Here is a 67,526-nt window from a genome sequence, read left to right as displayed (position 1 = left end):
CTGCTGATAGTTGGCTTCATCGTTGCTTTCGTCTTGGCCTTTTCTGTGGGTGCGAATGATGTTGCAAACTCATTTGGCACAGCTGTTGGCTCTGGGGTTGTGACCTTGCGTCAGGCATGCATTCTGGCTACAGTGTTCGAGACTCTGGGCTCTGTGCTGCTTGGGGCAAAAGTGAGCGAAACCATCCGCAAGGGTATCATTGATGTGGCCATGTACAATGGCTCCGAGCACGTGCTGATGGCTGGATCTGTCAGTGCCATGGTTGGTGAGTAAGTTGTCCTGTGTAATAGTTTAACACCTACTAAATGAGAACTTTAATTACTATAATTGATGCACTGTTGATGTTAATTAGTTTTGTCATACATTTATTTTCTCTAGGGTCTGCTGTATGGCAGCTGGCTGCCTCTTTCCTTAAGCTCCCCATATCTGGAACACACTGTATTGTTGGTGCTACTATTGGCTTCTCACTGGTTGCCAAGGGTCAGCAAGGAGTCAAGTGGCTTGAGCTCCTACGAATAGGTAAGGTGGACATTTTACTTGGATGTGTTCTCAATTAATTATAAATTATATTTACACTCCAGGTGTCTTGTTCAAATACACATAATAAAAACGTTGGCTATGCCCTGAGCATTGCAGGAAAAATGCAGTAGTTGGCACTTGACCTAATTTCTTTATAATAAGCCAATTTCTGAAAATTTACACAGTATATATATATATATATAATACTGCTATGAAACTTATGAAACAAACTGAAATTTGTCTCCAATGATTTCTTGGAAGCGTGGAAAATGCATGTTACATCCATCAGTACAGTGTAAATATGTAAATACACTGCTCAAAAAAATAAAGGGAACACTCGAATAACATCGTAGATCTGACTGAATGAAATATTCTCATTGAATACTTTGTTCTGTACAAAGTTGAATGTGCTGACAACAAAATCAGACAAAAATAATCAATGGAAATCAAATTTATTAACCAATGGAGGCATGGATTTGGAGTCACACACAAAATTAAAGTGAAAAAACACATCAGAGGCTGATCCAACTTTGATGTAATGTCCTTAAAACAAGTCAAAATGAGGCTCAGTATTGTGTGGCCTCAACCTGCCTGTATGACCTCCCTACAACGCCTGGGCATGCTCCTGATGAGACGGTGGATGGTCTCCTGAGGGATCTCCTCCCAGACCTGGAGTAAAGCATCTGCCAACTCCTGGACAGTCTGTGGTGCAACGTGACGTTGGTGGATGGAGCGAGACATGATGTCCCAGATGTGCTCAATCAGATTCAAGTCTGGGGAACGGGTGGGCCAGTCCATAGCTTCAATATCTTCATCTTGCAGGAACTGCTGACACACTCCAGCCACATGAGGTCTAGCATTGTCCTGCATTAGGACATGCGGCCCTCCAAAGAAATGCCACCCCACACCATTACTGACCCACTGCCAAACTGGTCATACTGAAGGATGTTGCAGACAGCAGATCGCTCTCCACGGTGTCTCCAGACTCTGTCACATGTGCTCAGTGTGAACCTGCTTTCATCTGTGAAGAGCACAGGGCACCAGTGGCGAATTTGCCAATCCTGGTGTTCTCTGGCAAATGCCAAGCGTCCTGCGCGGTGTTGGGCTGTGAGCACAACCCCCCCATTTGTGGACGTCTGGTCCTCATACCATCCTCATGGAGTTGGTTTTTTAACCGTTTGTGCAGACACATGCACATTTGTGGCCTGCTGGAGGTCATTTTGCAGGGCTCTGGCAGTGCTCCTCCTGTTCCTCCTTGCATAAAGGCAGAGGTAGCGGTCCTGCTGCTGGCCCGTCTCCTGGTAGTGCCTCCAGGCTCTGGACACTACGCTGACAGACACAGCAAACCTTCTTGCCACAGCTCGCATTGATGTGCCATCCTGGATGAGCTGCACTACCTGAGCCACTTGTGTGGGTTGTAGAGTCCGTCTCATGCTACCACGAGTGTGAAAGCACCACCAACATTCAAAAGTGACCAAAACATCAGCCAGAAAGCATAGGTACTGAGAAGTGGTCTGTGGTCCCCACCTGCAGAACCACTCCTTTATTGAGTGTCTTGCTAATCACCAAATATTTCCTCCTGTTTTCTTTTCCATTTGTACAACATCATGTGAAATTAATTGTCAATCAGTGTTGCTTCCTAAGTGGACAGTTTGATTTCACAGAAGTTTGATTTACTTAGTTATATTGTGTTGTTAAAGTGTATATATAAATTTATTTTTTCCCACATTCAATGTTAAAGCATTTGTCTGATTTGTTTTCAGTTGCTTCCTGGTTCCTGAGTCCCCTTTTGTCTGGAATAATGTCGGCCATTGTTTTCTACTTTGTGCGTATGTTCATCTTACAAAAGGTAAGGCAATTGTTACAAATCTGTGTAGTTTTCTATAGTGACAAAGGAACTTAATGTCTTTCTCAGCAAGAAAATGCTGTCCTGTCCACACAGGTTCAATTACATTTATGACCTATAACCTGGCAGCAATAGCAGGCTGCTATATAAATACAGAAGAACCTGTATTTCTGAATTGCGCTGTTTTCATTTCACAGAAAGACCCTGTACCTAATGGCTTGAAGGCCCTGCCTGTCTTCTACGCCATGACCATGGGAATCAACCTGTTCTCCATCATGTTTACTGGAGCTCCGGGTGAGTGATGTCTTGCTTTTCTCTACGTGACTGCCAGCAGCCACAACCTAAAATAAACAGCTCCCTCAGACAGCTGGATGCCCACACATATATTCCAGACAGAACCACTTTCACAGAAGGCTTGTTTATTTTAACATGTTTTTGAGGCCCTCTTGTTTGTGGTTCTGTGTGGGTCATGGCTGGAATGAAGTTTAAGAGTGGAGCACAACAGGGGAGTGGAAACTAAAATTAACTCTGGGCATCAGTGTTCTTCAGACTTCAGAGAAGTAAAGAACACAATGAAATGGTTGTCTTTTTTTGCTTCTAGTTGTTAATTTTAGCGATGTTCTTGATATTTTAGTTGTTTTGACTCTATGGAAACACTTCATTAAATGAGCCGCTTTTGCTCCTTTGTTTTCTTCTCTCTGCAGGGCCAAAAAGTTCAAGATGTTAGCTGGCCTGGGCCTTTAAATGGCGGCTACAGGCCAGAGTTTGACTACATTTGGTGTGCAGATGTGCATGCACATCTGCACATTCAGAGAAGATCACTTGCACTTCCAGCATAGATAACCTGGCTTAGTCAGACACATTCCCTAAAGTTGTTTGAGGTCCTTCGCATTGGAACGCGCTATATGTGAGGACGAGTAAATCGGTACCTCGCATGAAAAGGTGTGAGACTTCACTTAGACATCTTAACAAGCCACCTTGTGTTAATCACATTAGGTGAGGATTACTAACAGTGGTTAGATTCACATCAGTCATTCATCCACTATTATAGACAACACAGACGTGAGACTTGCAGACATACGTTACAACTAAATAGATATTTTTAGATTTTGGATCATTTTAAAAGTCCAGTCATCCCACACTTATGCTTTTGGAATCCTTAGCATAAGGGCAATAGCTCATTATTGCTGATCTGTGTGCTCCAATGCAGCCGTATCTGCCATGAACAGTGTGTCCTGCAACAAGACTCAACTCTCCAAATCAGCATCTTAGCGCAGTGGAGATAAAAGAAACCAGGGTGTCTGCATTCCTGTTTATAAACAGCCATGTGAGAGGGCTTATGTTGCCAAATGGGGAAAAAATTGAATGTAATCTGAAGTCAGGACTTTAAAAGTTCAGCAGATTATCCTTTACAGATGAAGTCTCATTTTACCTGTGATCCTCACCTAATAAATCACTCAGCTGCTGTTACTCCACTGCAGCCCTGGCCACTCTCAAATGATCTACCCATACAAGGATTTACTCAGGATCAAACCAGATGGCACCGTTTCAGTAATCAGATTTTATTTAATTTATTTTTTTATTATTATTTTCCTAGAACAAAAACAATACTTGAATAAAGGTTCTCAACCCAGATCCTCATGGCCTGTTGTCCTGATTGTTTAAAGCTTCCCTGCTGCCACACAGCTGATTTAAATGACTTGGTGATTAACATGCTTTCTGCATCATCTTATGACATGCTGAGGAAGTATTGCCATCATTTGACTCAAGTGTGCTGAAGCAAAGATGTATTTAAAACATGAAGGACTATTGGCCCTGGGGTATGGAAGCAAATCGTTACCATATTTGAAATGAAAAAGCATTTTCAGAAATGCTTTTTCATTTTAAGAATGTGGCTGCATTGTTTGACTCAAATTAAATTAGTAATCAATAATCCTATTTGCTTTTTAATTTTCTTCTTCAAGACTGCTCATTCTTTCACTAAATTAAAATGAAAAAGACATTTGAGATTTATTTTTCAAAATGTACCCCAGCAAATAGATACCAAAATTCAATTTGAAATGTAAAATTTGAAAATGAAAAAGCATTTCCAGAAATGCTTTTTCATTTTAAGAATGTGGCTTCATTATTTGACCCATAAATAAAATTAGTAATCAATCATTTTCTTCTTCATGACTGCACATTTTATGCCATAATCAAAAAGAAAACAAAGCAGACGTTGCTTTTTCGTTTTCGTGGTCTGCCCGCAAAGTACTGCCCAGAACTTGAAAACGAAAAAGCATTCCGAGCTGCGGGCGCAGCAGTGACTTCAGCAGCCGCTCTTCCTCAGCTCCCTGCTGACCGAGCTACCCATCTTGTTCAGTAGGGGGCGCTGTGCACGTCTGCATTGCATTACATTGCAAACATGCCGAGAAATTGATTGAATTGCAGCAGGGCCGGGCTCAATTTGTGGCAGTGGCAGGCAGAACTGGCAGTTCTGGTGGCATCCTTATGGCCTGAGACATCCAGCGTGTTTTTAAGCATTTATTTATAATTTTCTGTGAGGGACGATTCAGAATAGCCGCTCATGCTCTATAATAAACCGGCTGTTTGTGCAATAAATCTTTGCCATCCTTTCAACACGTCACACATACACATAGTGCTATTTATTTTCCATGTCAAGTAAATACAATCACCTTATGTTATGGGTCTAAAGCTGTTTATTAAATAATAATCAATAATGAAATCATTATTTAAAGGTAACAGGCTATAACAATAATGACAACCCATCTGCCGATAATCAGCATCAGCTTCCACAAAAACAGCGGCAACCGCATTGGCAAGCTTTTACGGCCGGTCTGGCACCTTCTGGCATCCTCGCGGAATCCCGTGCCACCCTGCAGCAGGCAGCAGAACTGCCACAGCCTGCCACCAGAACTGCCAGTTCTGCCTGCCATTGCCACAAATTGAGCTCGGCCCTGCTGCAATTCAATCAATTTCTCGGCACGTTTGCAATGTAATGCACTGCAGACGTGCACAGCGCCCCCTACTGAACAAGATGGGTAGCTCGGTCAGCAGGGAGCTGAGGAAGAGCGGCTGCTGAAGTCACTGCTGCGCCCGCAGCTCGGAATGCTTTTTCGTTTTCAAGTTCTGGGCAGTACTTTGCGGGCAGACCACGAAAACGAAAAAGCAACGTCTGCTTTGTTTTCTTTTTGATTATGGCATAAAATGTGCAGTCATGAAGAAGAAAATGATTGATTACTAATTTTATTTATGGGTCAAATAATGCAGCCGCTTTCTTAAAATGAAAAAGCATTTCTGGAAATGCTTTTTCATTTTCAAATTTTACATTTCAAATTGAATTTTGGTATCTATTTGCTGGGGCATATTTTGAAAAATAAATCTCAAATGTCTTTCATTTTAATTAAGTGAAAGAATGAGCAGTCTTGAAGAAGAAAATTAAAATGCAAATAGGATTATTGATGACTAATTTCATTTATGAGTCAAACAATGCAGCCACATTCTTAAAATGAAAAGGCATTTCTGGAAATGCTTTTTCATTTGAAATATGGTAATGATTTGCTTCCATACTGGGGAACAAGGTTGAGAAATGCTGCATTAAAAAAAAACCGGTCACTGACGTTTCTCTGGTGTCTTCATTAAATTGACTTTAAACCTTGGAGCGGAGATGGAAAAACTTCAGAAAGCTTTGAATCCATGCCTTTCTGAAACTTGACATATATAGCCAGCCCATGGTTATTACTACTCACTTTACATGATTTAGAATTGATGCTTTAAGTCTAATACAAAAACAATCTGTCAGTCTAAGCTAGATATAGCTGTACATAAGGACACTTTATGAGTCATAAAGTCGCAGTCTTAGCAGTCATCTATTATTGAAGTGGGTATTGATATGCACATATGGTACATGTGGAAGGAAAGGTAACCTTGCCATTGTGCTATGTAGGCCACAGTATACTGGTTCCAGGGAGGGGTTTGAATCACAGACATGGTTAAATTTCATGTCCTGTGATGTCTCAGTTGTTCCCATTGTGTGGATGTGGGATAAGATTATTTCACTTTTATGTGGAGGTGGTAATCGGTATTGTAGACACAACTTTACCTCGTCTTTTTTTTTTTTCCTCTTGTGCTGAACTCCTTTCCTCCTGTTGTCGTTGTCTTCTTGTGTCTGTCCCGAGGGGAGTGAGCTTCAGTTGCGCAACTAAACAAACATCAGTTTGGTGCTCTGCAGTCTTGTGCTGCAGCGTGACTGTGAGAGCGCACACAGTCACTGTGGACTCTGTCCTTAAATTAACATGGCAATGGACACACTTATCATGTATCCTTGACTCTCATTTTCTTTTGTTTATCTTTAAACTGCAAAACAAGTCTTGAATTGGCACATCTAAGGTCACCCTAACAGCAAGTGTTTCTGTAATTTTAACTTTTTACTCAAAATGAATCAACACTGACTCTCTTTGTTTGACAAAGATGGCTACCTCCACTGGGAAATTCAAAGAAGATGCTTAAACTGTGCTGCACCAGCTTTGCTGCAGTCTTGGCAAGAGGTTACTCTCACTACAGTGAAAAGTTGCAGTGTACCATTTCACCTGCCTCCCTTTTTTTACATTCCTTTTAAGGAACTCATTGTCCATGTGCATTTGTTAGCTGGGCCCATAGAGGTCATGTTGACATTTGTGCTCTTTCACCTGTTGGGTGTTATGTAATTGTTTGCATATGTGGGTACATCTACGTCTCATTTTTGACCATGTTGATCACTAATGCAGTGGAGTCAAGGACGCAATGCCTCTATTTTTATAGTACATAAGTCTATGAGGATTAGATTCTTTGGTTAAAATGTTTTTCCTGTAATCCATGGTTTTTCATGCTTACTAAAGTGCTCAGCTTTATTCTTTATTAAAGGTAGCCTCTGCTGCCTTGTCTTTTAAAAATGTCTTTCTCTATTTGCCCTTTGTGTTTGTGTGGACCCTGGTGATCTATCAGTGCTGGGATTTGACAATATCCCTTGGTGGGGCATCCTGCTCATCTCATTGGCCTGTGCTCTGCTGACTGCCATCGTGGTCTGGTTTATTGTCTGCCCTCGCCTCAAGAAGAAGATTGAACGTAAGTCCCTGTTATGTTTTGTTTGTGTGTGGTCAGATGCCTTCGTCTCTAAATTGTTACCAAAAGCTTCCTTCGACTTCTGAAGTAGTTTTTGAGGCCAGGGAACAATTGGGTAATGTGCCCTTTCTCATTTTAACTTCAACCAAGTCACGGATAGCGCTCACATAATCCAAATGGAGCCCAGTGATATATTTTAACTGTGGATTTACTGAGATAAGTCACCTGACAGTATTGTCACCTATTTATGGTTCATAATCCTGGATTAAAGCTTTTTTTTTTTGTTCTACAATAAATCTAAAGTTCCACTGTTCTGGTATTAGGGCAGCACGTGTTAACCTGTTTAATGCTAAATGGGGCCTTGGTACTCTTTAAACTTAATTTGGTTGTACCTTTGTCACGTGACACTACACACGACTCAAAGTTTATGATAGTTTAAAAAAACAAAACAAATGTGGGTTGAACGGAAACTTTGGGTTTGTCTGACCATGCAGTCTTTCTGGATGAGCTCCTATCCGCCTTACAAGTCGGTTAATTGGTTCAAAGTGATCCTCTAATTGGTCTTTAGCGCCTTGACTAAAAAAAACTTAGGTTGACTTGACGTGTTCACATGGCCTCTTTTGCATTGTAGAAAAAGTTGCGAGTTGACTACAACTCTTACCGTGAGAGTTTTGAACAGTGTATTGTTGCTTCCTGGTCAGCTTAAATGACCTTTTACTGTTCTTTGATTAGGTAACCTCTTGGCAGGAATGTAAATAAGGTCCTTTTTATTTCATTTATCTGATCCTGTGAACACAGAGGATCACTTTTAAACATGGGTAACATTACATTTACAGGACAGTGGACCTTTGACTATAATTACACAAGTCTTATGAAACCTCACGGATTAGGCAGAATGAAATCCCTGTCTCTGTTTGGTTATTTCTGCTGATTGGTGTACATTTGCAATCTCACATTGATTCTTCTCCTGCCAGGAGATATCAAGTCTTCCAGCCCCTCTGAGAGCCCCCTGATGGAAAAGCAAGAGCTCAAAGAAGCACACTGTCCTATCCTGAAGCAGACTGCCATGGAGATGTCTACACCTGCTGTGCCCGCTGTCGATCAAAACTCTTCGGAGCCTCTGCCTGCCCCTGAGGAACGGGGGGTGGCGTTCGACATTGGAGAGCCTGACGAAGGGGAAAATAAGGAGCGCAAAGTTGCTTTTGACATTGGAGATTGTGATGACACAGACGACTGCAATACATATGGTAAGTACCATGAAAATAGGGCAGTGTTGATCATTTAGAGCTGGACTGGTAAGGATTCTGTGGTCGACTTTTAATTTCTGGCGCTTTGACCTGATGACTCACATTTCTCTTACAGAAATATAGTATGGAATTATTTGACGTCAAAGCTGTAATCGTGGTCACGATGAAACATTGATGTGTGATATTAAGTTTTAAAAAGACTGATTTCAATGAGTTGGTTTTTATTCTTTAGCTTCCCACATGATACATGCAGGTTTCTGCATGTATCCCTTAGATTATGGCTCTCCTGAAGGTTGGAATTGGAAATGAAGACAGAAGAAGCTAAAATAGGACAATTATTCTTTACTCCTTTCAGCCTTCCTGTTATCTGCTGATGTCTTTGCTGCCTCTAATGTAATTTGTATATGCGTCACTAATACTAAAAATGGCTAACTTTGAGTCTTCCCTTATTAATGGCATCCACTTCAGAGTGTTATTACTGTGACCTGGTAGGGCTTAAGCATTTTGCTTTCACTAATTGAAAAACTGTTGGAATTTTGATTACTGGGTTATTTGGGTCCTCTGCCAGTTGGTGGATCTCTATTTTGTTTTTGTTTTTTATCATTGTGACAGAAATGTTTGGGTATAAATATGTATGACTATGTTCCACTTTTGAGGAATAGAAGATTTTCTCTTTTTTCTGCAGCCCCAAAACAGCCTCAAACAAATGACCAAGTCCAGCTCAACAACCAACACAGTAATGCCTCTGCAAATGCTCCCAACCATGTCCACTTCAGTAACCAAAGTCAGTTCAATAACAGGCCAGCACAGATTCTCAGTAATGGTTACAGTCAATATCACACAGTTCACAAGGACTCTGGCCTCTACAAAGACCTGCTGCACAAACTCCACCTGGCCAAGGTTGGCGACTGCATGGGAGAACCAGGTGATCGACCTATCCGAAGGAACAACAGCTACACCTCATACACTATGGCCATCATTGGCTTGCATGGTGATTTCAGGCACAAAGAAGCAGATCTCCATGCTTGTGAAGATGGCGACAAAGGCCTAGGGTCTGGTGGTCAGGAAAAGAAGCGTGTGCGTATGGACAGTTACACCAGCTACTGCAATGCTGTAGCAGAGAACACAACTCCTGAAGGTCTAGTTGAAGGTGACGTGACACTAGAAATTGCAAAAGAGGATGCGGGTAGCAGCCAAAGCTCTCTAGATGACAGGCATGAAGAAGACAAGCCTGAAGTCTCCACTCTGTTTCAGTTCCTCCAAATTCTCACAGCTTGCTTTGGATCTTTCGCCCACGGTGGAAACGATGTGAGGTAAGGACTTTGTACAACGGAGGTCATGTTGTCACTGATCATCAGAGTGATGAGATAAAAGCTGTGCTTGTCTGCCAGGTTGCTGGTGACATTTTAACTCAGTCCACTGTATTGAATAACCTCTCCCTTTCCTCTGCAGTAATGCCATTGGACCTTTGGTAGCTTTGTGGTTGGTTTACACAACGAGCAGCGTGACCTCTAACGCACCTACGCCCATTTGGCTGCTGCTGTATGGCGGTGCGGGCATCTGCATTGGATTATGGGTATGGGGTCGCAGGGTGATCCAGACTTTGGGCAGAGACCTCACCCCCATTACTCCTTCAAGGTAAAGAATGCAGTCCTTAAAACCACATCCTCTCCAGACATTAGTGCTACATTACTAATATAGCAGGCCACTCAGACACATCCTCACGTAAGTGTTTTTCTTTTCTCCCTGCAGTGGTTTCAGCATTGAACTGGCCTCAGCCCTGACTGTCGTGGTTGCTTCCAACATTGGTCTGCCTGTCTCCACCACCCATTGCAAGGTAGGCCAGTCAAACACAGTGGTCCGTGAATTTGACTGAGACATAGGAAAGCTATTTAGCAGGACGGAGTCTAAAGTAAACAGTCTGCTGCTAGGTCCTAATATGGACCAGGTTCCTCCTCTGTAATGCAATATTGGCACTGCCTGGACTTTATAACATTACAATCATGAAATTAAACATTTATTTTATATGTCTGACCAAGACAAGTTTGTTTTTACTGATGGTAATCTGGAAAGCATAGTGCGAGTTTGAATGAAGCCATATGTTATACAGGAGATGCAAGAAATATGTGGAAAAAGGCGCTCCGGTGTGATGATCATAGCCTGATGAACAAATAAACTGGTGTAAAAAAAACTTCTCCATTATTAAATAGGCTCAGTTGGTACTAAACACAAATGTACACAACACATTCTGCTTCTTTTGTTCATAAAATAATAATTTTTCTGCCCCATTACATAATGGTCTACTCTGTGTAGGTATTTTGCATGAAATATATTGGCGTTTGTAGTTGTAACGTGAACTGAGTGGAAAAAGCTCATTGGGTGTGAATATATTTGCAAGGCACAGATGTTCAGAATGACTGGTTTGTTTCCAGGTGGGGTCCGTGGTGGCAGTAGGATGGCTGCGTTCAAGAAAGGCGGTGGACTGGCATCTGTTCAGAAACATCTTTATGGCCTGGTTTGTGACCGTGCCCATCTCTGGCCTGATCAGTGCCGCCATGATGGCCATCTTCATCCATGGCATCTTTCTGATCGAAATATAGCGGTTACCTTGAGCCAACGACATTGAAAGGAAAGAGTTTGGAAAGGACTGGTGTTATGTGCCTGTGGTTCATATTTAATTTAGCTTTTGCTATTTGTTCCTTTTGGGTCACATGACCTGTGTTGGGGAAACTTTCATATCTCATCATTCTGTAAATTTGTTAAGCATCAGCTGATCTTTTTTTTTTAAAGTTTTTTTACTTTTCAGTTTTGTAAATACAACCATCGTGTTTTTTGGACAGTATTGGAAATGCAGTAATAAGCCTACATGTAATTTTACACATGCTAAAGGTAATGTAGATGTAACAGCTGTACTTTAGGTTAAACGCAAGACTCGTTGCTGTATGTCTGTTCTCTACTCAAGAGTATTTAATAATTTTTGTATTTGCATCTGACTTTATGTGCCCTGAACCTGGACGTTGTGTTCATTCTCATAAAGAAACAAAAAACAAATTCAGCTGAAGTTGGTTAAAATGGTTTATTCTCCAGACTCCAGAACAGTTTACAGTGTTAGATGTCACTGTATACACTGGATGACCACTTGCAGATTAATACATAAAATACTGTACTGTATGCATTAAAGGGTCATTTCTAAAAAAAAAAAAAGACAACTAAGCCACATGCAGAAAAGGCCTGAAGTTGCTCGCCTCGGTTAAAGATATAACAGAATGTCCACCAGCGCAAATAATGTATTCCCAAACAAGACCTTAAGTCTCCTGTTGAAACTTGAGTGCATCATCCTTGATGGTTAATGCTATAGGCCTGCTTTAGCCTTGTACTTCCTAGCTCACCTTATAATTGCTACTTTCAGTATGTGTTTTCTGTGACCTCTAAGGAACAGGTGGGTTACTTTAACTGTACGCACAAGTGTAAGACAGAAAATAACTTTAAAACTGGAAGTGAACTAATTAGTGTTGAGTTGTCCTGTTTCTCTTTAGAATAGGGGCAACCATACAGTACTAAATGCATTGGAGACCTATAGATGCTGTAGTTGCCTTATTTTTTTCTTGTTTTTTTTTTTTTAGGTACCAAAGATTATTTTTAAATGCACATCATCCTCTTCTCCGCGTTTGTGGATGGAAAAATGACAATAAAAATGGTAAAAGCCAGCACTTGTTGAGACTGTTTTCCTGTACTATAGTAAATCAAAGCATCATCTGTATGAAGCAGCAGGGGCGGGGCTTGTTTTCATGTTTCAGTCTGTGACGGACAACAAAGGGACACATGGTGTTCAGACAGGGCCGATTGTTCTCCGTTTTATTGATGAAAAGCTGGGTGCAGCTCTGGCGTGGCGATGAGTAAGCGCTGGGATCCACGTGTTGCAGGGATTTCTCAATCATTCATCTGTGAAGCAGGGACAGACAAAATTCCTTTACGCAAATTTTAACAAACGCCACACTGCAGTAGTTTTCCATGGCTTCGGGTTAATGAATCACACCTCTCCTGGGTTTTTATGTCTGGCAGGTCCTGAGTGGGGAAGATGAGTTACGCCTGCAGCAATGTTTTTTTTTTTTTTTTTTATGTTCCCCCAGGAGTTTCCAACCACAGTTGACATTCCCCTTATTATTCCATCAGCAACCCAAAACCAAAAATCTGTTTATTTCCAACATTTTCCAGAGCCGGGGCAGTATACCCTTGTCCCTAAAATAACCAGAGGCAGATAAAGCGGTATAAATGAAGCAGTAAATACCTGGGGACAAATGCCTTTGAGTGTCCTGGATTCTTGTCCTAGATTTACTCACACACTGGAACTGTGTCAAAATAAACATCTTATTTTTGAGTTTAAAGCAGCCTATCTACGTGCGGACATAATTACACCTTAAAAAAGCTGTTTTGAAGTGCTCAAGGCTTCTTTTTGTTTTTATTGCAGAGGTTATTCCACAGACAACCATTAAATGTTTGTGACACTATTTAAAATACAGTTGAGCCCAGACTGGATGTGACCGGTTCTGTTTTTGTCTGTCTGGTTTATTACATAACCCACAATTTAGACTTCACCGTCTCGCCCTAAACACTCCACCACATCTCGCCTCTGCAGGTAGTTCTGAGCCTCAAAGAATGGTGAACATTATTTCTGATCTGAGCTGAGTTTATTTAACTGTCTGGATCCTAGCAGTTATAGATACTTATGCCTTTTTTGTGCAATATTACATAATACAATTATTGATGTCGAAAGCTGAAGTTTTTCACCTTCTTGCTGGGTTGAATCCTGATTGACTTCATCTGGAGGGGAAAAGAGCAAAAACTATTTAAAGCAGGTAGTTGATCCCATTAAGGATTGTTTCAGTGTTTTCACATACCCAAGCAGCGCTCTGTCACTGTTTCTTTGTGCTCTAGAAAAGGATTTAAATTGTTGCAATATTTATATATATTTTTCATAGAACTACATGAATTTGTTCTGAGAGAAATGTCAGAACAAAAACTCACCTCTCCTCTGTCTTCCTGTAAAAGAAATCGAAAAGAAATAAAGATTTCAGGATTATCAGGAGAGCAGACATTTACTTTCAAGAAACTTTATATTTTTTAAACACACTCACCCTCAGTGTCCTCAGAGGACTTTGATTCTGACTCTGTGGTTAAAAAAAAAAAAAGGGGGGGGGGAAATTTAGACATTTCATGCATAACTTTTTTTAAGCTGTGCTTTGCTACCACCTAGAGACTCAACTATAGACCTGCCTCACCTTCCTGTGCTGCACCTATGGAGTGTGCTTCTCCCTCTGCAGAACAGTGGTACATGCAGACAATGTTTAACTCAACATTAACATTTTTTGTTTATTTAAATAACACATTTCGATAATTTTGGCTGTTTGTTGCAAAATGCATGAAATCTGACCAGTTTGTATATTTTGTGGGAATTTTCCTTTTTTATCCCCCTGCTACGCCCCAGTCTTTCAAATGCCTGTAGAGCAATGTTCATTTTCGGACATTGACTGCAATAACATTGCAACCTCATTCTTTTTTTCTTTTTGTTCTGTTTTGTTTAAAACCCTAAAAATGTGGTGTTTTATTGTTTTCTACAAGGTGAAGATCACTTTTTTATGTACAGAAAATGTTCCAATCTGCATTTGTGGGATGGAAAAACATATTGTTTGTGTGTTTTTCCCAAAAACCACAAAAAAATACATTCCATTTGCTAAAAGTGGCATTTAAGGGGTCAAAATGTATGAAATGCGATACTATTTGCTTAGTAATTGCTGAAACTAATGACTAAGTTTATTTAAAATTTGAAAAAAATGGTGGAACAATTTATTTACAAGCTGCACTGCACAGAAAATAAAAAATAATCAGGATCTGTGTTGCTGCTAATTTTTGACACTCCCAAGCCTGCATATACCCCCCCCCCCCACCCCCCAAAAAAAGAAAACCAAGTGCATATATGACACCAGTTTTAACCCTCCTAAATTGGCATTTTGCAAGGGCGGCATAAAAAGGGAACAAAAAATGAAAGGACTCCAGAGAGAACCAGAGCACATAAAAACATTGACTGTGACATGTTTTCCACAAACCTTTGTTTTCACTTTTACCTTCATCTTCACTGTGCTCCTCTACTGGTAAAAAAAACAACATTTAAAAAGGAGACTTTAGCAACTGTTGGTAAATATGAACTATTGTGTGATTGACCAGAACTTACCAGATCCATCCTTAACAGCCTCTGTGAAGTTAAAAGCCTGCATTTACAAAGCGATCAGCTGTATTTATTTGTGAGATTAGTCATGATTTCTTGTTTCACTCTTACCGAGATAGCGGGTGTCTTCATTCTGATCCTCCGTAACTTGAAAGAAAAAGTTACAAACCAATGAAATTGTAATAAATCCGCTGTTTTTTTCAGTCATTTTATTTTGCTGTCAGATCTAAACTGACCGTTCATCTGAGCTGCTTCAGCTTTTTGAGCAGCCTCAAACTCTATCTTGTCTGAGGGAATACAGCCATATGTGAAAGAAAGGACAGAAAATATCAGAATACTGGCAAAAGAGATTAAAACTACCAAATTCAGGTACAAATTTAAGACTTAACAATTAATGGTGCTCTACAGTCTTTTGAAATTGTTATTTTGGAAAACAAATAGGGAAACATTTTGGTTCAGAAAATTGCTGGATTCTCATTGGCAGTTGGCACTGGTATTTTACCTATTTTCTGCAGCTGAGTCAGCTCATCTGCACACAAAAATTATGGTTATGGCATTCTCTCTCAGCTTTTAACATTGTCCATCATTACTGTTTATATGAATAAACACCTACTCACCATTCTGAGTAGTGTCTTCCTCTTTCACTGCAGATTCCAGAGATGCTGAGAGGGCTTTAAGTCATGATAAATACATAAAAGAACATTAAAGATCGGAATTGGCCAAGTTCCCCTTGATAACCAATCAACTGCTCGCATAATGACCCCCCCTCAAATGTATACTCCATGCATCAAAACTAAGAACTACTACTAATTTATGTTTGTTAAACGCATAAGCCAAAAAAATTTTCAGCAGCAGGAAGCAGTTTTTTTTCCAACAAAGCTTAAGGATTTATGATTTAATGCTTAAACCTGCGTAATGTTGTAATTCCTTGACTCCCTATTGGATTTTAACTATCTTCATTAAAGAACCTGCAGCACATAAATGTCACATTTATGTGATATAATCTTTAAAGAAAATCTGAATTGAGAAGTTCAGACCATTAGAACAATCGGAAATCGGAATCAGCCAGATTGGTGCATCTCACAAAAAATCTAGTTAGCTAATTCCAGAAAAGCTTCAGTTGGTTTAAACCTTTGATTTTACTTTGACTTTTTAAAAGAGATTACACATTTCTCAGTTATTAAGAACTGAAACATATCTTTAAATGTTTTTTTCCAAGATTTCTGACTCTTACCAGAGTGAAACGCTGCCACAGCAAGGACAACAAATAGCGGCACCAGAAATCTCATCTTGGCTGCTGGTCTGGTTTGTTCAGGATGTCTGGACTGTCTTGTTTGGGCCCCTTATAAAAATCTTCAGCCGCATCACATGTTTTGCATTGACAGGCCGGTTCTGGTACCATTGTCCCTCCCCACCTGAGAAGACAGCTTGGTGGTGCATCACCAAACAGACGTATCCTTATTCCGTTTGTCAAAGCGACCCATTGTTGGCTCCTAGGGTCACATGGGTCTTTATTTGGGAAGTCTGATGAGAAGGAAAAAAAGGAACTCCATGTATCAGAGCTGAAAACAATGTTTGTTTGCTTTTTCGAATGGAAATGGTGACTTCACAGAGCACACTTGGCTCATAAAGGATGGGTCACAGCGTTAGTCAATGCAACAATTCCTCAATTTATCCCACTGGTAATCAGAGATGAAGATGTTATTACCGGGATAAAAGGTGCAGATTATTTTCAGAAGCAATAGGAAACTTCAATGTAATTTAAAAACATCATAATAAAAGTGAGAAATTATATTTCTAAATTTAAGATCCTAATCTACCTCATGATAACCATTACAGAGTATGAACTAAAAGGGGGACTATCTTGATTATGGACCATCAGATCTTTCCATAAATACAGGTAAATCTCAAGAAATTGGAATATCATAAAAAACATTCTAAATTTTTTGTCTTTCATTTTAGAAAAATGGAGCTCATATATTATATGGATTAATTACAAATACAGTGAAGTATTCAAGTCTTTATTTCTTATCATTTGGATGATTATGGCTTACAGATAATGAAAGCTCAAACATCAGTGTCTCATACAAATTTCAAGAAACAAAGGTTTGAAATATTTTTCATCATGAATTTACATATGAGCTTCACTTAAATAAGTGCTAAAAAATATTTTATTTTTTTCACAACATTATCATTTTTGGAGTTGTTCCTGTAATAATAAGATTTTGTTTAAAAACGGGAACAATTTGCTGAAGTCCAGCTTCAACGTTTTCTAGTCCCTAAAAAGATCAACTGTTTTTGGATCTATTTGTAGTTTTTCTATAAAAGTGAAACTTGAACTGAAGTTTTGCTCACTTTGAAGAAATCCTTTTTCAAAGAGAAATTTACATTGTAAAGGATTTTTTAAAAATATTGTCGTCCACAGTTTTGCTGTTTGAGTGGTTTTTTTAAGTATTATGTCAGTTTTCCAGGCCTATTTTGCTCAAAACATCTAATTTTAACATTTTGTTTATTTCAGTTTATTTATGTCCCATTAATTCACAAATAATGCTTTTCAAAGGAACTTTGAAACAGGTAATCCAAATAATGGTCCAATTAATGTTTAAGTACATCAAATTCAATTCAATCCAAATTCAGTTCATTAATCAGATTTAGATACAGGTATACACTGTATAGTTCAGTTTAATCCAAATTACAATACACTACTGTAAAACTCAGCTGATCATAAAATGCCAGTTGGTAAGAAGTTACCAAACAGCTGGCGAACTGAATCAAGCTTTTCCACTAAACGAATTTCCTGAGAAAGGAAGTGGCTACAGTGAGAAGAAAACACTCCCTTTTCACTCCCTCAGGCAGAAATCAGGCTGAGTATGAGCCGCTCTCTGCTGTAACTCACGGGGGGTTGAGAAGACAGAAAGAAGACAGGAACAGGATGTGAGTAGATGGTGTACTTTCTACTGGAAAACAATAGATCACATAAACTTGAGCCAGCGGTACTTTGTAGGGGAAGACAAAGATTGCATAGTTAAAAGGTTTAGTCAACAGCTCTGTCCAGACAACAGACAAAGCTTCATACAGAAGCACTGAACCAGGGGTACTTTCTATGAGAAAAGAAAAAACACTACGAGTAAATAGTAGCAATAGCTCAGTCGCAAGCCAAACAAAAACATTGAGGCAGGGGTACTTTCTAAGGGAAGTAAAAATAAATTACTGATGTAATGGCAGCAATAGCTCAGTGACCCCTTTCAGGCAAGAGACAAACCCAGGGGAACTTTCTTTCATGAAAAAAACAGATTACACAGTTATCGGCAGAGTTAGCTCTGTCAATGGCTCCAGTCCAGAAAGAGACACAGATAAACATCAAAAGACAAAGGTTTTTTGTGTGGAAAGGTATGTTCCCAGCATAAAATCTGAATTTAACTTTTTATTTTATTATTTTAAAGTTGTATTTTTAATGTATCTGGTATCGCACTTAAATAATTTGGAAATGTTTTTAAAATTTTTATATTTCTATGTTAAAACTCATTAGGACAGATTCCCCCCTTGAAAACGATGTTATAAAAGTGTAAAGAAAAATCTCAAAACAATGGTGTTAGATAACAGCACTAACATTGTTCTAATTAATCGGCCATCAGAGAGCGAAGTCTCCAGTCAAATATATTCTGATTAACGTTTTAAAGTTTAGCCAGAAAACATGGAACACAAAGAAAAAGAGATCTCATTAATTTATTATGATTGTAAACACTTTAAAACCTGCAGTGCCATGTGGGCACTTTAAATGCTTTAACTTGACATTTATTTAGAAACCTATGTGTAAAAAGGAAACCCAATTAAAGTGACACTTACTGTGAAAAATCTACAGAGAAAAACTTCTGAAAGTGCCTAAGATTTCTCAACAACAATTTGTGACCCAAAGAGGAACCTGCAAGTAGAGTACAAGTCAAGTATCTTTTACCAACACTGGTTCTGAACATAAATCATTGGTGGAAAACACTTGAAATTATCCTTGATATCTAAAAGACAAAGACATAAAGCACAAAAAGCAAGTTGGTCTTCGTGTTTGAGCTTTTATGACATAATTTTAAAAAAGAGACCAAAGGACAATTTATAAAACATTTAATAGTAAGGCACAATTACATTTCTAAAGCTGAATTTTTGTTGTCCGTCTCGGACTAAGTGGTATTGGAAGCAAACACGGCTAACCTTTGGTGCTTGTTGCCTGAACTTTCCAACGATACCCGCAGCACTCTGCTTAAGAGGTAGAGAGACGTGGAAGTTAAGACATGTAAACCGACCAGTAAATTAAGCTTCTAGTCAGAGAAAAATAGTGCTAAAGAGTAATAAAGACAATGTGACATGTTGGATTAGGTTTACAACAGGTACAACACAGCCCAACAGACTCATAGAGAAACAGGGAAGCTTCTGGATCAACCTTTCAGTGCAGCTTGGTTCACAGTGTTACAATTATTTTTCTATTTTTCTTATTTTATAAGAAAAATAAACTGTTGCTTCTATTGTGGTTTGTTTTTTTTGTTAAATAAACTAATGTTATTCATCTTGTTGAATTCAAAGCTGTGGTTGCTGATTTTGATCAAATTTTTCAAGTTTTAGAGTTCTCCTCTCAGTCGTGTGTGTAGGTCCTCCTGGTCGATCTTGCCGGCCTGTTCGTGCCAGCGGTGATGAACCAGCAGGGCCACGTTCCGGGCCGAGATGGCGCTCATCTCCATGCAGCTGGCTGCCCACTCCAGAGGGTTGAGGTAGTACAGCCGGTTGTGTAGGATGAACGGAGGGGTCTTCCGGTGTGGCGGACGGTAAGAGGGGTAAGCAAGCCATAGGGTCTCAGACACAGAGTCGTAGGAGAGGAACATTTGTTGCAGCTGCTCCTGGGTCAGTGATTCTGAGGAGAACACCTTCCAGACTTTCGGATGGCTGGCGGAGGGTCGCTTGTAGCCGTCAGGAATGTGCACGGGGTCAAGAGAGCTCAGGCTGTTGATGGTGCAGCCCTTCGAGTCCGTGGTGAGGACCTCGGACACGGTGAACTCTGAGGCCGGCTTGGTGGTCCCCAGGTAGGACACGTTCAGAGTGCCGTGCACCAAAGTGGCCGCCAACCGGTGGTAGAGACCCGGGTAATGAGTTGGGATGGGAGGGGAGAACCCTGAGAACGTGATGTCAGACTTTCCCTGATGAAGTGGCGTCGCTATGACAACGATGTCATACAGAGAGTGTGCAGAACCAGATTCTCCGACGTAGTTAACCTCATAGTAACTGACAGTGTTTCCTGAAAACAAAGAGCAGAGGGAATTTGGGTAAAACATAAAATTTAGCAGAGAAAATGTCTGGTTTTGTGCTAAATTGAACAATTTGAATAATACCTCTTTTTGTCGGTCGAGATTTCACTGAAATGGAAGTCACTTTGGCAGGGATTAGATCACTTTTACTGTGGTAGAGTAGCCCAGAGCACACTCTCTTATTGCCACCATCCACTGCCCACAGACCTGAATCCACCCCAGCTAACGACACAGCCCCTAAAATGACAATATGTTCCCATGTTAAGTCTGGAGATGGTGCAGAGATCTACAGCTCAGGAAAGCTACGTGCAAACACAATTGAGGAAAGTTAAAAACCACTCATCACCCTTAAAAACACTTCCCAAAAGGACAAACAGGGTGGTAGCAGCATCATGCTATGGGGATGCTTTTCTTTAGAGATAGGAAAAATTTACAGGGCTGATGGAAAGATGCATGAGGGTAGATACAGGGTAATCCTAGAAGAAAACTTGTTGGAGCCTGGGAATGACTATAGACCGGGAAACACCCTAAACATACAGCCAGGTCTACAACAGAATGCTTAGATCAGGGGTCCTAAACTCCAGTCTTGCAAATTTAAATATCTCTCTGCTGTCAAAAAAGGTGATTCAGATAATTAGGTTATTAGCAGGACTCTAAAGCAAGACTTAAAAAATTACTGTTCAGACACTTCCTGTTCAATCTGATTGAGTTTAAGTTGGACAAAATTTCAATTCCTAGACATGAAGTCGTAACTGCAGCAAATGCACAACAAACTTTATTGGTTTTTATTTGTAAATATAATTGAAAACCATGTATTGTTTTCCTTCTACCTGCACTACTTTGTATTGATCTAACACCTAAAACACATTGAAGTTTTGAGCTTGTCAAAAATAAAATGTATGCGGCTTGAATACTTTTGTAAAGCACCTGTACTTTGGAAAACATACCTACAAATCCATTGATGCGGACGCTTTGGCCATAGTTCACACGTGTAACAGGTGCAACAATATCGTTGAGGAAGACCTGTGAAAATCCTTCTCCCAACATGGCCTCCTCCAGAGTTTGATTCATCAGGGTGAGGAAGCTGTTGCCTCCCATGGCATGCAAGAGCTTGTCCACACTGGAGAACGAGTAACCGTACTGCTGATACTGGTAGATTCTGTCAATAGCAGGATTTACAGCAGCATTAGGACACCTGCAACATTTCTGATGTCTGTGAAATTTGAATCCTCACCTCATGAATTTGTCCAGAACACTCTCCACCCACATCTGCATACGAATGAAACTGAATCCATACCGCCAAAGTATCCTGAAGAAGTTAACAATGAACCAATCGCTTTCCTCAAACACAAGCTCTTTTCCATCAAAGATCGCCATTTTAGAAGGGAGTTCTTTTCTCTGAGGAGTACCTGTAGACATGAAAGCATCAAATGGCAAGTTTAGCTATTACTCTGACTGTCGATAATCTGTCAAATAAGCTATGCTTGTGTAGCGGTTACCTAATTTTTCAATGAACTCTTTCATGTGTAGGTTCAGAGGATGGATCACAGAGCCTCCAGTCTCGTACTCATAATCCCCCAACTTTACCGTCGCCAGTCGCCCTCCGACCGTCCCAGATTCAAACACATCGATCTTGACAACAGGTCCAAACTGCTCCCTCAAGTAATAGGCTGCTGCTGTTCCACCGATGCCTGCTCCTACTACAGCTATAAAAGGAGCAGAGACAGAAAAGTAAAACACAGTGAGGCAAAGTTGGACTCTTTCTGTTTTGAAATGAGCAAAAGGTCCATATTAAAATAATCAAAAATCAGCATCATCTGAGTCTTCATGAGGTTTTTCTGCTTTTAAATTTTTTTTTCAGAGCCTTGTCCTTTTTCACTGGAGCCTCTGACTGTGTCGAGGCATCGCTGGGGCGCCTGTTACTCATTTGCATTAATAGAAATATTAAGATCAATAAAGGTAACTTTTCATCTCACTACTTTGAATATAACAGGCTATAAAAAACCCATGTTGAGGCATAAAAATAAAAATCCCATTTAGCAAACTAAAGACTTATAAACATTTACCCCAAATTACACAATTTAAGAGGGATTTCTACTAAATGCCAAGCATATTTATTTACGTTTACACAGTGGCACAGTTGGTGGCACTGCTGCCTTGCAGCAAGAAGGTCCTGGGTTCGACTCACGGCCCGGAGACCAAATACATGAGTGTTAGGTTAACTGATCTCTCTAAATTGGCCTTAGATGTGAATGAGTGTGTGCATGGTTGCGTTGCCCTGCGATGGACTGGCGACCTGTCCTGGGTGTACCCCCCCTCTCGCCCATAGACTGCTGGAGATAGGCACCAGCTCCCCCGTGACCCACTATGGAAGAAGCAGTGGAAAATGAATGAATGTTTCATATAGTTTATGTAAATAAATGTAATAATTAAATGTAAACTAGTTCAGAAAAAAATGGTCCAACAAGGAATGGAAGGGACACGTGAAAAAACAATGTCTAAAGAAAAATGTGTTAAAAACTTGTGAGCTCAGAAAAAGTTTTTAACACATTCAGAGAACCTGCAAATATGGTGCACTGGGCCTCAAACCTGTCTTTCTAAATGGACCTGAATATTCACTTTTACCCCTCAAATCAGTACGGATGATCACAAGTACCACTAAATTACAAGGTGACTCCTTCATGTCTGCTGCATGGTACTTGCCTATCTTATTGGGCTGCTCTTGCAGCTCAGGAGCTGAGGCCAAACTTCTCCTCCCAGAGTGCCAAAGCCCCAGGAACAGCACGACTCGCAGAGACAGCGTGTGTAAACTCATCGTGGGCGTCTTGTGCCTTCTGCACCCAAGAACATCTGTGCATGGAGAAGAAACAGGAACCATTAATATCTTCTTTTGAGGGTCAAAGTTCGCACACCGGACATACAGATATACTACATTAAACAGCAACGTGAAGCACTGTGATCTCTGCTTAACTGTATTTCATGGAAAATTATGCAGAGAAAAGCACAACAACATTTTTCAAAAGTCATGTTCAACGATAGAATTTCAAAGGTCACCACAGTAAATATTGATTCAGAAACGCCTTTCACAGAGTTACAGGTAAAACTAAACATTAAAGAGTTAACTAGCTGAAAAAACAGACGCTAACTGCTAGTAAACACTAATGTAAAAGCAGAAAGTTAAGTAACTAACTAGAACAGTTTTGCGGTTGAGTCGCGACAGGGAACCGTGAACGTCGCTCAGGGTGAGACCAACTTCCGGGTACTCTTAGCCTTGACCTTCACAATAAATGCTCCTTGACGTGAAGGACCACTGATAAACTACAACGGTAATAATAATGATATATATAAAAAGCAACACACAATATAAATATATATATATATATATATATATATATATATATATATATACCTGTTATGCTGGTTTCCCATTAAGATAGGCATATTATGACACTAAAAGAAGGCCCTTTCAATAAGCGTTTATAAAAAAGAATTGTTTCAGCTCCTTAATCGTGACCTACAATTTTTAAATGATAGTACTGAGCAATAAATTACATATTTTGTTTTTAATAATGACACTTTTCAGTACAATTGGGTGTTGGCGTTTATTTTGAAAACTTTAAGTAACCTGGCGGAAAATAAATTAAACATGAGAGATAATAATTAGTCGGAAATCATTATAAGAATAATAATGGTTTAGGGATAAGGAAATTACTGAAAAAAAAAAACAACCATAGTGAGACATAGTTTTTGTTTGTATGTTTATTTATTTGAAAAGAACGGGAATTAAAGAAAATATTGTTGATATAAAAGCCTCTGATCCATGCTCCAATCTAGAAGGTGGCGGTAATAGCAGCAGAAGAAGTACCCGGCGGAAGTTGTCATTCTCTTCCGAAGTAACGGAAGAAAGGCGGAAATGATCCAACTATCTCTAATCTTGGACCATGCTTGAATGGAGGTGACCTTAGTTGTGACCAAATTGTGAAGAAACCTGTAGGCCACAGTTGGACTTCCTGTCTGAATTGAATGAAAAGCGTGTTTTTTCAGAGTGTTTAAAGAAGCAGAGAAGCCCGCAGAGATGGCAGAGGCACATCAGACACGCGTGCAGAAAGTGGTCGAAGAAATGGTCCAATCTCTGGAGAAGGACCACATCCGGAAGATGCAGGTAATTGATCTTCTTTCTCACACTGACATGGTGCTTTGTTCATCAGTATATCCTCCTGATACGCTGTTGTTTTGTGCTACAGGGACGCATGTTCAGATGCAGCGCAGACTGCTGTGATCGCCCCTCTGACTCAATGACCCAGGTCCATCAGTGTATCGAGAGGTGTCACACTCCTTTGGCCCAGGCTCAGGGACTGGTCACTTCAGAGCTGGAGAAGTTTCAGGTGAGGAGCGCTCTGCAAACACTCATCAGCACATTGCCCTCCACCCCAACCACAGAGGTACAGTGAAATGTGCAATGACAAAGGTGATAAACATCACGGATTCTTATAGTAGTAATTCAGGGGTCTGTACCAGTGACAGAGTGCATGTGGAGCAACATTCACCTTCTTGTTAAAGTCGCCTCATAGCTTTTTAGAAACACCTCAGGTCTGCAGTACATCCTAATACAGTTGAACCCAGATATTTACACGCACTGTATAAAAATACACATAACCTTTTTACTAACTGTCTGATATTAAATTGGACTAAACTGTTCCTTTTTTAGGTTAGTTAGGATTCATCTAAGCATTTCCTGTTTGCTTAATGTCAGATTAGAGAGAATTCCAAGTTAATTTCCTCAATGTCAGAAGTTTTTACATACACTACAAATACCTTGGTTTTTCACAACATGTTTAAGTCCAGATGATGATGATGTTATGGGTTTTTCTGCTTCTCGTGTGTTGATTCAAAACATTTAGGTTAAATTAAGGTACACAAACTGTGCAGTTTTTAACTCAAACATTTTTGGTGTTGTATCCAAGGTGCTGGTCACTTTGGTACTTATAATTACGGCTATGGTGGCGACAGTGGTAGGGGTTTGTCCCGTTACAGGCATGATATTCGATAATCATTCAACTCAATATGATTTTTTTAACATTCAGATAGTATCCGTTGGGATAAGGCCACATTTTACTTACCTTTCTCCCCCCCCCCCATTAGGCACTCAACACTCCTTGAGGACACTCAAAGAGAGTGGCAGTGTCCTCAACACTCCTTTAGCATCTCAGTAAATATATCAGGTTTAGTCTTCCACAGCAGGGAAGGTCCATCCTGACCAAATATATTATTGACACAAAGAGCATGAATGCTCGGCCTTTGAAATATAGTAACCTACCAGATATTGCATCCAAGCAGGTCTTTGCAACTGTGATTTTTGCATGTATTTGATATTGCAAGTTGACCTACTGTGCAATTCTTATTTCCAGGCACTCAAAAATTAGTTAGAATTTACTATTAAATGTCCCAAAATGAAAATCCCTGTTGCAATACAAAATGTAATTAGAGAACATATTTATCATCTATAATATAATCTATAAGAATAAAGTATTACTGGGAAAAGAATATAACCAATTGTAATATTTAATTTTTAGAAATTAAATTTACTGTATTCACTACCGGTCAAAGGTTTTAGATATACTTCCTCACTTAATGGGCCTCTTAATTTTCATGGCTGTTGACTGTTTTCAGACATTGTAGATTCTCACCAAAGGCAACAAAACTATGAATGAATACACATGGAATTAAATAGTTAACAAATGTGTAAAGTAACTCTAAACATTTTTATATTGTAGATTATTCCATATAGCCTCCCTGAGGTGGTCGCCTGAAATGGTTTTCTAAAGAGACTTGAAAGAACTTATTGAGAGACGGCCAGAGATGAATATTTCTGTCATCACAGCAAAGGGCGGCTACTTTAAGGAATCTAAAATATATAAATAAATAATAATATATAGAGCAAATATTTCTTTCAAGATTATAAACATATTAAATAAGATCAGCCTTTTTAAGATGAGCATAGCAGATACAGGTCCTTCTCAAAATATTAGCATATTGTGATGAAGTTCATTATTTTCTATAATGTACTGATGAAAATTTAACATTCATATATTTTAGATTCATTGCACACTAACTGAAATATTTCAGGTCTTTTATTGTCTTAATACGGATGATTTTGGCATACAGCTCATGAAAACCCAAAATTCCTATCTCACAAAATTAGCATATCATTAAAAGGGTCTCTAAACGAGCTATGAACCTAATCATCTGAATCAACGAGTTAACTCTAAACACCTGCAAAAGATTCCTGAGGCCTTTAAAACTCCCAGCCTGGTTCATCACTCAAAACCCCAATCATGGGTAAGACTGCCAACCTGACTGCTGTCCAGAAGGCCACTATTGACACCCTCAAGCAAGAGGGTAAGACACAGAAAGAAATTTCTGAACCAATAGGCTGTTCCCAGAGTGCTGTATCAAGGCACCTCAGTGGGAAGTCTGTGGGAAGGAAAAAGTGTGGCAGAAAACGCTGCACAACGAGAAGAGGTGACCGGACCCTGAGGAAGATTGTGGAGAAGGGCCGATTCCAGACCTTGGGGGACCTGCGGAAGCAGTAGACTGAGTCTGGAGTAGAAACATCCAGAGCCACCGTGCACAGGCGTGTGCAGGAAATGGGCTACAGGTGCCGCATTCCCCAGGTCCAGCCACTTTTGAACCAGAAACAGCGGCAGAAGCGCCTGACCTGGGCTACAGAGAAGCAGCACTGGACTGTTGCTCAGTGGTCCAAAGTACTTTTTTCGGATGAAAGAAAATTCTGCATGCCATTCAGAAATCAAGGTTCCAGAGTCTGGAGGAAGACTGGGGAGAAGGAAATGCCAAAATGCCAGAAGTCCAGTGTCAAGTACCCACAGTCAGTGATGGTCTGGGGTGCCGTGTCAGCTGCTGGTGTTGGTCCACTATGTTTTATCAAGGGCAGGGTCAATGCAGCTAGCTATCAGGAGATTTTGGAGCACTTCATGCTTCCATCTGCTGAAAAGCTTTATGGAGATGAAGATTTCATTTTTCAGCATGACCTGGCACCTGCTCACAGTGCCAAAACCACTGGTAAATGGTTTACTGACCATGGTATCACTGTGCTCAATTGGCCTGCCAACTCTCCTGACCTGAACCCCATGGAGAATCTGTGGGATATTGTGAAGAGAACGTTGAGAGACTCAAGACCCAACACTCTGGATGAGCTAAAGGCCGCTATCGAAGCATCCTGGGCCTCCATAAGACCTCAGCAGTGCCACAGGCTGATTGCCTCCATGCCACGCCGCATTGAAGCAGTCATTTCTGCCAAAGGATTCCCGACCAAGTATTGAGTGCATAACTGTACATGATTATTTGAAGGTTGACGTTTTTTGTATAAAAAACACTTTTCTTTTATTGGTCGGATGAAATATGCTAATTTTGTGAGATAGGAATTTTGGGTTTTCATGAGCTGTATGCCAAAATCATCTGTATTAAGACAATAAAAGACCTGAAATATTTCAGTTAGTGTGCAATGAATCTAAAATATATGAATGTTAAATTTTCATCATGACATTATGGAAAATAATGAACTTTATCACAATATGCTAATATTTTGAGAATGACCTGTATTCCTGTGTTGAGTTTTGTTGCTTCTGTTTGTTTATGTGATCTCAAGTGTTTTCAACTTGGTTAAGAAAAATCAGTTTCGTCTTCGTCAGGACCGTCTGACCAGATGCACGATTCACTGCAACGACAAGGCAAAGGATCTCTTCGATTCCGGCTCAAAGGAGCCGGCCATTCGATCACTCATGGACCGCTGTGTTAGCAGCTGTGTGGACGACCACATTAATCTGGTCCCTAGCATGACCCGGAGACTCAAGGAGAACCTGGACTCTATACAGCAGTGAGGAACGAGTAGTCTGGACTCACTAAATGATTTGAGGATTTCAGTGCAGGAACCATAAAAGATGGGAAGAGATCAGTCCAAAGACTTTGATGGTTATTGTGGGATTTGTTACTTAAGCTTAAAGTTAGTGACTTCTCTAAATTAAGAAAGAAATCCAATGTCATGTTACTGTGTGTAAACAGTGCAGTCATGGTAGATTTATTAGAATGAGATCTAAGTTTTGACTGAAATAGAGCAACGCTCCGTCATGTGTGTCTCCTGTGAAGGAATTTACACGCAGCTCTTCCTGGTCCGGCTACTCGCACTGTCTTGTTTTGTCCTGTCTCAGTTAGGTTTCTAGTTTTTCCTGTGATTGTGTCTACCTCCACTGCTCAGATTTGTTTTTATGTATGAATTAAAACAGCATCAAAAATCTAAGTAGTGAGCAATAGTTCTTTATGCCGCTCTTAAAAACAATTGTAACAGTCTCATTGTTATAGAAAATGTGGCTTAAAAAACTCAACACTGAGGAAATTGTGTGAAGTTAAGACACAAATGCAGTCACTGCACTGTAAAAAAAATAATTACCACCTTTTTATTTAAGCTGCCAGTCTGATCTGCATTTACTTTTCTAGTTAAGAAGTACAGAATGGATGAGGTTTGTGAAGAAATTAAACAGAATAGTACAGCAGTTATTGATTATGAGATGTTCTAAACAGGAAATGATGAAAACTACCTGAAATAACTACATTTTGTATGCTATAACTTTAATTCCATACATAAATAAGTGACAAGTGTTTTAACTTCAACACTGCAAAGAAGTAAACGGGGTCATTTGGAAAAAAAATAATAATGATGGAATTTTCGTTTATCGAGAATAAAGTTGAAATTTGATTGCAAGTACAAAGTGGAAATGTTGAGAAAAAAACTCTTCAAATTCTGTCTTGAATAAAGTAAAAATATTCAGAATGACGTGGAAATAATACGTTTCAATGAAAAGAGTGATGTGTTCTTCCCTACCAGGTTTGGTATGCGTCGGGAAAGCCGTTAGGAATCTGCGCCCACAGGATTTATTTATTTTTTTTCTCCAGGTGAGCCTAACGCTTCCGCTTGGTGGGTGAAACCGGTGGCTTTACGAAAAATGTGTTATACATGGTTTCTACAGGAGGGAAATAAGCACATTTAAATGATCAATTAAAGTTCAAAAGCTCTACACGGTTTGAGCGTCGCCAAGTGGTCTTCCATCCATTATACCTGCCCATCCTTACAGGGTGGCGCTGGTCCATATCCTGGCAAGAGGAAGGACAAAGAGACAACTCTGCACTCACCCATTCCTGAGGGCCATTCATATTTATAACAGATAAATTAGGAAAATGTTGTTAAATTTCAAAGATTTTCTTTAAATGACATGACTGCTTCTCAGCACTCAGATTGGAGTTCTTCAATTTAAGGTGATTTTAGTGCTTTTACATTGGTTTGAGTCTGAAACAACTTTCCATCTTCACATTGTCTTGCTCACAAATAGATCAGACGTTAAACTCATGCACACGTATTTTAGAATTTTTATATTCCTTTTATTTCCTCACCATTTTATTACAGAAGCAATAAAAACTCTAAAGAGGAGCCGATTGAAAAGAAAAGTGTGCCTCTTGCAAGAAGATAAAAAAAAAAAATGTTGCGTTTAGTTTTTCTTAAATAGTTTTCAGTGAACTCTGAATGTAATCTGGATTTAATCGGTTTTATCTGGATGACTGTTGCTTTAAAAATTTTAATGATTCATGCACCTGTTAAAAAAATGTTGACACATTTTTAAAACCAATGGAGGAAGAAGAGGAGGTGGGGTTCCAACCTTTTTACTGGAAACTGTTAATCAGTACCAGAAAAGTCATCAGGCCATACTGGTATCTCCGTTACTTCACTCATAAACACATCTGTGTAGCTGTAATAAAAGAGATCGGATTGTGTGATAGCACCACGGCCCCTATGAAAGGGCCGTTTTATTGGCAGTACAGATACATAAATTTCTTTTGCAAACATAAAACATCCATTAAAAATAAAAAAATAACAAGTTTAACTTTGTACATAATGACGGTTGTATAGATAAGTTCACTGGAGATACAGAAGCGTTCGAAATAAATCTGATTTACAACTGAGAATGCCCCAGTTTTTCCAAACTTTTGGAGGTAACGGCAGGTTTACAACATATCCAAACAGATACGGAGCAAATAAAGAGAATGAAAGCGAACATAAGAGGTAACTGTACAGATTTAGGTCGCTGCTCAGCTACCCTGTGGAGAATAAAGATTTAACTTGAGTAACTCAAATAGTCAAACTCACCAATGAACCTGAACATCAGTGAGAGTGCAGCAATGCAACACAGCAGGAAACTTGTGGAAATAAAAAAGCTAAAAGGATTTTTTTTCTGTTTCAAGAGTGATATGTCTGACATGATGATTCTGCTTAAACCTCTGTTGCACTCTCACATAGTCTCCAATATTTTTTCCTTATATGATAATACTCTAATCCAAACATTTAAATAAAAAAGTTAATAACTAAAAAAAAAACTCAAACATCTTCACCTCTAGATCATCCCATCTTGAAGCTGTGAAGATCCTAAATCTCATCTTGAAAAGCAGATTTCCACTCCATTTCATTTTAACAAGTGATCCAGCCCACAATGCAGACAGATCATGGGAAAAGGAAGATGATGGACCTCATTGAGAACACAAAGGTGGTGTGATCTCTTCTGAAAGGTTTTGCCATCTGTGTAAAAGTCAAAATGTGCCAAAATACTGCCCATGTGGATGAAAAAAATGTCCCCAATCTTTTCAAAGTTACAAGCATGCAGTCAGAGTGTTGAAGAAGTGTTAAATGTTCTGGTGGATTTTTGGGTCAGTGTTTCCACGTCACCACAGGAATGGTAGCAGCTAATGGCTGTTGGAACAGATATCAAGACGCAGCGTGAGCGGCGCTTTCTGGCTCCGAGGAATCTGGACGGTGGTCTGAATGAGGCGATGTATACAGGAAGTTACAGCACACGTACAGGGGGAATGACAACAACCGACTGTCCAGGTTCATCACCACGTACTCCTGCAGGATCGAATGGAAAAGACAGACGACTATTAGGCACATCTGCAGATTCAGCTGCTGATATCTACAGCCTAGCAGAGCTCACTGACCTGGTCTTTCTCCAGGGTGAGAAGCTGGTAACCCGTAGAACGACTACAGACCAGCTTCCCTCGACTATCAAAGGAGGCGAGGCGTAACCTTTGCAGAAAAATAAATATGTTAAAGTTATGCATGTGAAAGCAGGTAAATACTAGCAAAAAGCAAATGCATTAAAATGAAAACATCTACTATCTACCTGGGATGTTTTAATAATCTGTGCAATTTTTAAGAACAGCTTTTCCAAATTTACTAGTTTTCTAGACTTGAAATTCAAGGTTTTTCGGGAATCTTTTTTTTTTTTTTATAACTAACATTCAAGACATCAAGAAATATGTACCAGATTTACTTTTATTTTCTAGTAACAGTAAACCACCAAAAGCATCAAATATAATTTCTGGTAAATAAACAATTAGCATATAACTACTTACCTTAATCTTTACTGCCTAATTCCAAAATGTTCAAATTTTGAATTGTGAGCATTTCTTTTGTTAAAAATACATCTAAACATTGTCTAAATGGTTCATGTACTTCTAGGCTTAATTTAATAGATATGTGGTTTGAAAGTGAAAGCCCTTTCGATCTGTTTTAGCAGAGATTGAGTGCCAGTCTCGAACTTTGACCTCTTGTTTACCAACTGTCCAGGCCTGTTATTCATGCTGTGAAAACAGAATTTTTAATAGCATTTAAACTCTTCTTCTCTGCTGGGCGACATTATGTCAGCACTACGTCCGGTCTGTGTTACAATTCTTGCTGCACAGTTGATGTTTTTCTTATGTAACAAACTGAAATTTGTCTCCAATGATTTCTTGGAAGCGTGGAAAATGCATGTTACATCCATCAGTACAGCGAAAATATGTAAATACACTGCTCAAAAAAATAAAGGGAACACTCGAATAACATCGTAGATCTGACTGAATGAAATATTCTCATTGAATACTTTGTTCTGTACAAAGTTGAATGTGCTGACAACAAAATCAGACAAAAATCATCAATGGAAATCAAATTTATTAACCAATGGAGGCCTGGATTTGGAGTCACACACAAAATTAAAGTGAAAAAACACATTACAGGCTGATCCAACTTTGATGTAATGTCCTTAAAACAAGTTAAAATGAGGCTCAGTATTGTGTGTGACCTCCATGTCCCTGTATGACCTCCCTACAACGCCTGGACATGCTCCTGATGAAACGGTGGATGGTCTCCTGAGGGATCTCCTCCCAGACCTGGACTAAAGCATTCGCCAACTCCTGGACAGTCTGTGGTGCAACGTGACGTTGGTGGATGGAGCGAGACATGATGTCCCAGATGTGCTCAATCGGATTCAGGTTTGGGGAACGGGCAGGCCAGTCCATAGCTTCAATGTCTTCATCTTGCAGGAACTGCTGACACACTCCAGCCACATGAGGTCTAGCATTGTCCTGCATTAGGAGGAACCCAGGGCCAACCGCCCTAGCATATGGTCTCACAAGGGGTCTGAGGATCTCATCTCGGTACCTAATGGCAGTCAGGCTACCTCAGGCGAGTACATGGAGGGCCGTGTGGCCCTCCAAAGAAATGCCACCTCACACCATTACTGACCCACTGCCAAACCGGTCATCCTGAAAGATGTTGCAGACAGCAGATCGCTTTCCACGGTGTCTCCAGACTCTGTCACATGTGCTCAGTGTGAACCTGCTTTCATCTGTGAAGAGCACAGGGCACCAGTGGCGAATTTGCCAATCCTGGTTTTCTCTGGCAAATGCCAAGCGTCCTGCATGGTGTTGGGCTGTGAGCACAACCCCCATTTGTGGACGTCAGGCCCTCATACCATCCTCATGGAGTTGGTTTCTAACCGTTTGTGCAGACACATCTTGCTGCCACAGCTCGCATTGATGTGCCATCCTGGATAAGCTGCACTACCTGAGCCACTTGTGTGGGTTGTAGAGTCCGTCTCATGCTACCACGAGTGTGAAAGCACCACCAACATTCAAAAGTGACCAAAACATCATCCAGAAAGCATAAGTACTGAGAAGTGGTCTGTGGTCCCCACCTGCAGAACCACTCCTTTATTGAGTGTATCTTGATAATCGCCAAAGATTTCCCCCTGTTGTCTATTTCATTTGTACAACAACATGTGAAATTAATTGTCAATCAGTGTTGCTTCCTAAGTGGACAGTTTGATTTCACAGAAGTTTGATTTACTTAGTTATATTGTGTTGTTTAAGTGTTCCCGTTATTTTTTTCAGCAGTGTATGTTGTCAGACTTACCAGAATTTGTTGCCCATAAATAAAAACTACACAGTATTTTCCTCAAACTAATACAACTGCAGTATCACAACTGGAAAATGTATGAAATCAGTTTATAATACTGTCTTTGAGATTTGCTACATGCTTTCCATCATTTTTAGATTGTGTGGACATTATTTCTTTGTTCACAGGGTTGTTACAACACAAAGCTACTTTACCAAAAGCTCCTCCGTAAACCATCTGCTTACATGTGATCATTTTAGACACTGTAGTAATTTTTAACATAGAGTTCGATCAAAAAAAGAATTTTGCAGCTAAGGAAAAAGTAGTAACAAATGTCAGAGTGATTCATGGAAGTAAGCCGACTGAATTTCTCACCTGTAAGCCAGATGTCGCCTTGGTTGTAGACTCACAGCGCCCCCACATGGCTGACTGAGTGTATTCCTTTTGAAGACTATGAAGCGGTTTGTGTAAGTGACCAACAGGTCAAACCCAAAATTGAAGCCCGTCCACCTCCAGCAGTACTGAAACAGATGAAGAATTGGTTATACAGATGATGCAAAAACAAAGATGATCATAACATTAATGCTTAGAAACTCACATCTCCATCTTTACTCAGCTTTCTGCCACACCTCATGCTGTTCTGCTCAAACTCGTCTTTGTTAGACTCCTGAGGTCTAAACACACATAAGACAGTGTTATCGCCTAAGCAGCATGCATTGTGTATGTTCCATTAGGATTTCACTTTTGGAAAACTCATTGCGGGCGTTTATTCTCAGGGTCTCACCCGTTATCATTGTCAAATTCTGTCCGGAGCATAGCAAACCATTGGTTTTTGTACATTGCCATTAGCCACTCTAAAACAAGAGTTATGGACACAAATAATTAGCAGAGAGAACTCAAACCGAATATCGTTTAAATAGGACATAGGAAGAAGGAATGTTTATGGTGTAACATTGTTACCAGGGGGCAGAATATTGTCTCTCTCCAGGATGCGAGCAGATGCGAGATCGTTGATGATGTACTGGAGACGCACAAGCCTGAAGACTGAGCGAAATGGTGTCCCCTCCTCTGTGTTTAAGAATGGCTCCTTTTCACACAGGTCTGCGCATCAGTGTTTAACGAAAAACAAAACAAGATTCTTTGGTAAGAAAAAAAAAAAGCGATGCAATATGCAGCTACAGTTTGAGAAGATGCAGCTGACATCACCTGTCCTGCGTTTGCAAAGCCAGGCGTCAGCATCAGCCAGAAGCTGCTTGATCGGGCCGTCCCATGAAGGATTGAGCTGCAAAAACATCCACTGCAGCAACACAAGTTATGCAGAGAGAATAAAATAGGCTCACATTAAAATAGAGACAGTATGTACAAGCAGTATATGAATATTTCTTTTTTACCTTCTTCAGAGCAGTGTATACATCCATCTCCACCTGCATGACAAATAGATCTGAGGACTGGATGAGCAGCTCCATTACATCAGCCCTGCAGCAACACAGCAAAGACATGTAGGGAAAATAAATATAGATCTTATCCAATGATTTGTCCAATGTGGAAAAAAGAACTCACAGGAATGAATCCAGAGTTCCTAAACATTTTTCATGTCAAAATTTCAGCAGTTTATAAAGTAAAAAAAAAAAAAAACACTCTGATGTGGTGGACTGCTCCTTTAAGCTCAAGGAAGGATGGATGGATGGATGGATGGATGGATGGAAGGAAGGAAGGGAGGAAAAAATAAATAAATAAAAATAAGATCCAGTTCCTGACTTAATATGAGCCCCGTGTAACTCATCTCAAATGAAGGTCTGTGCGGAGGTAAATAAACATTTATGAAGAGACAACTAAAGTCAGCCATAGAACTATGTCCCCAGAACGCGTACCCAAGTTCTTTCATCAAGTCAACATTTTGATGGGTCATCAAATTGTTCAGAAGCCATTCAAGACACCTGCAGAAAAAGATTAACATACAGACAGCCTCAGTGTAAACATATATTAAAGTCCAAACACTGTTAAAATATGTCTAAAATCGGACTTCTTCATGACTGAGTCCAGGCCATAGATGCTCGCACAGGCGTAGTAGCCACACACAGTCTTGGCGCTGATGTTCTCCTTCATGGTTTCACCACATTGCTGGATCAAGCCATCCTGTCAGCATGAAAGAAAAAAAATCTATGATACATATATAGATATTTAATAACGGAAATATCTATTGTTTTAATTTACATTCCAGGCGACAACAGGGGGGCTTTTCATGTATACTGACCAGCTGTAGCATGCATGCAGCAGCGAGTATACTGATCACCCGGCTGGGCTTGATCAGAACATCGTCACGATACAGAGATCCAAATACGACTTGCAGAGCTGCACAGACACAGGACAGTAAAGAGCTAGAGGTAAAGAATGCGACAACGTTAAAACAGTTGTTGGTTTTCTGCGACTCTCACCTTCAGCATCAATGTTCTGGTCGGGGATCTCCAAGTTGATTTCCATCATGCTGGACTCCTTCCAAGATCCGCTGAACATGCTGGAGAAATATCCAGACTGCAAAGGAGTAATAAAGACACAGTGAGGTAGAAAGAGTATAAAATTATCATCACGGTAAATGCAAAGGCATTTTAACTGTATTACCTGACAAAGGTAGACTTTGTGGAGGTTCCACTCCTGCCCCAGAGCACAAATACGAATATCACTGTTTTCTCCATTTAGAAACAAGGTCTGATAGATGTACTTCGATGTGCTTTTTAACTTCTTCCTGTTCAAGGAAAACAACAAAAAGGAAAGCCAGAGAAAAGGTTCAGAAGCCAGAATATTAAGATGAAGAAACTGATGGTGAATTAAATTCTTTGTGTGGACCTGCCTGCGAGGTGTATCAAGTATGTCATCATCTTCCTCTTTTTCACTGTCACAGTCGCACTGAGCGTTCCGCTTTCTCTTCTTACACTCACAGCCATGTCTTCGGCTGCTGCTAGTACCCTCCCCTGCTTCCTCTGGTCCCTGAGAGGAGGACTGGAACCTGCTGCCCAGGCTTCCCATCTCTACACAATCAATCAATAATAAGAGTTGCAACATATTAGAAAGTCATGCGATTTTGTTAACTATCGTTAGGATGACATCAGAAAAATCTACTTCTTCCACACAACTGCGTTACTCATCCATCATTACCAGGCAGACTCTCTGTCTGTGACCTTTAGTTCCTTCCTTACTATCATGCCTTAGTTGTGTTCATCTACTGCAATGAGACTCCCCACTCAACACACTGACTGCATCATTGACAAACAAAATCTTAAATTCTGACATGGGCAATATGATAGCTAACAAACAATTCATGTGAACCAGTGATTTTAATAACACACTGATATTGAGATGACAATGTATTAGCAATATATTGTGCAGCCCTAATAAAAACCAGTCCTCACTCTGCAGCTCATTGTAGCAGATTTTGTAAAGACAAAACACATCAACTGCTGTTCTGTTTATGACTTTGTATTCAGACACCGAAACGAAAAATAACTTAGACTTAGTGGGACTGAACAGCAAACTTTCAACCTTTAATCACAACGTTGCTGTAAAATAATGGTGTGGGGATCAACCTCAAACAAAATTGCTCTAATATCTCTCATATTGAGATAGTTTTTTTTTTTTTTTTTTATCTTTATCCGAAGCAGAGGTTTAAAAATTGAGCGGCTGTCAGTATTTCACACCACTTACTTTATTTTATTTGGCAAATTTATTTTCTATGTCGGACAACTTTCTTTTAAAAATCTAAGGTCAGAATAGTACCAATCACTTTGTTAAAGATGGACACACATGCTTTCTTCTTTTGGACCTCTATAGATCTACAGATAATTTCTAGTGATGCATAATGCGTCATATTTTACAGATCTACTCTGTCTCACACAGCCTCCTTGATTGCTGGCTTAGCGTGCTCATGCAAGGCTGAACCTTGAAATATTGCAAATATTGGACAAATGTATCAATCTGACTAAATACTTCCGCTACATTCATTTGCAAATGGGTTGAGTTCTGGTGCTTGAAGGTCACAGCAAAAGCTACAAATCATTTTCATACCTCAGAAACATTTACTGACCCATCTGCACAACATAGAATTTAAAACAAACGCATCACAACTGTTCCGCATTTCGCTTAATGGTTTTTAGAATCATCGAGTAATAATTTAAAAATAATAAATGATCATCTATAGCGATAAATACCCAACATTCTCTTTTATCCCTGCTTCCCCATCACCAAATACACGTAGAAGAGAACGGAAATATTTGACAAATGAACTGTTGAGAACAGGAACAAGCTTCATCTCTTTTGGTACATTACAGGTTGGTGTCATTACAGAAATCCTGATGCCACAACAAAACAACTCCGAGTAGACTTTGATTCATGAAACACGACCCCGACATGCAGTGTGCTCAACTAAAAGATTGTTTGTCCCACTTACCTAACAGTTAAGGCGTAAAGCTGAGGAAGAAGTGTTGGGTTATTTTGGACGTTTTATAATCTCTGTCAACCCTTAACGAGACACTTGAGAGAGAAGCTAACCTCAGAGCTAACCTAGCTCCCAATTTCACCTACAAAACACGTATGAGAACAGAGACAGGGGTTTATTTTTCCCTGATAGGCTGCTGCTTTCTACATGTCTTCGGACGGCAAATTGTCACCTGGTCCCGGTTACATTTTCTAAATCAGAACAAATCCGAACCCTGAGGAAACAGATGTTTTAACACTGAAAATTTGTGCTTGCTTGCTTTGTTGTTCTTCTTCTTTGACCGGCTTTCAGACTAATTACGCCCATGCATGCAATAGCACTGCACACTGTTGCCCCCTGCTGTTTGATAATGGAAACTATCGGCTTTTACTGAGTCTTGTACATAAAAACCTATATAGTGCCAAGCGTGTTAAAGTCCATCAAATGAATAATTTGTAAATATTTATTCTTCACATTATATTTGATAGTAATATAGCTATATATATATGCAAAAAATAAATATAGAAATGATTGTATATATATATATATTAAATATGGGAATAATTTATTCAGCATACAATTAAATATTTCAATGTGTAAACCATTTATCTGAACTTAAGTCCATTAACTTTCCCAAATCCGTAGTTTATTTAATTATTTTAAAATAATTTTCTGGGTTACTGTCTATCACTAAATAATGTAAACTGTCACCATGGCGCGTCAAACAGTCCCTAATATCTGATTTGTTAATCTGACAGCTTACCTGCCAATCAATCATTTATAGGTAAAGGTAATAGATAAATCAAATTTACAATGTGCTGCAACACAGGACTTAGAAATAATAACTACTAACATACTGCTTATAATGCCAAGTATTATTGTTATTATTATTGTCAACATTGTCATTATTATTACTAATTGTCAGTCAGAAAGGAATGACCAAATATGACTAGTTTGACGAGTTTTATAATTTCATAAAATGCACTGTAAAACACAAAATGAATGTCTTTGGTGTCTAAATGACACAGAGAAAAACTGAGTCTAAAATGATATGGGGTTGAAAGAAGTTGTAAAATGTTTTTTAGTTACTCCTAACTCATCTGTCTACTTTAATCATAGATAGATAGATAGATAGATAGATAGATAGATAGATAGATAGATAGATAGATAGATAGATAGATAGATAGATAGATAGATAGATAGATAGATAGATAGATGTAAGGGTAAAGGTTTTGATCAGAACAATAATTTATGACATACTCTGAGTTTTTTATGAAATTTAATCTAATGAAGAAAACTAAATTCCTTTTGTGAGATGTTCCGAATTTTAAATAACTTGTTTATTCCCAGATATCTGGAATATTCAAATATTCTAATATAAAATACAAATAAATCAAAATACAGTATTAAAATATCCAGTTTATTCGCTGTGAGGCGTTTGTAGGATGTGACGTAAAAGAGGGTGGGATTCTCCGAGAAATCAGCCAATGAGCAGGAAGCACCTCTTTCACAACATTCCAATCCCTTCCCACAACTTCCCCTCCTCTCCTCTTCCTCCTTTCTGAGTGTGTAGGACTGTGACACGTAAACTCTGTCCTCCACATTCCCCTGGCAGGACACCTCCACCTGGGAGAGGGAGAGCAGAGAAAAGACCTCTTCCCTGTGCCGAAACAGAACCTGTTTAAAAAACAAAACATGGAAGCAAGAGACGCTACTGCAGGTGAGGATACTGTTAGCCCTGACAATCAGAGAGGGAGCCGTTTGTTGCTTTTCCGCCTAAAAACCAGTAAGGCAACAGATAACAAGCTAGGATCTCAACCACAGTTTTGCTTTGTGTAAATATAACCCTGAACATGAACCTAGCAGGTTGTTGTTACACAGTGAGTCCATTCATACCTAGTTTAGACTTGCCTTTTAAAGAATAACTATGATTTAGCATTTTGATTCTCCTTTATTTAACTTATAGGTGCTTTTGTTGGCACTGACAGAGAGAAAAAATCTGCAAAGAAGGATGCAGCTCCTAAAGCAGTGACACCACAGACTAAAAGCAGGATGGAGAAGATATTTGGGTTCAAGAAGGAGGACCTGTGCTGCTGGGAGAGCCTGGTGGCCCTTCTGAACCGACCCACTGACCCTGCATCTCTGGGGATCTTCCGCTGTTTGTTTGGTGAATAAGTCAATGCCCTCGACTGTTTGAGTCAAAACCTATTGCAAAGAGGAGCCTGTATTCACTACTTGTGTTTTGTGCAGGTTTGCTGATGGCTATAGACGTCACACAGGAGCGGGGCCTCAGCCATCTGGACTATAAATACCTGGACGGGGCCCCTGTATGCCGCTTTCCTCTCTTCAATTTCTTAGAGCCCCTCCCTCTGGATTGGATGTACCTGGTGTATCTGGTGATGTTCCTTGGTGGGTACCTTAGACCAGTGTCTGACTCGATGCTGCGGTGTTTGTTGGAGCGCAAACAGACCCACACATTTTCTTTTAAAATTTCCCTCTAACTAAGAAACACACTGAAGCCTCTTTAAAGGATTTAACAATTTTATACAAATGAAATCAAATTACATGCTATTTCGATTTATTTTGCTTATTTATTTAAATTTGGAAATTGTGAATAACTCTCGGTGCATGCCACTCTCTTTCATGTCCAGGGTTTCACACATTAGGACATAATGATCTGCTCTTTTCGCATCAGCTCACTCTTCTTTTCAACATTACTTCAGTTCATTGATGGTTACAGACATTGGTTATGCACAGCTGCTTTTAGGTTTCCACCACAGCATTTTGATCCGTTTAAGGTACGGACTTTGAACGAGCCATCGTAACACCCTAACTCTTTTTCAACTGCTTCTGCTGTAGATTTGCTTTTTTGTTGTAGATCACTGTCCTGTTGGTGATAAAGCCTGTGCAAAGCCTTTGGTATCTGACAAATTGCCTCCCATTTGGCCCAAGAATACCTTAGTATACACAGGAGCTAATGGTCTGTTAAATGACTGCAAGGCGGCCAGATCCTGTGACAGCAGACAAGCCCGAATCATCACCCCTCTGCCACCATGCTTTTACAGTTTGTGTGAACATTGTTTGAACATGGCGTTCAACCCCTTCCCAGATTGATAAGCAGCAACAATTGCTTCTTTAATTGCTGATGTCTTTTCACCTTGTTCTTAAAAAAATTTACGCCTGTGTGCTCCAGAGCAGCAAACTGCCAAAACATTTGCTTTTATAAAAATGGTCACACTTGTTGATTATGATTCGTTCATCAAGTGCATTTAATAAGCACCACCTGCCTGGTACTTTCCCTCTTAAATCCTGTGTAAACAGAAAACGTGTACTTAGTTTTTCCACACACAGATTCTCCATTTTAGTTTGGATTTTGCTTGATTAAAAATGGTCGTGTGGAAATTGTGTTGTATGTTTTTTATCTTGAGGTTAGATATGAATTTTAGAACCTGGTGGAGACCAGATGATTTCACTTTCTTTTGACAATTTCTGTTGTGTAGTAGCTTCCCAAACACCTCCTGAGTCTGTCCCCTTTTAAAAAAGTAGGTAACTGCTTAGTTTAACTAATGCTGTGTGTTTATTTTTAATCAAAGGTGCTCTGGGCATCATGTTGGGTTGCTTCTACCGCCTCTCATGTCTCATGTTCATCTCAACCTACTGGTACATCTTCTTCCTGGACAAAACTGCCTGGAACAACCACTCTTATCTCTACGGTCTCATTGGGTTTCAGCTTGCGATCATGGACGGCAACAGATACTGGTGAGGTGAAGCTTGTGAATGCGCCTTCATGCTTTCCTCCACTTCAGTGGTTTTAGGATATGTGTGTTTTTAGGTCGGTGGATGGATTACGAAAACCTTCCATAAGAAACGCTCATGTCCCTCTCTGGAATTACACCTTGCTGAGGACACAGGTTTGTTTCAGCCATCATTAACTTATTTTTCATATGTGAATTACTCATGTAAGAACATGTGATTTAATGATGTCTTTGTTCTTGTTTTTCATAGATCTTTATTGTATATTTTATTGCTGGAGTTAAAAAATTGGATGCTGACTGGGTGGAGGGATATTCAATGTCATATCTGGCACACCACTGGCTCTTTGATCCTTTCAAGTATGTTTTTTTGTTTTATCCTTATTCATTTTTATTTTTATTTTTTACAACTTTTTGTCATTTTGCAACCACATATTTTGTGGTCTTTTTATTGGGATTTTATGGGATAGACCAGCATGAAGTCAGACCAAAATTGAACTTTTTAGGCCGCTGTCAAATATGGTGGTGGCAGCGGCATACTGTGGAGTTTATTCTCGTTAGTAGGGACAGGGAAGCTGGTCAGTTGATGAGAATATAGATGGCACTAAAAGACAGGACAATCTGTTAGTGGCTGCAAAACTCTTGGAACTCAAGCAGAGGTTCACCTTCCAGCAGGACAACGACCCTAAACATACAGCCAGATACAGTGGAATGGTTTAGATCAAAGCTTGTTCGATTTGAAAAGTCCAGACCTAAATCCAACTAAGAATCTGTGGTACAACCTAGAAATTGTAGTTCACACACTGTCCACCCAATCTGACTGACTGAAAAAAAAAAGGCCAAAGATGTCCAGAGCTGGTAGAAACATACCTCACAAGACTTGCAGCTGTATTTGCAGTGAAAGGTGGTTCTATTGACATAGGGACACTAAATGTACCTCACACTTTTCAGACTTTTATTTTTTTAAATTTTACAAATGATGTATTATTTTCATTTCATCTAATATGACAGAATTTGAAAACATCAAATAAATGAATGCTTTTGCAAGGCGATGTGTCTCGTGGATCTAACTGAACTGTGCTGATGTTTCTGTTTTTCAGAGTGATTCTTCCTGTGGAGTTAATCAGTCTGCTGGTGGTGCACGGAGGTGGTCTTGTTCTGGATCTAACCGCCGGATATTTGCTGTTTTTTGACGCCACGCGGCCTGTCGTGTTTTTCTTTGTGTCATATTTCCACTGCATGAACTCTCAGCTGTTCAGCATCGGTCAGTGTGCTGCTTTTGCTTCTCTAAAATCTTTGTTTTAATTCACACTTATTAATGTGCATCTTCAACCCTCTTCAGGGATGTTCTCCTACACCATGTTAGCAACCAGTCCTCTCTTCTGCTACGCTGATTGGCCCAGGAGATTCTTCGCTCGCTTCCCGTCTTTCCTTAAGGGAGTCCTGCCGCTCACCTCGGCGGAGATTCAGCCCAGCACTTCCTGCCTCTACCCTGAAATTCGCAACAGCAGTGAATGTCGGGAGACACAAAATCTTGCAAAACCTTCCAAACTGCGATTTAAGCACAAGCTGGGAGCTGTTTTTACTATTCTTTACATAGCCGAGCAGTTTTTCATGCCTTATTCACACTTCATCACAAAGGTTTGTCTTCTCAGAGTCCTGTTTTCATTTCTTTTATTTTTTTTTATCCTTTCCTGTGTGGACAGATTGTACTCCCCAGAGATCAAAAGCCTTCTAAACTACTCCTGAGTTGACTGAGTTGCTCAATCAGAGTCAACAGACATTGTTTTACTGTAAACAGCAGCTCAAATAGTCGAAACTTTGAAATAGGTGAATCATTCTTATCATTCAGTCTCTGATAAAATGAAAAACATGGGTGTCTTCTTTCTTGTGTGTGATATAAAGTATGAACAAGGGGATGTAATGTGAAATTGTCTTAATATTCTTTTTTTTCTGGTTCAGGGTTACAATAACTGGACCAACGGTTTGTATGGCTATTCCTGGGACATGATGGTCCACTCCCGCAGCCATCAACACGTGAAGATCACCTACAAAGATGGAAAAACGGGTGAAATTGGGTATCTGAACCCAGGGGTGAGATGCAAGGAAAACTATGTGATGAAAATGCTTATTATGTAAATAGAGTTGCATTAACCATTTGATCAGATATTGGATTTGTTTTGATCGCCTCTAGTCAAATATGAATAATCTTGATCCCATATTCATCAAATTCTTTAAAATAATAACTGCTACCTTTTTTGGTCTATTAATATTGATAAAATTTAGGGCAGAGGTCTCAAACTTAAGTGCCTGATATCTCTGGTCCAAAACATCTGAATTTAACAGCTGTATTACATCCTCAGCAGGCAGTCAACCTCTACAGAGTCCTGCTTATAACCAAATTATTTGATTCAGGTGTTGTTGAAGCAGATGCACATCCAGAAATTGCAGGATATGGACTTGACTTTTGAGACCCCTGATTTAGGAGTGTGTTGCTTTGATGCATAAATGGTGATAATCTTGGAGTCCTTTAATTTCCATTGGATTCCAGACTACGACCTCTATTAGAGAACCAGCAGCACGTTTTTATCTGTAATGTGTTTAAATCTTTGGGGAAAAAATTTAAATCCTCATGTCCTCAAAGAAAATCAGAAACTGGTATTGGTCTGGAAACCCTGATTGGTGCTACTCTAATTTTAAACTGATCAACCACAACAAGAAAAGTACAATTTCCACCCAAACATGGCTGTTTAGACCACACGTTGGTTTTTTTTTCTCGGATTTTTGAGGCTTCATATAATCTTGCCTTTGTGTACTGTAGGTGTTCACTCAGAGTCGTCGCTGGAAAGATCACGGAGACATGCTGAAGCAGTATGCCACCTGTCTCAGTGGGCTCCTTCCACACTACAACATCTCTCATCCTGAAATCTACTTTGATATCTGGGTGTCCATCAATGAGCGCTTCCAGCAAAGGTAGGAGACCATTTGAAAGTCAGATGGTGGATCCGGCGGAGAAACAGTGTGGGGTTTCATTTCGCCATATTCTCCTCTTAAGGATCTTTGATCCTCGCGTGGACATTGTGAAAGCTGAATGGTCGCCTTTCAAAACAAACCCGTGGCTGATGCCCCTGCTCGTGGACCTCTCACCCTGGAGGACCAAGTTCCAGGAGATTGAGGGCAATTTGGACAATCAGACTGAGATCGTCTTCATTGCTGATTTCCCAGGTTAAGGCTCTCTCTTTGTCCTTATTTTTATTGTACAGCAGCATTAATCTACACGTATGGTGACTGCCAGCTTGTTACCTCTCAGGTCTCCAGTTGGAGAACTTTGTGAGTAAAGACCTGGGCAACACCAGCATCCATGTGCTACAAGGGCAGGTGAATGTGGAGATAGTGGACGAGAAAAAGAACAGCACTCTGCAGCCTGGTGACCAGATACAGGTAGTTACACACCACCGCCTTCATTCAAGGGTTCATTCTTGTGTTCCTGCAGCTTCCAGTTCATGGCTGTCATGAACCTTGGTGGTTCCTGAGTTCCTGAGGTCATTCTTAGGTATCCTAACTGATTCCTAATTGATTTGAAGGCATTCCTATGTATCTTAACTTATAGAAATATAAAACAAAGTTAAATTCATTTTTTTATTTAGTTTATTACATTTTATGTCCAAAAACAACCACTTCATTTAAAACATTTTAACTTCTAAATATTAACAGTCTTCATCCAAATAACATTCACTCCTGCTAGTCCCGCATCACTTTTTATTATATGTTGATGGAAAATCCCATTATTTATAAAGAATAGCAACGAATTCAAATGTAATCGTACCTTATTTTTAGATGTATTCAGCATATTAACAGCTTCTAATTGATTTCTCATGCTCGTGCGGTATCTTTCATAGATTCTTGTAAATCGTACTGAATTCTTGACAATATTTATGCGAATCTAGCCAAATCTCAAAATTTATCTTTATCTATCGTACCTGTGTCAGATTGGATAAGAAAATTTGCACAATCTCAAGAATCCTCATAAATCCTAAAATGTCACAATTCCTGGCCTTTCGTGTTATTCGTTGTCTGTGTGGAATAGCGGCTTTAGGCATAATCCTGTTTCTTTATGGGAACGAGTTGTTTTAACCAGCAAACTGCTTGTATTGTCAGAAAGGCTGCCTTTCTCCCCTTTTTATAAGCTATTTGTAGTAATGAAAGATAAAACCTGCTGTGCAAGTTCCTGAAAACAGACTGAGTTGCCAGCTTGTGCATTAAGTAATTTACCTTCCAAGGCTGCTGAAGGTTTGCTAGATCTGTAAATGCAATCTGGAATGTCAGAAAGGAAGCAGGTGTACTGCGGAAATGCAAAGACAATAAGGGTAAGAATAGAAGAGAAAGGACAAAGATGAATTGCTACAATTAATTAAGATTTTAAATTGAACCACATATGGAAGACTTTACTATATAAAACCTGTCTAAATTAATATTTGCAAAAAGAAGTGTTTGTCAGTATTAGTATTACTTACCTACATTTTTATTTTCCATTATTTGGGTGTGTGCAGGTTCCCGCTGGGGCTTATCATAAAGTGTACACCGTGTCTGAGAGCCCGTCCTGCTACATGTACGTCTATGTCAACACCACAGAGACGGTGCTGCTGCAGAACTTCACCAAGCTGCAGGAGCTGCAGGAGCGTATTCGCAATGGAACAGGTGAACACATGCGACAGACAAAAAGATGTTTTATTAAAACACACCAAGTTTGTTGCGGTACTTGAAGGCTAAACTTGCATCTCATCTGTTAAAGTTCCTTATGTTCCTGGTTCTTTATGTCTGCATACAGAGATGTTGCAGACTGAATAGGGAACTAAATTCTTGAATCCTTCACATCAGGTGTTGATAAGTGAGTCTCTGTGCAGAAACTGAGCCTCTTCCTCCTGAGCTGCAGCCTCTTATGGCTGCAGATGATGACAAAGAGGCGGAGGTCAACGCCACAGACCCCGTCGTGCAGCTGTTTCTGAAGAGGCAGCGTCGGATGAAGGAGGTGAAGAAACGCAGGGAGGCGGGTGTGCTGGAGCGACTGGGTCGCTTTGCTGTTAAAAAGTACTACACAATACGGAGGGGGTAAGCGCTCACTGACTGTAACAGCTCAGGTTACAGGGTTCCTACACAGGCTTGGAAAGTATACAAAAGTATTGAATTTCATATTAAATTTTTTAAATTTTTTTCTCCCATGTTTAATTTCCAGATTGTAAAAAATCTAACTTTCTATAAAGAAATTGGACAAAGAAGTTGAATAATTTTCCGACAGTTTATGCATAATCGCTGAATGGAAGCTGAGATCGACTGGAGCAACTATGATTCATTTTGATGAGATTTTTTTTTCTAAAATGAAGAGTTGATCATCACTGTTTTGGGAAACAGATTTTTGCAGACTGATGATGGAGCAAAAAGCAATAGCTCTTGTGCAAAACCCAGTTTCATTAATTATTGTCCCACTAATCTATAGCAGTCATGCTTTGGTCTACAATGGATGTCCTCAGCCTTTTCCGTTTAAACCAAAGGGCAGTGTGATATTTCTTTGGTCCATATTGCACAACTCTACATCATTGACCTTTCAACATGAAGAAACTTTTATTATGCCAAAAATATACCGGTACTTGAGATTTCATTTAGGGGTGTACCGATTGATCAGCCCCGATTTACTTAATTTTGGTTAATAGGTGATCGGCCGATACTTACATGTCCACCAATCTTATCCACATCCTCAAAGGTCTGAAAATCACCCACTGTCCCCTTTTGATGTGCCATGAGACAGGGCTGACTGACAGACCTGCCCACTACGTCACGTCTGCATGTGCGCGGTTCACAGCTGTTGACAACATAAGATCGGAACATCGAAGGTGTGTTGTGACCTTATGACACCTGACAGTGTCAGTTATAAAGAAAATTGGTATTGGCCATAATTGGAATCAGCAGGTCAGGCTTTTTAAAGATAGGCAATCGGTGCACCCCTAATTTCATTATTTCAAGGAGATAATGAGACAATGAATCAGTAATGGCAACAACAAGCTCAAACTTATGTTATCTAGAGATAATAACACTTGGGATTGAGATGTTGAGATAAAAAAACAGAATGATCAGATAAGGAAATTGTGTTCTTGATAAAACAAGTTGGGGGTTTCAGTATCTCGACATAATAAAACGATGAACCTTTAATTTCAACAACGAAAGCTCAAACTTAGCTACCTCAAAATAATATTGTAATGAAACCAATTATGAGAAAAAGATCATGAAATAACTGCATGGGTATCACAAGAAAACAAGTTTAAGGTAATTAGCTTTATGACATAATGAAACTGTTATTGCAACAAACATTGCATTAACCTATTAACCTTGTCCGGTAGGTTCTTGATGACAGCCATTGCAATAAGAAACCTGGTGTTTGGTCTCCCGCCTGTGGAGCAGCTGAGGAGAGAAGTTGCCTTTGCCAACATGAAGGAACCTGAAGCAGAAGCTAACCCAGACGAGACGCTAAGAAACGAAGTTGGTCATGCAGAACTTTAAACTCAAGGCATAAAGTGTCTTGAGTGAGGATAGATGAACTCCAGGTGCTGAATCACACAATGTGTTACTACTGGACTGTTACGGAGTGGGGTCCTCTCTGTCCAGGGTATGAAGGAACTCTGAAATAATTTGCATTTCAGGTTACTTTTAAATGTATTATTTTGTTCTTAAATGTGAGCTTCAGAAAGAGTACACTCTGCAGTAAAACAAAAATCCTGCATGTGTGCTAATGCATGGGTGGATGATGCTATCTCTACTACAAAGGCATCATTATATGATCGGTTGGAAGATTTACTTGCCAGTCTATAAATGCTGCTTTGTTCAGAATCCTGGGAAAGAATGAGTTTTATATCTTAATGGGTCAAGTTTCAGCAACTCAACCATTTTTGAAGGAGTTTATTCTGATCTGTTTTTACTAAAATGTGAGAGAAACAAACTTGATGGTAAGAGTAGAAAAAAATAAAAAGATTGATAAATGTGTTTAATAAAATGAGCTCTGACAAAACTGTGTAAATCATGATTTTATTAGTGTTTGTATGTTACAAAGAATATTTTAGTGTGCAACAGTAGATTCAGGGTTTATTGTAGTTTGGTATTATGGTACAGACACGACACGCTCAGAGTTACACAATAAATACATACAAATAAATACTCATCATGTGCCTTTAGATAATGATTTATTTAACTTAATTTGACTAATTCAAAAATATCTTGTGTTTCACTGTTGAGAAATGAAGATCCAGCTGAGAAAAAAAAAAACAGATTAGACCACTGATCATCGACTGCTGTTCAAACAAAGTCACTTGCAACACGCTGTAGTTTCACAGCTGTAGCGGATAGCTTGCACAGAACAATAAGAAGTAGTTGCCTTGCCTTATATTGCACAACACGTTACTGGCTGCAAGTATTTCCAGTTGCCAACTTTTCAAAAACTCACGATAAAACAAAGCACCCTTTGCATCTCGACTCCAACAATAACTCCACAATTGGCCAATTGAGGGTATATTAGCCTTTTTCTTTTTAATGCAACATGACTGAAGTTAGTCTAAATGCTGGTTTTTAGGAAGAAAAAACAGAAAATGATTTGAGTCTGTGTAGAAATATACTTTAACCCACAGCTACAAAGATGGGATTGGTACAGAAGCAGCTTCACAGTAACAGCTCAAAACCTGTTTTGCATAGCTGACAACTAAAAATAAAAAAATGTGACTGAATATTCAAGTGAGTATATAGGCTGTCCCTTTTGTTTTTCTCTCACAGTAAAAAGTCTTGTTTTAGGTTCATGCCATAAATTGTAATAGAAAATAAATTAGTTACACTGACAAGCCATAAAACACTATTCTTAAGTACTGTGACCTCAGGAGTTTTGATTTTATTTTACTTATTGATAGAGTGGCAACCTCTGCTTTGAAACAGATGCCAAGCAGGTTCACTATGATCTCATTAAGGTTTGTAAATCGTCAGCAGGCAGCAGAAACCAAAGCTAAAAATGTTCAAACATTTGCACACCTAGGAAATCTGTGTAAAGAGAAAATAAACAACCATAAAATAAGGTCAAGCAAAAGTTAAGAGGTTAAGAAAGACCCCATGAGATGTAGAAGTCCCCATAACGACCACTTATTTGAAGGCTTTTTACCAGGGGGGTGCCAATATTTGATAAGGGAGTTTTATGTATCAGGTTCTGTACAAGGAACTAAGTCTTAATCCATTTATTTCACAAAGCTGGTATAATAGCAATTTCTATAAAGGCAACATTTATGTTAGTTAGATTACAACACATATTTAAAAGATGTTGTAGTTTAGTTTTAAACTGCCTGCTTATCTAAAAACCTCCAGCTCACGACTACTTGGCACTGAGCAGCTCATTCAGTATCTGAGAAAACATTTATAACCACAGATAAAGGTCCACATCCCTGCAGGATCTATATTTAAACGCGCCACTTTGCTGTCAGCGTCACCAGAATGCAGGGACAGACTTCCGTCCTGCAAAGAAAGCGGTCACATCATTCCTGCTGTTCTCCCTCAACTGGCTCCTTCATGACAAATAACAAGAAATACATGTAAGTATTTAGACCCTCTGTTCAATCCCCAAGGCAATTACCTTCCAAGATAAATGCACTAACTTCTGAACATTTCTACTGAATCCTTCCCTAGATGGATAAGCCTCATAAATCATACTTGTTTATCACTTTCCTACTAAAAGTACTAATTCTCAGGTAATTTACTGCAACTATTTAGATTTACCTATCAGACTATTTCTTATAGAGTTTACATTTTAAAACAGTTTTAAAGTGAAAATCACATGGAAAAATTAGCAAAACATAAGTTAGTGTAGATGTATAAAATGTAGTGATTCATCCAGCTATCATTTCAGTTAAAAAATCTAAATAATTATGGGGTTTTCATTGTATGCCTGTGAGCAAAAAAAATGAGGCTCAGGTTATCTTGTAATATGTTCTTCCTGGCGCACACCAAAGCTGGTGGGAAGCATCCGTTTTATGGTGACGTGCCCTCCAGCTCTCAGAGGCTCTACCTTGGCTGAAGGTCAGGGTAAAAAACTCCGTGCACCACGCCTTCAATCACAACGTTGGAGAATGTATCTAAAAAGCAAAAAAAATAAAAATAAAAATTGCAAAGAAAGACAAAATTCTACATATGATGACACAGCTTTTTCTTGGATATAATTGAATGTGCTTTCATGTGCAGTGCTGTGAAAAAGTATTTACCACCTTACAGGTTTCCTATGTTTTGCTTTTTTTTTTTTTTTGTCACACTCAGATGGTTCAGATCTAACAAACATAACTAAGTTAATACAACATGAAATGTTTAAATGTTGTTTTGAAAGCGATCCAATCCAAAGTAAAAAAGTAATTGTCCCCTAAGGCTTATAACTGGTTGCGGGATCTTTGGCAGATTTAACTGCTGCCAAGCGTTTGCAAGAACAGGCTGTGAGTCTATTACATCACTCCGGAGGTATTTTGGTCCACTCCTCATTGCATAACTGTTTTAATTTAGCAACACTGGAGGCTTTTCAAATTTAATATTTTTTTCAGGGTCATGCCACAACATGTCATTCAGATTGAAATCCAGACTTTGACTAGACCAATCCAAAACTTTCATTTAGAGATCATCTTGCTGGTGTGATATGCTGCATAATCCATGTACACTTAAGCTTAAAGGCTTGGTTTGGATGTTGTGGATAGAAGTTCTGTTACATTATCAGTAATAGTTCCCTAACCTGTAGTAGAAAGGAATCATTTCACTGTGAGCTTGTTGGCAATGTAAATACATTTCACAATGGTGGAGGCTAACAGCTAATCAGGCGTTAGCTGTGTGTCTTAGCTGGCTTTAGGAGTTTAAAACAAATCAATGGAAATGTTCATATCAGTGGGACAAGAGACCGTTGTTGTGTTTGGTGCTTTCTCCAACACCATCTTTCTATGTGGAGATCCCTTAGTTGAGCCTGCCGGCTGTATCAGTCCCCCGGATCAGCTGATCGTGAGTCCACCAGAGTAATTTTCAAACCCCTGTCACCTTGGAAGCACAGGAACATACCATCTTTGATGCTGCTCTTCAGTTCACAGCCTGAGACAAAATCCAGAAGTTTACTCTGGCGGAGCTAGAGAGGACAAGAGTCGCTGCTGATCCGGCGGATTGATACAGCCGGCAGGCTCAACCAACTCCACATAGGAACACAGACAATGTGGAGCTGAACAAAACAAAGCATCAAACAACATAACGGCCTGTTGTGAGACTGCAGACTGCTAATATCTGCAAACAGCACAATCAATCCACCAGGCGTGAAGTGACAGCGTACATCTCATTAGCTCAGTTTCTGCCACTTCAAAAATGTATCTACATTTTCAACAAACTCAAAGTGATATAACATCGGTCTACTACAAGTAGGGGAATCTTACTTCAAATAATCCAAACTAACCAATTCAGGTCGAATACTAATGCCTGGACAATTCCCTCAAGGATTTTCTGATGGAGAGCAGAATTCGTGGTTCAAGTCTTCCAAGTCTTGAAAAGGGAAAGTAGACCAAGAACATCACACTGCCATCACCATGCATTCTTTGTTTAATAAATAAAATCATTATTTTTTATGATACTGTGAAAGAAAAGCAAAAGCAGAAGATATCTATAAGCGGGCAAATACGTTTTCACAACACTTTATGAATAAATAGGGTCATCGTGTCATCTGAGCGCACCGTGTGCAGAGGGCAGCAGGTATGGATCTCTGAGATACACCATGACTGGCTGATGAGACAGTCTACTGAAAAAAGCCCAAAAAAGGAGAAGTGAGAGGGTGAAATTCAGAAGTAAATCAAACACTGACTCATACACCAACTGGTTAAAGTGCAACACAAGCACATGACCTGCTGATTTATGCAGGAAGAAAGGAGGAAACTCAAAATGACTCACCTTGATTCCACAGATTCTGTGTCAAAGGAGCTAAAAAGCATAAAAGAGAAAGAAGTCAGATCACACAGTCCTCCTCGAGTCTGGGAACAAAACTATCCCAGCTGCCACAAATTGCTCTCTTATTTTGTTCTGAAGCCGACCTGGAGTTCCAACTCACCCGCAGCTTTCTGTTTTTGGCACTGAAGGAAAATGGCGGATGTTTAGGAAATCCAGGAATATCTTCGGGAGGACCTCATTTTCCATAATTACAGTCTGACAAAAAAAAAACAAAAAAACAAAAGGAAATTTTAGTAAGCGCACCAGGCCGGGAAGCAGAAACAAATTTCTCAGTGACGCCAGTCAGGACAGAATTTCTGTCTGACAAAAGACTGTGTGCATAAAAGAATCTACCTGCAGGTAGAGCTCCAAGCCTTGCCTCCTCTGCTCCAGAACTTTGGGGACCCAGTTTCTGACATGCTTCGAAGGGATTTCTGGAGGTTTTATGCTTTTTTTCAGCTGAAAGGATTTTAATATGTTAAGAAACTGTACATGTTTACCATAGAGAACAACATACAGAATACACAAAGATTCAAAGCATAATTCATCACCTTAGCACAATCCTAAGCAAACGCAGTTTTGTGCAAAAGTCGTAAGTCATCACATATGTTCTATTCTTGATCAATAGTTATCCAGATTCTGTTGATTTGCTTTATGCAGTTTTCTTAGCTCTGCCTTTCCTCAGTCCAGCGCTTGTTTATTTTTGTTATTTTTCTAACACACACTATGCTTTAATTTCCATACCCACAAATACATCAGGAACACTCCAGATTCTACTCTAAAGCAAAACAGCAGGAAAAAAAGATCTGTCAATTCTGTTGGTCTTCTATTACTCTACTACACCTTTGAATTAATTATTTGTCATGAAGGAAAATGATGTCTATCTAAAATCATCACTGATTGGCCCAGTGATGATTGGTCTGCTAGTATTTTAAACAGAACTGAATGGTGTCAGGAACAGGTTCTGGGACTGGACAGAAAATTGGTAAAAAGTAGCAAAGGTAAAAAGAAAAATCAATATATTAACCTTCAGAAACAACAGAGAATTATTAATTAAGACAATTTTAAAAGATCACAAGAGTGGATGACTTACTTACAAATAGCAGCAGACATGCCATTGACATGTAATGTTAACTCAAACAATAAAAACAAAAAAGCAGGTTTGTACAAAAGCAGTTTTGATTTGCTAAAACCTCTCCAACATTTGTCTGGAGGACCTGCAACCCATAAAGACCACAGATGGGTCTGTGAACAGAATATGACTGGATTCAGTTTTATTTTCCCATATACATCAGAGGGAGTCAAAAATGGAAAAAGCACTTCTGAATCCAGTCTTGCTTTACTGCTGAGGTTTATTGCCCTGATTAAAGATGAATAGAGGGAACACACTACTTTAACAGGATCTTAGGTCACTGAGCTACTTGTAGGTCAACACTTTCTCAGAGGCTCACCTGAGAATTTCAAACAGGAGGCACTGAAAAATTAAAATGACTATTTATGCATTTTGACTTGTTACAACTACAGAATGCATATAAAATAATGATTAATTATTAAAAATATCTGAAATGCTGTGTTAAGGTATCTCTGTTTATCAGTGAATTATGTACAAAAAAGTTATTCAAACGTAACATGTTTTAATTAATCTAAACTTACTCTTCCTAAGTTTTTTTATACACCTTAACAAATCAGTGACCAGCAGCTACATCATGATTGTTTGCCTTGTCTGGCTTGATATTCTAGCACATAAAACTTACAAAATACGTCCTTTTGTTTATTTTTTTTTTGCCTTTATTGCACAAAACAGCCCAGAAGATGCACTGATTCCCATTCAGGTCAACTATATTTTCCCACCCAAGAAGACTCGGCCATTTGCAGGATCCGCCTACGTGTGATGACCAGGGAAACACGTTGATAGTTCCCACTCAGCACCTCCTAAACTCTCTGCAAATGCATTAAAATATGTACACTACTGGTCAAGTGGTTTTAGACACACTTTGTCATTTAATGGTTTTCTTAATGTTTATGACTTTTTACATTGTATGTAGATTCTCATTGAAGGCATCAAAACTGTGAATGAACACAACGAAGTATATAGCAAATGAAAAATTATAAAATGACTTTAAATGTTTTATATTTTAGGTAGCCGCTCTTTGGGCGTCTCTCAATGCACCTCTGGGAAGTTGTTCAAAGCTAAAATACAGGTTAACTTTACAACCACAATCTGCTGTTCACACCAGTGGTGTCCCTGCTCCAGCACAGCTGATCCAAATGGCCTCTATATATTATCAGGTTCTGCAAAGGGTCTGATATTTACTCAGTATTTATATTTATTTATTCAAACCAGCGGTGTTGCAGCAGGGACACATCTAAGATGTGTGTGATTTTTGCCTTTCCAGAAAATCCCATTGTGTGATTTTTAAGTAATTAATTAGCATTTTATGACATGACATAAGTATTTGATCACCTAACAACCAGTAAGAATCCCAGCTCTCAGAGGCCTGTTAGTTCTTTAAGAAGCCCTCCTGTTCTCCACTCATTACCTGTATTAACTGCACCTGTTTGAACTCGTCGGTCTAAAAGACACCTGTCCTCACACTCAATCAAACAAACTCCAACCTCTCCACAATGGCCAAGACCAGTAAAGCTGTGATAAAATAGTAAACCTGCACAAGGTTGTGATGGGCTACAGGGAAACAGCCAAGCAGCTTGGTGAGAAGGCAACAACTGTTGGCCCAATTATAAGGAAATGGAAGAAGTTCAAGATGATGGTCTAAATCCCTCGGTCTGGGGCTCCATGCAAGATCTCACCTCGTGGGGCATCAATGATCATGATGAAGGTGAGGGATCAGCCCAGAACTACACGGCAGGACCCAGTCAATGACCTGAAGAGAGCTGGGACCACAGTCTCAACAAACACCATTAGTAACACACTACGCCGCCATGGATTAAAATCCTGCAGCGCCTGCTCAAGCCAGCACATGTCCAGGCCCATCTGAAGTTTGCCAATGACCATCTGGATGATCCAGAAGAGGAATGTAAGAAGGTCATGTGGTCTGATGAGACAAAAATAGAGCTTTTTGGTCTAAACTCCACTCACTGTGTTTGGAAAGAAGAAGAAGAATGATTAGAACCCCAAGAACACCATCCCTACCGTGAAGCATGGGGGTGGAAACATCATTCTTTGGGGATGCTTTTCTGCAAAGGGGACAAGACGACTGCACCGTATTGATGGGAGGATGGATGGGGCCATGTATCTGGAGATCTTAGCCAACAACCTCCTTCCCTCAGTAAGGGCACTGAAGATGGGTCGTGGCTGTGTCTTCCAGCTTGACGACGACCCGAAACACACAGCCAGAGCAACTAAGGAGTGGCTCCGTAAGAAGCATCTCAAGGTCCTGGAGTGGCCTAGCCAGTCTCCAGACCTGAACCCAATCGAAAATCTTTGGAGGGAGTTGAAAGTCCGTATTGCCCATCGACAGCCATGAAACCTGAAGGATCTGGAGAAGATCTGTATGGAGGAGTGGTCCAAAATCCCTGCTGCAGAGTGTGCAAACCTCGTCAAGAACAAAGGTTTCTGTACAAAATATTAAGTTTGTTTTGTTTGTTGTATCAAATACTTATGTCATGCAATAAAATGCTAATCATTTACTTAGAAATCACACAATGTGATTTTCTGGATTTTGGTTTTAGATTTTGTCACTCACAGTTGAGGAGTTCCTATGATAAAAATTAAAGACTTCTACATGCTTTGCAAGTTGGAAAACATGCAAAATCAGCAGTGTATCAAATACTTGTTCTCCCCACTATAACAGTATAGAAGAAGTGTTAAGAGTCTTGGTTCTGCATCATGAAGTTGCTTTTTGCAGACAGATGCAAAAGAAAATAGGGAAGTAAATACAGTATTATAGAAAACAATGTATATTTAAACAAATTTGGAAGCTGATATTAGATTTGTATCACAGTTATGTTTAAATTAAACTACATTCAGCTGGTATGTTTCCATTTTTTCAGATGATATGGGGACAGATAAAGACCAGAAAATAACAAAGAAAACATCTTTTCAGAGAAACCTGGGTCTCACCATTTTGTGCAAAGCGTGGAATTCACTGTAGCGTTTCTCAACACTGTGCAATCTGCCATTCACCAGTACGTCAATTTTAAAGACCTGAAATAAAGACAAAAAGAAGTGATCTCCTCTTGTAGCTTAGAGAAAGGAAACATCTGTCTGCTGGGGGGGGGGGATTGGTCAGAGTGACGGTTAACGTCCCTGAACGGCGCATCGTCTACTTCCCTCACTCAGCTGGATTGTTGACTAAAAGACTTGGCGCAGACGTCGCTGTTCTTTCCACAATGACAGGAGGGAAGTCTGAGTGACAACAGTGTTAGTTTTAAAACACTGGAAAGAAAAGCCGAGTATCTAAAAACCATGGGCAGATCTAAGATGCTGTAACAACCATTATTATTTGATGGAAAGAAGTTCACCTAGTCCTGAATGTCAGAACTGTCAAGATCTTTAACTCCATAACCAGACAAACAAGTTTGTGGGGATGACCGTTTGCAATGGCAAAATATTGAGCTTCTGGTTAGACAAAATCATTGCTTTATTTTATTCAGGGTTTTTTATGTAGCAGAAGACTAACACTGAAGAGGACTGTCCCCGCTGTGGAACATGGAGGTGGCAGCATTATGCTGTGGAGATGCTTTTTTTCTTTTGTCACAGAGACAGGTGGGAAACTGGTCAGAGTTGAATACAGGACAATCCTAAAAGAAGACCTGTTGGAGGATACAATAGACTTCACCTTCCAACGGGACACTGACCCTAAACATACAGTCAGCATGTGTCAGAATGACCTAGTCAAAGTACAGACCAGAATCTAAGACGCATTGTATTTTTTATGAACATTAAGTGAAGACAGTATACCTTGCAACATGTATTAACTTATTTTGTCTCTTTACATGTCCACCAGTCAAAGCCTTACTCCCCAGCACATTACAAAAGCACAATATAGTTCTTGTAATTCTTTGATAGCTATTGGTCCCAAATGAGGAGCAATTTAAGGGAAATAACAGAGGTTTCTCATGTTCTGTTCCGACTTTTTTAATTTAGGTGATGAATTCAGGTGAAACAGTACAGAATTGTCCACAAAAAATAACTATAATTAAAAATCTTAAATATCACCAGGATGTTTGAAAATGCAGTGGTTCTTTAATTTAAACTCCAAGCTGCTAAAAGTCAGCTTGTTCTTCAGTTACATGAAGAAAATAGACATGTTTACAAAGAGAAAACTGGATAAATTCACATCTGAGAAGTGGAGCTTCAACTAAAAACAACCCGTATAAACATTAAAAATGTTTACAAAGCAACTCGATCAGGCTTAAATGTGATTTTTAGACGTTAACACGCATTCAGGTTTCCGTTGATCTTACCGTGAATCCTTTCTCAGCAGAACTGTTCTCCGAACGGAACGATGGGATCGACACTCGGATCGGATGCATTTTTTTAACCAGAGAAAACGGTTCTGTTTAGGTTCAGTTTGATCCTCTGGGTCACATACACAGGCGTATATCCCAAACACTCACGGCTGGTGGTTTACTCCAGTTAGAATGATAAAAATCCCTGAATTTAAATAAACTCAACCAGGTCTCAGTGCTGCCCTCTGATGGCCCGGATGTCCTGGGCGGTAAGAATATTACTATAACTTCATAGAAATTATTGCTATTATAAAATAGTTCCTCAATTCGCTTAATAAATCCGATTGAATTAAATTATTAACACGGATTTTACCATATTTTTATCTACTGTCCGTTTTTACAGCTTCCTATTATTTTTTTAAAGGTGAAATGATGAGGAAACTCCTTTACTTAAATTACTATTGTAAGCCTCAGTTAAATGTATTTTGTTTGTAAAAAAGGTATTTGTATATAAATATAAATAATTGTTTACATCTTATAATAAAACAGTAGTAAAATACTAAAATGCATTTTAACAACAATACATTGTTGTTAATAAAATATAATTATTATGTATTTTTTAGTAATAAAACAAGTAATAAATATTAATAACAACAATAAGAAGAATGTTTTTGTAGATACATAGATTATCAGTAATTTAGTAAAAATTTATTGTTTTATTTTGAGGAAAAACTTGACTGTTGTTCTTTGTTCTTTGACAAAATGCAGGAAGTTTGCCAACACAGGACAGTTTTTTTTTTCTTTGTTGATTGCATACAATTTATTACAATACAGCAAAAAAGGTAAAATAAGACATATAAACAACTAGAAGTATACGACAATGTCCCCTCAAATTTATTTAAGAAATCTCTATCAAAAGCTTCAGAATAAAGAGTGTTATGTGTAATGTGCTTTCCTTTTACATAGCCATTTTTTGCTGTGATATACTGAGTTTTTATCTCTCTTCTCTAAGCCCATGAATTTAATAGAGTTGTTGTTTTACGTGTCTTACAATCCAGGCATACAGTATATGGGAAATAAAAAAATAAAGGTAAAACTGCACTCTTCCTAATAAAGCACGAAGGATTCAATATAACCTGGTACCATAATATCTGATGGTTATGTTTTTTGTTTTTTCTCAATTTTTTATCCTAGAATGAATGTATGTCACATATTTTTTTTCGCACGCCCCTTGTTGGTAGTCCTCATCAGTCATTCACAGGGTAAACTTGCTGAATATCAGTGGATTACTGCTGTCTTAATAACTGGAAAATATAGAAACACAAACAGCATATGACTTAATAGAGGGCACAATCTTAACGCAAAACATACTGTCACCTCATCCACGATACCAACCTTGACATGTGACAACCGGACACATAACCATAGTTGCCGGTGTATTGTACATCACAACGAACAATGTTGTTGGAGTAGTCCGATTCTTCAACCTGATAGGAAGGATTTACACTGACCTGTGCGCAACAAACATGTACCACCATAAGAATCAACATCACAGAAACAAAGATTTATAAGCAGCATCATTACCTTTGTGATTCTACAAAGAAATGTGCCTCAAAAACAAGGGTATCTCGTACCTTGAGGATATATTGTCCAGGTTTCACATCTGTGATGTCAATCCACTGACAGTCGATGTCTGCGTTGTATGTATCATAACATCCTGGGCTCAGACCCTGCATATCAGATGGTATCGATATACAACAACATATGAGAAATTAATTTAATAACCTGCAGATCTTTTGCATGATGTAAGTATGAGTTTTACCTATAATAAAGTCTGTTACTGCTTGATAATAACTATAAGACCGATAAGTACACCCTTTCGTTTCTGTCTCCGTGTCCATTGCATTGAAATAATCCCAAAGAAATTTCTGATAAAGTTTTTTATATATGTCAAGCAGAGCATTATAGCAAAAGCCATAATGATCCACTTGTGAAAATAAATCTTCTTGGCAATCAGACAACAACTCTGAGCGCTACTCTACCGGACAGGACACGTAAAAAAAAAACATAGTGAGAGCAGACTGGGCCTCTAAGGAACTGGTACATCACTGAGACAAAAGTTTTTCTGACAGAAAGTGAGAAGACATTCTGCAAAAAAGTGCAACAAGACATACTTGCGTTTTCAAACTTTTAACCCCTAACATTAATGTCACGACCTTTTTAAATAAACATAATATGGTTTCTGGAAACACTCAGGAGTGTTCAGGGATTTTCAAACTTTAGTTTTTAGTGTAATTATGTGTTCATGAAGAAAACTGTAGCTCGTTTTGAGACCTGGGTGTGTGACGTGCAGGCATATCTCCTGTAGTATCCATAGTCACAGGAGGTGTCTTCCAAGCAGAAGCTAGCCTTGTGGCCCTCTGCCACCGACCGCTGAGTGGTGGATTCCAGCAATTCATAGTGGCTGAACTCATCCATGCTGTGGTAGTGCCTGTCGATCATCAGCAGGACACACAGGTAACTGAACAGAACAAATTCTTTCTGCAACCATTGGACACCATGTGTCATTTTCCCAACCCCACAGGTGATAATTCTATTTACAATGTACAGTACAGACCAAAACTTTGGACACACCTTCTCATTCAAAGAGTTTTCTTTATTTTCATGACTATGAATATTGTAGCTTCACACTGAAGGCATCAAAACTATGAATTAACACATGTGGAATTATATACTGAACAAAAAAGTGTGAAACAACTGAAAATATGTCTTATATTCTAGGTTCTTCAAAGTAGCCACCTTTTGCTTTGATTACTGCTCCACACACTCTTGGCATTCTGTTGATGAGCTTCAAGAGGTCATCACCTGAAATGGTTTTCACTTCACAGGTGTGCCCTGTCAGGTTTAATAAGTGGGATTTCAAGCCTTATAAATGGGGGTTGGGACCATCAGTTGTGTTGTGCAGGAGGTGGATACAGTACACAGCTGATAGTCCTACTGAATAGACTGTTAGAATTTGTATTATGGCAAGAAAAAAGCAGCTAAGTAAAGAAAAACGAGTGGCCACCATTACTTTAAGAAATGAAGGTCAGTCAGTCCGAACAATTGGGAAAACTTTGGAAGTGTCCCCAAGTGCAGTTGCAAAAACCATCAAGTGCTACAAAGAAACTGACTCACATGAGGACCGCCCCAGGAAAGGAAGACCAAGAGTCACCTCTGCTGCAGACGATAAGTTCATCCGAGTCACCAGCCTCAGAAATCGCAGGTTAACAGCAGCTCAGATTAGAGAACAGGTCAATGCCACACAGAGTTCTAGCAGCAGATACATCTCTAGAACAACTGTTAAGAGGAGACTGTGTGAATCAGGCCTTCATGGTAAAATAGCTGCTAGGAAACCACTGCTGAGGACAGGCAACAAGCAGAAGAGACTTGTTTGGGCTAAAGAACACAAGGAATGGACATTAGACCAGTGGAAATCTGTGCTTTGGTCTGATGAGTCCAAGTTTGAGATCTTTGGTTCCAACCACCGTGTCTTTGTGTGGCACAGAAGAGGTGAACAGATGGACTCTACATGCCTGGTTCCCACCGTGAAGCATGGAGGAGGAGGTGTGATGGTGTGGGGGTGCTTTGCTGGTGACACTGTTGGGGATTTATTCAAAATTGAAGGCATATTGAACCAGCATGGCTACCACAGCATCTTGCAGCAGCATGCTATTCCATCCGGTTTGCATTTAGTTGGACCATCATTTATTTTTCAACAGGACAATGATCCCAAACACACCTCCAGGCTGTGTAAGGGCTATTTGACCAAGAAGGAGAGTGATGGGGTGCTGCGCCAGATGACCTGGCCTCCACAGTCACCGGACCTGAACCCAATCGAGATGGTTTGGGGTGAGCTGGACTGCAGAGTGAAGGCAAAAGGGCCAACAAGTGCTAAGCATCTCTGGGAACTCCTTCAAGACTGTTGGAAAACCATTTCAGGTGACTACCTCTTGAAGCTCATCAACAGAATGCCAAGAGCAGTAATCAAAGCAAAATGTGGCTACTTTGAAGAACCTAGAATATCAGACATATTTTCAGTTGTTTCACACTTTTTTGCTCAGTATATAATTCCACATGTGTTAATTCATAGTTTTGATGCCTTCAGTGTGAAGCTACAATATTCATAGTCATGAAAATAAAGAAAACTCTTTGAATGAGAAGGTGTGTCCAAACGTTTGGTCTGTACTGTACATACGTAGCTATATGGCCCTGAGCTAATCAACATCTGGATTAACTCTGCTGTCTCCAAGGAAAACAGTCTGTCCCTCAACGGCAGTTGATTCTCAAAACACTAACAAAAAATCTATACAGACTACATAAACAGTTTGCTGGTTCTTGGCCAGTAGTGCTCCATGTTGGGAATCAGCCCAGCCAACCTCTCACTTCACAGCATAACTATGGGCTGAGGTAGTTTCAGGAGGAACGGAAGTAGGACTTTTACAGTAAACCTAGTGAAGAAGCTGAAAGGTCAGCAGCTTTCTCTGTGGAATCATAAACTCCTGACAGTATTTTTGTAATCCACACTTGGCTTTGCAGTTGTAAAGGAATCTACTTCATTGGTTCTCAGGAAGTTCAGTAACCTAATCTCATAAAAAATAATGATAGGTACATTCTCTTTACGCCAAAAAAAACCCAGATAATTTTATTTTAAAAGACTACTTTGCTAATAATGGTACTTGTAGATGCCATAATAACATTTGTTAAAAACAACATGTAGCCATCAACATTTGTGTAAAAGTAGTCTTTATGTGCTTCAATAACCCCATTATATATTTCTGTCATGACTTTGAATCAAACTACCCCACGGCCAAAAGGGTGTATTTGTACCATCTCTGCCCAATGCTGCATATTTAACATGTAACGTAAGGATCATATTGGAAGTACTTTGCTGCAATCTAGTGGTCTAATTTATGCCCAGTGAAGCCTAATTAAGCTGATTTGTAAACTAAATATCTAAATTCACACCCATATATATCTACTTAATTTAAAATCTCTTTTTGTATAACTATTGTGTTCTATTAAAAGGATGTGTTTATATGAATACTGTGGCTCAGTGGGAAGATTAGTCACCTGGCAATACGAGGGTTGCTGGTTCCATTAATGTACCCCCCTGCTACATGTTGAATTGTTCTTGGGCAAGAGATTAAATCCTGTTGCCTACTGATCTGCTTACCAGTATGTGTGTGCTTGTGTGTACTGATACAACTGACTGAAAAGTGATTGTGAGCCACAGTGAAAGGCACCTTCATTGGTCGGTATTTTAAAAAAAAATGCTTCATATATTCAATCCATTTCAGGAATATAAAATCTGTATAAATTATATTATTTAATACATCACAGGATTGTCTTTGTATAACCACATTATAAATGTTCACCGTTTTTTACATTTTGAGAATTGTACACTTTGTTAAAATAAGCAGATTTATGGGATGAATAAGAACACAACGTGGGGTGGGAATAGTTTACAAGCTGACTCACACAGACAGAAAAAAGGAGCAAAACCAAAATCCACACAGACAAAAGAAAAAAACATCAATGTGATGCTGAGGTGGATAGTGTGGACGTGAACTTTCTACTCACTGGTGGCAGCTGTGCCACTCCCAGGAGTAGCGTGGCCTGCTGGGGAGGAAGTCAGCAGTGCCCTGGTTCTTGACTCTTTGAGGAAACCTCAGCAGCACTCGGGTGTCATAGTCTCTCGCTCTATAAGCTGAGCTGCAGGCAAAGAGCAAAGAAAACAGATGTGACTGAAGGGGCAGAAAACACCTTTTTATGTGGACACAATGACATCACCATTGATGTTTTCCCTGCTTCATCTCTTCCTCGGAGTGGAGCAGACTCTCAGAGTCCAAACTGAAACCAGTCTCTGTGTGTGTGTGTGTGTGTTCCTGTCTTGGCATCACAGTGAGAACCATTTTCCCTATTTCACCATCTAATTGAGGACCGTTTGTACCAAAGTGAGGACATTTTGCTGGTCCTCACGACCTATTTTGCTAACGGTTAGGTTTAGGACTAAGGTGTGAATTGACTTTAGGTTAAGGTTAGGGTTAGGCATGCACTGGTAATGGTTAGTTTTAGGGTTATTGTCAAGGTTAGGGCATAGAAAGGGTTGAAAATGACTGAAAATCAATGGAAGTCAACACATGGTCCTCACTACATATAGCAAAACAAGTGTGTGTGTGTGTGTGTGTGTGTGTGTGTGTGTGTGTGTGTGTGTGTAAATGCTGGGTGGAAAAAATCCTTTAGAGGCACTCAGTTGTTTGGGTTAGTCCTTGATAATGTGTTTACCATTTGGGCTTTCTCTTTCAGGGCATGCTATGATTAAACTTTTACAGAAATCCACCCACTCCCTTTCTCCACCATCAGCTGCAGGAGTCACTTAATTTTAACTCCTCTTACTGCTTCCACTGGGCAGCCGTCACCCACAAACACTTAGGTGGTTGTTATGGCTCAGAGCACACTGATTCACACTCAGACAAGGCTGCAACCCCCACCCCCTTTTTCCCTTGTAGATCAGATCTTACAGCACAGCATACCTTGACAAACAGTTTTCCTCAGCTGCACATCTCAGGTTGTACATCGGTGCTCTTTGGACATAAGCAGAGGCTTGAATATAGTATGGATCTGGCACAAGATCAGGGAGACCTACAAATCGATATGAAAATACATGACAAATGATTGACCAACAACATATGTCCAGCAGATGGTGAATTATTGCCGGCTTGTAAACTGTTAACATTAAAGTTTGGATGGTGTTAAATTTTAGCCATTAAAATCATTTACTTTTTAAATGAGCATATTAACGTATATACCTAATACTAAAAATTGGTTAAATCCTAAAAACTACTTTATATTCATAACAAATCCAACCTAAACATTTTGATTGTAATGTAACTGAAACCATTGGTTCAGTCAGTCATTATTCTCATTGAATATGTTTTTTTTTTTTTTGTCCTGCAGAGAAAGGTAAGCTGTATAATGAATAATTATATATCATCTTAGTAATAGTTAAAAACTGGCATAAGATTTGTGGTTGAAATAGTTTCTGTGCGGGAGAAAAAAATTTAAGCTTGTATCCAACTGCAACTAGCTTAGCAACAATCCTATTGCTAAAGTCCAGCTTCTAGCAGTCTGAATTTCAAGAACCTGAAGTTGTCTTTGCCAGTAGACAGCACACATTTGCTGCATTTGTTTAAATGTCACTTTGTTAGAACAGAGTTTGTATTCAGCCTTAACTAAATTGGCAAATGCTAAAGCAGTGGCAGTGGTTACCAAGAAACACCACATCTTAGAGGTGGTTGGAAAAACTTATCTACTCACCATGTTAGAAAAGATTTGAAAAGTAGGTTACCATGTCACAAATATGTACGTCAGAATCAAAAAGATATTTTAATTTTTTGTTTGTTACATGCAAGGACAAAGCAGACAAGAAATATTATCTCAATGATTAGTTATGACTAAGAGAAAAAACTGATTGGATTTTTATGTGTTGTGGCTGTTAATTTGTACAGTTGTACATAATTTGGACTCCATCTACCCAAATAAAATATATAAATAGATATATTATTATAGATATACATATAAATTGTCAGACTCATTAAATGCTAAAACTGTGACATACAGTTTTTTCAGTGTATAAAGAAAAAGCAAGGATACTTTTTTGATGAACTGATGCTTTGCTAACTCTCTCTACAAACATCCGTAAATTTCAGCCAAATATCAACCCATTTTATTCAGAAAATGTCTGAGGATCGCTTTCTCCACTCTTACCGTACTGATGATACCTTGTGCCGTATCCGGGTCTTGACCTCGGTCTCGGTCTCTCGTAAACATCGTAATGATTGTAATAAGGGTTATCATAGTCGATGGACTTGTATGGATCGTACGGGTCATCACCGACCATCATGTCATTTACTCTGGGTAGAGGCGGGCTGAGACTGGCATTTTCCTGGGTGTCGTTGACTGTGCGGTTCCCCTGCGCCCTGGTGCGCTCCGCTGGTCGCTCCCGGTGAAGATGCTGCCGGTGCTCTTGCCCTCTCACGAGCGTAAGGAGGCTGCGGGGAGGCTGCTGGTGGTGCGGTTTACTCCGGGCGTCCTGATGTCTAACGTCTGCATCCCGGATGATGGTGAAGGGGCGCCCCTGCTCTTGCTCCTGCGCTGCGCCCTGGCGCCTCGGAGCCACGTATTCCGAGCCCTGGCTTAAAAGGCTGAAAACCTTCCCGTTGTGAGACCACTGCAGCGTCTGCCGAAAAGCCCCTCTCTGGTCATTTCTTGGTTGCGCTCCTGGGTTCCTCTGGGAGTTGGCAATTTGCAGGAACACAAACAATAAGCAGAAGCATGCATAAAAAGTGCCAAATGCGCCAAATACGTGCAATCCCATTATAAATTCAAGAAAATGTGCCAAGTATGAAGAGTACGTTTACAATGATTGATTATACTAAATTCTAGCAGTCTTCATGTCTAAATAAAGAATGTGCAAAGAGCAGAGAAAATGAAAAGCCGAATTTTAATGTTTCCATGTGAACTCATATCGCTTTTCTGCAGCCTGGAGATGCATAAGATGATGATGATTATGAGGAGGAGGAGTTCAGCATTTGGAGGAGTTTGAGTTCCTGTTATACAAGTCTTGTGGCTGCTCATGTAACCACAGTGATATGTGATCATGCACAATCTTACTTTTTAAAAGATGCTAAATTGATATGTTTCACTGTATTGGTAGCAGTGAAACAGATACAAGTAACATCAAGTCTTATAATAATCTGCCTTGCAAAATGTATTCACACCTATTCAACTTTTTCACCCTGCCGTTGAAGGAAAGGAATACATGGTTTTCCTTTTCTTACAAGTAGGAATTTGAAAAGTGTGATGCATTTCTTTGTATTTGGTCTCATTTTATTCTAATGCCTCTATAAAATCTTGTATAACCCATCGCCACCAGAAGTCATATATTTATTAAACATTATTATTTTACCTATGTGTGTAATTTATTCTTAGCATAAATACAGGTGTTCTGTGTAGACTTCAGAGGTTTGTTGGAGGACATCAGGAAACAAGCATTAATTGGAGAACCATTCAAGAGTTCCAAGGTAACTCTGGAGGACCTGCAGAGATCCAGAGAGCTCAGGTTGGAGAACCTGTCAATAGAATAAGTATTAGTCATGTAGTCCCCAAATCTAGCCCTCAAGGAACAGTGGCAAGAAGAATGCCATTTTTGAACAAAAAGCATAAGAAGTCCTATTTTCAGTTTCCACAAGTCATGTAGAAAACACAATGAAGAGGTGGAAGAAAGTGCTCTGGTCAGATGAGACTGAAACTGGACTTTTAGGTGTGGGAAAAGAGTGAAGCT

At 39.4% G+C, this 67,526-nt stretch overlaps 7 protein-coding genes across 14 annotated transcripts in view; 3 read left to right on the top strand and 4 right to left on the bottom strand.

Moving 5' to 3' along the window:
- The window catches only part of slc20a1b (solute carrier family 20 member 1b), a 13,705-nt gene extending 1,789 nt beyond the window's left edge, over window positions 1-11,916 (top strand). The window contains exons 2-11 of the mRNA XM_047372076.1: window positions 1-265; window positions 379-519; window positions 2,283-2,368; window positions 2,563-2,659; window positions 7,349-7,468; window positions 8,440-8,712; window positions 9,398-10,025; window positions 10,165-10,350; window positions 10,465-10,549; window positions 11,145-11,916. The exon at window positions 1-265 is cut by the window's left edge and continues 448 nt beyond it. Coding sequence (XP_047228032.1) covers window positions 1-265; window positions 379-519; window positions 2,283-2,368; window positions 2,563-2,659; window positions 7,349-7,468; window positions 8,440-8,712; window positions 9,398-10,025; window positions 10,165-10,350; window positions 10,465-10,549; window positions 11,145-11,312 — 2,049 coding nt within the window. The 3' untranslated portion in view covers window positions 11,313-11,916. The remainder of the gene's footprint in view (window positions 266-378; window positions 520-2,282; window positions 2,369-2,562; window positions 2,660-7,348; window positions 7,469-8,439; window positions 8,713-9,397; window positions 10,026-10,164; window positions 10,351-10,464; window positions 10,550-11,144) is intronic.
- A 6,729-nt stretch (window positions 11,917-18,645) lies between these two features.
- pcyox1 (prenylcysteine oxidase 1) lies at window positions 18,646-23,517 on the bottom strand. Its single transcript, XM_047372353.1, has 7 exons — window positions 23,414-23,517; window positions 22,927-23,073; window positions 21,723-21,929; window positions 21,458-21,632; window positions 21,171-21,382; window positions 20,308-20,460; window positions 18,646-20,213 (listed from the first exon to the last, which is right to left on the bottom strand). The coding sequence occupies exons 2-7, from the start codon at window positions 23,036-23,038 to the stop codon at window positions 19,543-19,545; spliced, it is 1,530 nt and encodes a 509-aa protein (XP_047228309.1). The 5' UTR covers window positions 23,039-23,073; window positions 23,414-23,517; the 3' UTR covers window positions 18,646-19,542.
- A 532-nt stretch (window positions 23,518-24,049) lies between these two features.
- On the top strand, window positions 24,050-28,537 carry fam136a (family with sequence similarity 136 member A). Its single transcript, XM_047372356.1, has 4 exons — window positions 24,050-24,178; window positions 24,268-24,385; window positions 24,468-24,608; window positions 27,933-28,537. The coding sequence occupies exons 1-4, from the start codon at window positions 24,165-24,167 to the stop codon at window positions 28,119-28,121; spliced, it is 462 nt and encodes a 153-aa protein (XP_047228312.1). The 5' UTR covers window positions 24,050-24,164; the 3' UTR covers window positions 28,122-28,537.
- Window positions 28,538-30,058: 1,521 nt separating this feature from the next.
- gmcl1 (germ cell-less, spermatogenesis associated) lies at window positions 30,059-38,276 on the bottom strand. Its single transcript, XM_047372354.1, has 15 exons — window positions 37,938-38,276; window positions 36,345-36,522; window positions 36,116-36,239; window positions 35,932-36,028; window positions 35,751-35,848; window positions 35,520-35,632; window positions 35,368-35,433; window positions 34,888-34,972; window positions 34,703-34,793; window positions 34,457-34,597; window positions 34,281-34,350; window positions 34,095-34,170; window positions 33,872-34,017; window positions 31,279-31,366; window positions 30,059-31,189 (listed from the first exon to the last, which is right to left on the bottom strand). The coding sequence occupies exons 2-15, from the start codon at window positions 36,518-36,520 to the stop codon at window positions 31,049-31,051; spliced, it is 1,512 nt and encodes a 503-aa protein (XP_047228310.1). The 5' UTR covers window positions 36,521-36,522; window positions 37,938-38,276; the 3' UTR covers window positions 30,059-31,048.
- A 1,229-nt stretch (window positions 38,277-39,505) lies between these two features.
- Window positions 39,506-48,773, top strand: ggcx (gamma-glutamyl carboxylase). Of its 2 annotated transcripts, none has more exons than XM_047372185.1 (15): window positions 39,506-39,684; window positions 39,931-40,131; window positions 40,215-40,373; window positions 41,558-41,723; window positions 41,797-41,875; window positions 41,970-42,076; window positions 42,817-42,980; window positions 43,059-43,357; window positions 43,679-43,810; window positions 44,538-44,689; window positions 44,772-44,941; window positions 45,027-45,157; window positions 46,267-46,414; window positions 46,621-46,825; window positions 48,109-48,773. In XM_047372185.1, the coding sequence occupies exons 1-15, from the start codon at window positions 39,660-39,662 to the stop codon at window positions 48,266-48,268; spliced, it is 2,298 nt and encodes a 765-aa protein (XP_047228141.1). In that variant the 5' UTR covers window positions 39,506-39,659; the 3' UTR covers window positions 48,269-48,773. The 2 variants fall into 2 exon arrangements, with proteins under 2 accessions (XP_047228141.1, XP_047228142.1); XM_047372186.1 differs by having other exon boundaries at window positions 39,517-39,684; window positions 39,953-40,131.
- A 3-nt stretch (window positions 48,774-48,776) lies between these two features.
- Window positions 48,777-58,621, bottom strand: snx24 (sorting nexin 24). Of its 7 annotated transcripts, none has more exons than XR_007039263.1 (8): window positions 58,157-58,598; window positions 56,811-56,894; window positions 53,084-53,188; window positions 52,851-52,945; window positions 52,694-52,723; window positions 52,480-52,544; window positions 50,741-50,868; window positions 48,777-50,301 (listed from the first exon to the last, which is right to left on the bottom strand). XR_007039263.1 is itself a non-coding variant. In XM_047372190.1 (8 exons), the coding sequence occupies exons 1-8, from the start codon at window positions 58,223-58,225 to the stop codon at window positions 50,223-50,225; spliced, it is 591 nt and encodes a 196-aa protein (XP_047228146.1). In that variant the 5' UTR covers window positions 58,226-58,621; the 3' UTR covers window positions 48,777-50,222. The 7 variants fall into 7 exon arrangements, 6 of the variants coding, with proteins under 6 accessions (XP_047228146.1, XP_047228145.1, XP_047228148.1 ...); XM_047372190.1 differs by having other exon boundaries at window positions 50,802-50,868; window positions 52,480-52,541; window positions 58,157-58,621; XM_047372189.1 differs by having other exon boundaries at window positions 50,802-50,868; window positions 58,157-58,608.
- Window positions 58,622-58,827: 206 nt separating this feature from the next.
- On the bottom strand, window positions 58,828-66,726 carry loxa (lysyl oxidase a). Its single transcript, XM_047372187.1, has 7 exons — window positions 65,951-66,726; window positions 64,717-64,825; window positions 63,764-63,895; window positions 60,476-60,632; window positions 59,776-59,871; window positions 59,537-59,652; window positions 58,828-59,445 (listed from the first exon to the last, which is right to left on the bottom strand). Exons 1-7 carry the CDS (start codon window positions 66,558-66,560, stop codon window positions 59,439-59,441), a joined length of 1,227 nt encoding a protein of 408 aa, XP_047228143.1. The 5' UTR covers window positions 66,561-66,726; the 3' UTR covers window positions 58,828-59,438.
- Between the last annotated feature and the right edge of the window lie 800 nt (window positions 66,727-67,526).

Source organism: Girardinichthys multiradiatus, chromosome 8 (genome assembly GCF_021462225.1).
Source record: "Girardinichthys multiradiatus isolate DD_20200921_A chromosome 8, DD_fGirMul_XY1, whole genome shotgun sequence".
NCBI lineage: Eukaryota > Metazoa > Chordata > Actinopteri > Cyprinodontiformes > Goodeidae > Girardinichthys > Girardinichthys multiradiatus.
Note: the sequence above shows the minus strand (reverse complement) of the source record. Positions and strands in the feature narration are given on the sequence as shown.

Excerpts from the sequence above, each read along its gene's own strand:
- loxa (XM_047372187.1), bottom strand. The coding sequence starts at position 66,560 with ATGGGATTGCACGTATTTGGCGCATTTGGCACTTTTTATGCATGCTTC. Across the intron at positions 64,826-65,950 it reads CACAAGGTATCATCAGTACG|GTCTCCCTGATCTTGTGCCA; the intron begins GTAAGAGTGGAG and ends ATCGATTTGTAG. Across the intron at positions 59,653-59,775 it reads CTGGACAATATATCCTCAAG|GTCAGTGTAAATCCTTCCTA; the intron begins GTACGAGATACC and ends TGTTGCGCACAG.
- pcyox1 (XM_047372353.1), bottom strand. The coding sequence starts at position 23,038 with ATGAGTTTACACACGCTGTCTCTGCGAGTCGTGCTGTTCCTGGGGCTT. Across the intron at positions 21,383-21,457 it reads GTTCTGGACAAATTCATGAG|AATCTACCAGTATCAGCAGT; the intron begins GTGAGGATTCAA and ends TGCTATTGACAG. Across the intron at positions 20,214-20,307 it reads ATCTCGACCGACAAAAAGAG|GAAACACTGTCAGTTACTAT; the intron begins GTATTATTCAAA and ends CTTTGTTTTCAG.
- snx24 (XM_047372189.1), bottom strand. The coding sequence starts at position 58,225 with ATGCATCCGATCCGAGTGTCGATCCCATCGTTCCGTTCGGAGAACAGT. Across the intron at positions 52,724-52,850 it reads CCAAAAACAGAAAGCTGCGG|CTCCTTTGACACAGAATCTG; the intron begins GTGAGTTGGAAC and ends TATGCTTTTTAG. Across the intron at positions 52,545-52,693 it reads ACAGAATCTGTGGAATCAAG|TAGACTGTCTCATCAGCCAG; the intron begins GTGAGTCATTTT and ends GGCTTTTTTCAG.
- fam136a (XM_047372356.1), top strand. Across the intron at positions 24,386-24,467 it reads ACCACATCCGGAAGATGCAG|GGACGCATGTTCAGATGCAG; the intron begins GTAATTGATCTT and ends TTTGTGCTACAG. Across the intron at positions 24,609-27,932 it reads CAGAGCTGGAGAAGTTTCAG|GACCGTCTGACCAGATGCAC; the intron begins GTGAGGAGCGCT and ends CGTCTTCGTCAG.
- ggcx (XM_047372185.1), top strand. The coding sequence starts at position 39,660 with ATGGAAGCAAGAGACGCTACTGCAG. Across the intron at positions 41,876-41,969 it reads ACACCTTGCTGAGGACACAG|ATCTTTATTGTATATTTTAT; the intron begins GTTTGTTTCAGC and ends TGTTTTTCATAG. Across the intron at positions 42,981-43,058 it reads CTCTCAGCTGTTCAGCATCG|GGATGTTCTCCTACACCATG; the intron begins GTCAGTGTGCTG and ends AACCCTCTTCAG.
- gmcl1 (XM_047372354.1), bottom strand. The coding sequence starts at position 36,520 with ATGGGAAGCCTGGGCAGCAGGTTCCAGTCCTCCTCTCAGGGACCAGAG. Across the intron at positions 36,240-36,344 it reads ATACTTGATACACCTCGCAG|GAAGAAGTTAAAAAGCACAT; the intron begins GCAGGTCCACAC and ends TTCCTTGAACAG. Across the intron at positions 34,018-34,094 it reads AGCTGAGTAAAGATGGAGAT|TACTGCTGGAGGTGGACGGG; the intron begins GTGAGTTTCTAA and ends CATCTGTTTCAG.